This window comes from Notothenia coriiceps, unplaced genomic scaffold (genome assembly GCF_000735185.1).
Source record: "Notothenia coriiceps isolate Sejong01 unplaced genomic scaffold, NC01 NC01_scaffold00037879, whole genome shotgun sequence".
In the NCBI taxonomy this organism is placed as follows: domain Eukaryota; kingdom Metazoa; phylum Chordata; class Actinopteri; order Perciformes; family Nototheniidae; genus Notothenia; species Notothenia coriiceps.
Genome location: NW_011370580.1, coordinates 40,293 through 106,424, shown reverse-complemented (window position 1 = coordinate 106,424; position 66,132 = coordinate 40,293). Strand labels below are relative to the sequence as shown.

General features: G+C 39.9%; 4 protein-coding genes across 5 annotated transcripts; 3 read left to right on the top strand and 1 right to left on the bottom strand.

The window, feature by feature from the left end:
- The first annotated feature begins 10,449 nt into the window (after positions 1 to 10,449).
- Positions 10,450 to 20,790, top strand: smad3b (SMAD family member 3b). The gene is made up of 9 exons (XM_010797386.1): positions 10,450 to 10,954; positions 13,612 to 13,805; positions 13,913 to 14,047; positions 14,268 to 14,342; positions 14,440 to 14,490; positions 15,900 to 16,112; positions 16,229 to 16,366; positions 16,463 to 16,607; positions 19,024 to 20,790. The coding sequence occupies exons 1-9, from the start codon at positions 10,752 to 10,754 to the stop codon at positions 19,145 to 19,147; spliced, it is 1,278 nt and encodes a 425-aa protein (XP_010795688.1). The 5' UTR covers positions 10,450 to 10,751; the 3' UTR covers positions 19,148 to 20,790.
- A 473-nt stretch (positions 20,791 to 21,263) lies between these two features.
- Positions 21,264 to 24,217, bottom strand: aagab (alpha and gamma adaptin binding protein). Of its 2 annotated transcripts, none has more exons than XM_010797384.1 (10): positions 24,051 to 24,217; positions 23,567 to 23,757; positions 23,383 to 23,479; positions 23,181 to 23,270; positions 22,982 to 23,065; positions 22,815 to 22,894; positions 22,544 to 22,643; positions 22,286 to 22,390; positions 22,103 to 22,152; positions 21,264 to 21,823 (listed from the first exon to the last, which is right to left on the bottom strand). In XM_010797384.1, exons 1-10 carry the CDS (start codon positions 24,142 to 24,144, stop codon positions 21,731 to 21,733), a joined length of 984 nt encoding a protein of 327 aa, XP_010795686.1. In that variant the 5' UTR covers positions 24,145 to 24,217; the 3' UTR covers positions 21,264 to 21,730. The 2 variants fall into 2 exon arrangements, with proteins under 2 accessions (XP_010795686.1, XP_010795687.1); XM_010797385.1 differs by having other exon boundaries at positions 22,544 to 22,640.
- A 788-nt stretch (positions 24,218 to 25,005) lies between these two features.
- Positions 25,006 to 46,345, top strand: iqch (IQ motif containing H). The gene is made up of 21 exons (XM_010797383.1): positions 25,006 to 25,172; positions 25,443 to 25,565; positions 25,672 to 25,766; positions 26,189 to 26,264; positions 26,533 to 26,652; positions 28,367 to 28,469; positions 28,823 to 28,903; positions 29,194 to 29,372; positions 29,490 to 30,029; positions 31,425 to 31,491; positions 32,483 to 32,566; positions 32,651 to 32,835; positions 33,719 to 33,991; positions 34,331 to 34,519; positions 38,922 to 39,042; positions 39,260 to 39,546; positions 42,492 to 42,653; positions 43,936 to 44,058; positions 44,644 to 44,705; positions 45,176 to 45,284; positions 45,408 to 46,345. The coding sequence occupies exons 1-21, from the start codon at positions 25,122 to 25,124 to the stop codon at positions 45,462 to 45,464; spliced, it is 3,087 nt and encodes a 1,028-aa protein (XP_010795685.1). The 5' UTR covers positions 25,006 to 25,121; the 3' UTR covers positions 45,465 to 46,345.
- A 14-nt stretch (positions 46,346 to 46,359) lies between these two features.
- cunh15orf61 (chromosome unknown C15orf61 homolog) lies at positions 46,360 to 47,522 on the top strand. Its single transcript, XM_010797382.1, has 2 exons — positions 46,360 to 47,290; positions 47,394 to 47,522. The coding sequence occupies exons 1-2, from the start codon at positions 46,948 to 46,950 to the stop codon at positions 47,519 to 47,521; spliced, it is 471 nt and encodes a 156-aa protein (XP_010795684.1). The 5' UTR covers positions 46,360 to 46,947; the 3' UTR covers position 47,522.
- The last annotated feature ends 18,610 nt before the right edge of the window (positions 47,523 to 66,132 follow it).

The following is a 66,132-nucleotide window of genomic DNA, read 5'->3' as shown; positions in this document are numbered from 1 at the left end:
CCCAGGATCGGATGTTCTCAGCCGTTATAAGCAAGCAAAGCTGGCGGCCGGCAGACCGTCTGGCTCCAGAGCGGCCCGGGCACACAGACAATGCCAGACCTTCTGTCATGAGGTTTGCTTTCACTGAGGTCAGCTAAACAAGCCTCCAGGCTCTAAACACAGCCATGTGCACACACACTCTTCCCTCCTCGTACACACATGCACATCTGAACACACTCAAGATACTTTATTTCCCACCTTATAACCGTGTCACTGTCTTGTTTGTGTTGTCTGCGTCTGTGTTTGCTGTGTCATCCTGCACTGCAGCCAATGACATTGCTCATCTTCTCTGACTCAGGCGAGGGGCCATCTGTCGTTTGACCGGCTCACTGTGCCAACATCGACACACTCTGCATGCCGTGGCTATATTTTAATTAGAGCTGTATAACACCAGCAACTGTCAGAGTGAGCTGCAGGAACTGATATTTGTGGCATATAGGCCTATCATATTGTTTGTGAATAAATGAAGCCAGCTGTGGAATAGCAATGATACAGTAGATGTCAATATTTGTGTCCACCTTATTAACAAATGTGTAGAAGCTCACTTTTTAAAGCGCATTACAATATTATGCAATCCGTTGGTTCAAATACATTTACTTTAGTACAGTAGACTGCTCGGTTTTGTGAGTCTTACTTACATTTTCTAGTACATTTAAAAAGGAAATTACCCCACTAATTTCTTCTGACAGCTACAGTATAACAAGTTACTTTGAAAATGATTTAGGGCGACCCTATTCTACTCATTTTCAGATTCATATTTGTATTTTTTTCTTCTACTGTGACATGTTTACACGTTTAATGTTCAAAAAAGTCTTTATTTGTTCTAATACTGCCTGTGCTGCAGCACCTCTTTTCACCCTCAGTCTGAAACCATAGCCCAGTCTGCTCTGATTGGTTAACTAGCCGGCTCTGTTGTGATTGGTCAACCGCTTAGAGATGTCCCTCCCCTTAGCCTGTACAATTTGTTGGAGCATTGGCCAATAGAAGCATGAGTGTTACATAATGATGTCATTATGTTACAGATGTAAACAAAGGAGTCCAATGGAGGCGTTGAGTGTGTTGGAGAGAAACTCCCTCTGGAGGGGACACAGGGGTTTTAGAAAGTAGGGCCCCTTTACATTTTTGAATATTTTTCAAAAATGTTTTTATATATACACTCATTGCATATCGGTATGATAATTTATTATATTATATATTATTTTTACATTTTCTGATGGTATCATAAATATCCAGTATCTTGTTCCAGCTCTTCTTTAACATCATGGTGTTTACGCTTAGTCAAATATTTAAACCTTAGACTCCATGTTTTTCATGGCTGCACTGCTACATCACATGGAGATATTATGGATGGTTTTGGCATTGATGTATACATATTTCCCCAACATCCTGCCCGACAAATTTGGAAACTTTATAAACTCTTGGATCTCAACTAAAATGAAAAATAATGTTGCATGGGTTCGAGACATATTTTGCTGAGTTTGTGATGACTGATCCCCCCCTGTCTGAGCGAGGAGGAGGGCTGTGAGATGGATCTGCTCTCCTGTTTGGGGATGCGCCAATCTGCCTGCACTCAGGAGAGCAGAGTAACTTTTGTGAGTGAGTTATTCCAGCTGAGGCTTCTTTGTAGCCTGATGCAGCTGCTTTTGATTTCACAGTCCATCCCCCTCCTCTCTCCCAGCCAGCATCTCAGAATGGACCCCCCTCGGCCCTCCCTCCCCCCATTACCACCCCTATACTACACACTGATACTCTCTCACATTTACTCTCATGTGTTAAAATAGCGACACGCACCACAACAGGTGTTTACACTCGACTGTCTGTCCACACAGGTTTCAGGGTGATTTATGAGCGACGGGAGGAAATTAAGCATGAAGGATTACATTGTGTTTAAGACACTGGCAAGACCTGCAGAGTGTGTGTGTGTGTGTGTGTGTGTGTGTGTGGTGTTTTTTCTGATAGACTGATTCGGCCTTTTACAATGACGGACACTGTACATAAACACTTGTATAAACACAGTGACATGCACACAAAACATTTGAAGCACACAAGTTTGCAATGCTAATATTGCATTCTGATAATGAAGATGTTTTATTTTATTCTAAGAGTAAATTAGATTTAGGGTTTTATAGGGAATGTATGGATTTGTAAGCTTTATTTTGTCTTGTTGTCATTAGTGCTGCCAATCTAAGTTTGTCTTTGTCTATCCCAGGTACTCAAACCAACAAAAACGCACACATAAGATAACTAATATTTTAAATATTTACATTATGACCACATTGTTTTGAGCAGAGGAACAAATAACCCTGCCATTTTAAATCGAGAGGTCTACAGTGCTGGCAAACATGCTCTAAAATGTTTCCTTTTATCCTGCCTCCCCTTTGGCCTGCTCCCACTCTCCTCTCTTGTCTCTTCTTCCCCCCTATATCTCTCTCTTCCCTCTCACCCACCTCTGTTTTGTATCACTCCCTCTCCCTCTGAATGAGCTGCCCTCAGATTACTGCGGCTTGTGGAGGTCTATCAGAAACATGTGTGGAGGGTTGGAGGCGGCTGATGGGAAGTCCTCCGTCAGGCGGCTCACCCTCATTTCTCCCGAAAAGCCAGAGGGGAAGAAAAACTCTCAGAGTTCAAAGACAGAAATGTATTGGCTTTTTACAGGATATTATTTTCCGTTGAATGCATAAACAGGAAAAAACTTCTCACCCTAAACCACTCATGGGAAAACTGGATCATTCACCCCTCTCTCAGCACCGCCTTCAATGAATAGCAGGTGACTCTCCTGCCCTCTGTCGCTGTATGTGTTTGAACCATACATGAGACAGAGTGCATATGTGTTTAAATACATATAATAGAGAACATGACACATTGGATTATATCATACTTGCTGAACACACTAAAACATCCTGGTAAATGTCAGAAAAAGGCTTTATTATCAGGGGATATGTTCTTAAATTGTGGTACTGCTGATTGAAATTTCTCATAAGGACAATGTCAACATTTGGTAATAGTAGAAGCAGTCACTGAGGGAAATTACACTTACTCATTACAAATTACACTTTTCTCACTTTTATAAAGAACACGTGTCACATTGCCACCTTGTGGACTCAAGGTGTATTGTCCTGATGGGCACACAATCTTACAATAAGATTTAATTTTGCATATTCAATTAACTATAAGCACTTTAAAGATACACTGAAGGCCATTTGTGTGAGTTTTCTTTATTCTTTGTGTCAGTGTTCAGCCTGAAATGTGGACTGATAGAACAAGGACTGGAGCACTTTTAATGAAGAAAATTAATGCCATGACAACCATTTCCAATATTGGAGTTAAAAGTATAATTTTTTCAGAATCCTTCTAGATGAACAGTAAAATGTACATAAAGTATCAAAGTTAAAGTATGTGTTTGTTGAGTATATCGTTATTATAATGCACCAATGTGTAAGCCATATTTTAGTATTGTAGCTTGTGAGTATTATCTACATAATATACAGTTTGGTAGTTTAGTCCAGTGGTCCCAACTAAGGCTCGGGCTCCCTTTATAAGGTCACATTTGGTAAAAGAAAAGAAAGAACAAACAACACGCTTCTGTTGCACAAATTTGCATTTCTTTTTGTGGATTTTTCTGTAATCTTTGATCCTTTGTAGATATTGGATTACTTCACCTCTTTTGATCTCAAACACAGTTCTGTTGTAGTACTAAATTGTTTTCATGTATCAGCATATCTGCATTTGTAATGAGGCATTCTCTGTGTGTGCAGACATTGAAGGTAATTTGTAACAAAAATCACAGTCTATGCCACCTGCCCTTAACCAAAGCTCTCCATCACTTCCAGTCTATGCGGTTTTAAATTCAACAGTTACTGTAAGTGCATTAAAAGCTTAAAAACCAAGTCTTTGTGCTTACTAAGAAGCAATCACAGCAGAGGAATGCTGCTGAAACAAGAACATGTCTTCCCGCTCCCTCTTTCAGCTACCGAGCAGAGTCTGTGAGAGGGAATGGAAAAATCCACGGCATTTAGATAAAGCCATGTCATAAAGGCAGCACTAATGAGCCGGAGGTTTTAAGAGAGGGAGAGGAGGAGGAGGAGGAGGGAGGAAATGGTTTACATATGGATTTGAAAGAGCACAGGCATCACAGCTATGTTGTGTATTTAATGAAGCAAAGTACATGCAGCACATGTCTCTCTGCAGCTGTGCCACTCCTCTTCCACTGCTGTTTTATATTCTGTGACACTTTTATACATATTTATTTGATCCCAAAAGTGTGTACACGCTGAAAATGATTGTATTAACACACTGTTATGCTACAGTTTTTACTACAGCCACATTAAATCCTCTCCCGAGCAACAATAAACTTCACTCCCCTTACGAAGATTGTAGTTTTAATTAGTGATTAAGGAAAACACAACACCCTTAAACATTTGTTGATGTTTCAGGCCCTTTCAGCTTCATCTACACTTAACAACTCAAGTCGTTTTGGTACTTTAGAATGGGGTATTAGTACTTTTCTCAAGGAAAGAATCTGAATACTTCTTCCACCACTGTTGGAACACAAACCTTTACTTTAGTGTAGGGAACCTTTTTAATTTAACTACCACCTATATCAATCTTTAAGAAAAGCAAATACACTACCTCTTTTACTAAAATGTAAAAAAAACAGGGAAAGGATGTGGTCATAAAAATATCTTCTCAGGCACTTGATCAGGATCAAGTTCCTTAACTGTTGTTTTTGTGTTATTACATTTTAATGGCAGCCCCTCGGTGTCACGGACATTCTTCACTTTGACCACTGAATTAAAAGAGGTGATTTGGTTGTGTGTGGGAAGCACTATTTTATGTGACACATAATTAAGGCAGTTTGGTCTTAATTGCTCTTCAGGCTTTTTCCCACACATCTGTGACTCCCAGTGTGCTGCCTTTAAAAAAAAAAAAAAGTACAGAAGAACAACAGCATTGCATCAGTTGCAGCTTCTTCTTTTTTTTTCTTTTGTTTAATTCGGACCTTGCTTCATCACACTAATTAAGGCCCAGTGGTGCGGCCTACAGGTACACTGCCATGTTTTCATTTAATTGGATTTGATTTTGGGTGGACAAAATGGGGATGTCTGCAGCAAAGGACACAAGATGATGCAAATAATGTTTACCTAAACACAACAGCTGAAAGACAGGACGGGACTCCCCTGTCAGCACAGTCAGAGGAATGTGTTTGTCTACTTCCCTGAAACACAGCCTCCTGTTGCTGCTGCAGGTCATTCAGCTCAGAAGTGACAGCCTGAAGGTTGGACACATGGGGGAGGTCACAAAGACAAGAATATGGGCTGGAAGTGTAAAACGCATCTATGCCAACACTGCTATTAATGCAAAAATATGAAAGTACATGTTGGTATGAACAGCAATTTGCTTATGAAACGTTAACACCAATATGTATGTCCCAATATTTCATTAGATTTCTTCGAAGATTAGAAAAACAATAAAAGACAACGCAATAAGTTTCACGCACTATTGGAAATCACAGAGGTTTCGTAAAACTAACGTGCCAAAAACAAGGATTAGCTCAATTGTTTTACACAGATTACAATTTTTAATACACTTTCACTAATGAAACCCCGTTTTTAGGATACAGTGAAAGAAAGTTTACAATTGCTTGCATGCTAATACTAATGAGAACACATTATTAGGAGACGCCAAAAATAGTGATGAGTCCAATAAGAGTTCTGCACTGCCTGCAGCTCTCTGAAATAAGCAAGTTTTAATGTTCAAGAGTAATGCTTAATTATCCATACATGGCCATTTACAAGCATATTGCCACAGGGCTCCGGCTTCACAACGTTCCCCAATCTAATAGAAAATAGCATTATTGCGTGCACTCAGAATTATTCACTGCATTACCCACGATTCATAGCATGTATTAACGCAAGCAATTTCATGCATATGGATACAGTGGGTCTTAGCAGGGGAGCTCCTGATTGCTCTGAAACTAATTTCACAATCATTAGTTTTGGTGGTGGCGTGAGTGACAGAGTGTACTTACCAGATCTCAGAAAATGACAATTTCAACAAGCTTTGTGGAAGAAGTTGTGAAGATTAAAGTCTAAATAAGCTCAGTGTTTAAACTGCACCGTGATTGCACTGTTGTCAGTTAAAGTAAAGCAGCTTAGACTTCTTTTCAACAAGCAAAACAGGACAAACAAAGAGTAAATTATCATAACTATCTAGTGTCTATCTCTTTTTACATCAATGTCGATAAAATGGAGTCACAGAGGGGGAGCTCCTTGGTAAATACAGGGCCAAGTGCTTGAGGTGCCGGCCGAACAGAAATGCATTTTAGCCTGGAGGTGAAGTTAATGAATCATAGCCAAGTGCTGCATTCCATCCATATGTAAGAGGAGGAGATATTCTGCAAAGCCTCTGAATCTACTTAATGCGGTTATGGGCCATTGTTCACAATAAACATGTAAATTGTGTTTATGGAATAGCATATAAATCAATGGAGTTGATTCACAAATAAATTATAATCATAGTGAGTGCTAGAGCTCACACATACACAAACACACATATCCACACACACATGCACATGTCCTTTTTCACATAAAACCAAACAAAAAACATATATTCTTACTATATAATAAGCCTTTTTACATAGGAGAAAGAGCAAAGGTGTTACTAATAACATGGTATTGTTCTATTTAAATATTCACTAATAATCCAGCGGTTGGAAGAAACTGAGTAGAGGGAGGCTCAGTGGACTAGTGCGCTGAACTTTGAATCAGGGGATAGCAAGTTCGAGTCCCACTGCAGTCAGCATGTCGTTGTGTCCCTGGGCAAAACACTTTACCCCAAATTGCTCCTGTGGGGATTGTCCACAGTACTGATATGTAAGTCGCTTTGGATAAAACCGTCTAAGAAGTCACATGTAATTTGCTTAAGCACTCGATTTGAGTAAACCTTTGAGACACTTATACTGAACTGGAGTATTTTTATGTTCTAGTATTTTATCTTTCTACTTTACCCCATTAAGAACTATTATGTTATGTCACTGGTTAGACTTACGTTTTAGATAAATAATACAACATATAAACAATAGATTGGGAGTATGTAATGTTATAAATTAGCGCAAAGTTGGTCAGTGGCAACAAAGTGACATACTGTACACTTGATGATGATCAAAAACGGGAATATAATATCATTATTGTGAAATACTTTTACTTCTGGTACATGTAACTGTTTATTTTGACACTAAAGTATGTGATTTTAAATTAATGTGCAATCAGGACTTCACACTGTGGTGTTGATTTTACCTAGGTAACAGATATGACTTCCACCTCTGCAGTAAACCATGACAGTTAGAAATTTGACAATCTGCACAATACCTGAAAAATAAAGCAGCTACATGGAATTTAGCTATCAATCGTTTTATGTACTGCCCTTCCAACTGTGAAATGTCAAAATGTATTTTGAAAAAAATGCCTAAAGAATAAAGATTTCCTTCAGATTATTAATCAGGTTGACAAGTAGTAGTCGCATAAACCATATCAAATGTTGTTACGAAAGTCCAACACAATCATCCCGATCATGTAAGTGTAAGACTGTATGAAGGTTTAGCATTAGGTGATGTAGTAACATATTTTCTCCACTAGGTGGTGATGTGTTATCTATCTTGTTGAAAGTTGTATTTCATCCAGGGTACCAATTTGTGAATGTCATGGGTTAATGTGATCATTCAAACATATGTCACAGATTTGCTTACAACTTTGAAAACTACATCTGGATAATATTCTAGATAATAATGCAGATTAAGTGAAGAACAAAAACCTTAGTATAGTTAACGAAATGCCCTGCACTAAGATATAAGGCACCCTTTATAAAAGGTTTAAATCACTATTTTTTATATAATTAACTGATGCTTTATAGATATAATCCAATAATTTAAAACCAATAATCTGGTTTCTACCTACAGCTGGAATGTTGGTACCCCTTAAATCTATTAAATAAGGCATGGGTTCTCCTCTTCTCATAAACTGTCATATTGTCAAGTGTAAATGTTCATTTTATGTTATAAATAAATAGCTTGTTACAGCTGCTCCGCTAACCTTTCCCAGAAGTGTTGCGGCATGACTGTTCATTGGAGGGATCACCCTAAGCCATCAGTTACAACTTTTAAAATCCGTTAATACACGACCTAATATCTGCAGGTGAAAAGAGTAAGGTATCATGTTAGACAAACGCAAAATAAATTAAATACACAGAATGTAGAGAATTCTAGTGAGGAGACAGAGGATTGCCCCTCCCTCAGGCCTGTGCTTTGGTTCAGGCCTGAGGGAGGGTGAAAGGAGGGAGGTCACTACGGCCCCAGATTTGTAGGTGCCACTGTCTGTGGAGAGATTGATGGCTGCAAGCAACAGATAACAGCTTTCAGTCTGAAGGGAGATTTAAAAAGGAGGCATAGATTGCATAGAGAACCGGACCCCACCCAATTTGGGCTGTGCTGAACTGTCTGATTCTAACACACTGCAATTAGCTACTGAGGCGATTACAGGTTTACAGAGGATAAATATGAGCTACTCTGATCTTTGCATATCATACAATATGCAAACTATCATTTATCCTATATCATTTGGGTTTATGGCAAACTTGTGATCATGGATGCTTTAAAATGTGCAGTCATTTCAAAACTTTATAAGAATTCAGTGGTCTTATAACAGTTCAAATGTCCCCTACAATTTGCCCATATGGACACACAAAAGGCAATTTACTCTAATTGCTACTCCATCCTTGTCTAAGTATTGTTGTGACAGCAGCCCAGCTGATCGGGCCCCTGCACACCCTTCCTGCTTGTTTCCCACGTAGCCCATGAGTGCTCCATCACAATGCCATTGTTATCCATCAGATTGTTTGCAGTCATTACTTATTCACACAGCCGTCGTGCCTTTTGTCCGAAATCATTCTTTCTCTGTTTCTAAGACCTTCTCCAGCCTGCTGCGGCCCATCTGCCCCGCTGTCTGACACGTTCTACAACAGCCCCCCATTTGTCCCTCACACACGCACACACAGACACACAAACATACACCGACGCAGAAACTCTTCACGCCAGCTGTCCAGCTCGGGTCCCCTGGCAGTATAAGGTGCCGGCCCTCGAGCAGATCATCAGAGCACAAGAAAGAAAGAAAGAAAGCTCTCCGGCCTGTTTCCTTAATTATATTTCAAACACTGAATAAGTTAAACAGACTTCTGACCCAACATGTATCCAACAACTTAGATCCTCCAATGTCAACACAACATTGGTATATTCTATATGTATCAATATTTGCTGGCACTATCCTATAAGCAATATTAATTTGAATTAATTTAGTTTAATTAAATGTTTTTATGTCAGACTGACAATTTTCCCTCCTGGCTTCTGGAAACTGTGAATGGTTTACTATTGTATACCATTGTGTAAACAAAATGATTAATCCAGAAAATAATCCACAGATTATTCGCTAATGAAAACAGTTGTTATTAGCAGCCTTTATTGTAAGCCCTCAGTGTATACTATTGGTATACTTTTAGATACACAACTGACTGTTTTACATAAAGCTATGAAGTATCCTCAAATAAATAATTTGCAGGTGGTACTGCCAAGATAGCTATAATATTTATATAAGGAGGAAGTAAGAAGCCATGCCAAATACTTTCTTAAAATAGACAGCAGTCATTGATGGAGGTTATAAATAAAGAGAAGGAAAAGGGGGATGCTCCTGGATATGGATATTTATAGCACAGGCACACTGTTTACTGGAGGCAGCAGCCATGCCCATGAGGTGCACTTATCAATAACACCATATAACCCCAAATACCACCAGTGAATGCAAAGTCACCTTCCTCTTCCATGTCTGGAAAGATGCATCCCTGGTGAAATAAAATCACTTTTATGAGGGGATGAAAGGGATTAGTTCTAAGGGACTTCTATTTATGGACACAGTAAATGTAAAACTTGGATCACTTTTCAGTCTTGTCACATCTCTGATTACAACATTTTTTCCATTTCTTACTTCTTGAGTTATGAGTTGGCTGTGTTGAATAGATGCAAAAACCAACAGGCTTTAAATAACTGGCAATGATAACCTGCATCAAAGATGCAAATGTAATTAAATTAATAAAAAAACATATTGTTTCTGAATAAAAGCAAATCATCACTACCCAGTTTTGTAACTATATAGTTGATCACAGATAACTGTGTTATCACTGCATGTAGCTTAGTTATTTTTACTGAATTTAGAAATCCTGACTTTATAAGTCGAAAAAGTGATGATGCATTTATATTGCTGCACATAATAAATATTGAATGAATGGATTGAAATGAATGTTCAATTTAGTTGTGGTGTAATGTGTTGAAAAATAGTCTTGCCACATTTGGTGGGTGCAGGTGGAGGACAGAGCAGCTGACGGAGGAGCAGGAGGAGGGGCAGAGAGACAGCCGGGCTCAGGAGCTGCTCCCCCCGACAGAAGGACCACTTAATCGGACTGAGCCAGCGACGCACGCCGCTGCCGCTGCTGCCGCTGCTGCTGCTGCTGATGCTGATGAGTCCCCGGCAGAGACGCGTCTGTCTGGGAGTTTAGCTAGCTAAGCTAACTAGCTATCTTAGTTGTTGTTATATAAACGGATAACTGTACTGTTAACAATTTTGGCAACTGAACCAGAGAACTGAAACTAATTGTGTAGGTTGCAATTTAAAATGTCTATATTGCCGTTCACACCTCCAATCGTGAAGAGGCTTCTTGGCTGGAAGAAGGGAGAGCAGAACGGGCAAGAGGAGAAATGGTGCGAAAAGGCTGTCAAAAGTCTTGTGAAGAAGTTAAAAAAGACAGGGCAATTAGACGAGTTGGAAAAAGCCATCACAACACAGAATGTCAACACGAAATGCATAACCATACCCAGGTAAGGACACAAACACAGCTAACTAGCTGCCTCACAGTTGGCTAAGCTAAGCAAGCTAATGCTGATGACAGCTAACGGTAGCTTAGTAGCTTGCTAGTTAGCTTAAGCTAATATTAGAAGCATTATACCGTTTTTTTGTGCAGCAGTATAATGTGTTACATTGTTAACGTTAAACTTGACAAATTAATCAACAACTTAGCTGATAAAGAGAACATATGTGATTATATTCAGTGGGGTTTGCGTGCATTGTTAGTTAGCTCAGGCTATAAACAATCATATATGTGAGCTAACATTAGCTGATACATGCAACCTGCTAGTTTTTCAGGTTGTTGTGTTAACAGGTAATTACCAATTGGAATTGTATTAGTCTGACATACCGATATATTATAACTGTGTTACGTCTATTGCAGTAGAGTTAGTTTTATAAAGTATCACTTAACGTTGCTAAGACTGATGCCCCTCTGCACGTATGTCGCACGTTGTGTCATATTATATCGTTTGTTTGCACAACTAGTATGACCAGTAGACCAGCTTTAACAAATCAAGCAACTGTAGGAATGTGATGAACATATGGGGTAAAAAAGTCTTAAGTTTCACCTGCTGATATGGTAGCTGTGGTAAATATAGTGCCACATAAACAAGTGTGTCCTCAAGTGTGATGATCAGGAGCAGAAGGGCTGGTTTGGCTGAACAGAGGTCATCTAAACATTTAAAAGGATGTTTAGACTGAGACAGTGTGTATTCTGGGAGAGTTGGAATAAGGGCTCAGTTTGGGATTCTCCATATGGGCCTTCTAAACTCAGAAATTCAGATATGAGCAATATGAGGTAGATGTTTTGGGAGTTGTGCAGGAAAGTGCATACAGGTTTTATTCTCAGTGGACTGAATTGGTTGACAGATGGCAATCAAATAGTTTGCAGTTTAGTTACACTGACTTAAATCTTCAGTTTAGTGTTAGCCTTAAATCTTCTAAATCAGTTGTCCTATCCAGATGTGAAAATGTAAAATAAAAATAAAATGTGTTACCAAACTCAATGATAACTTGGATAAGAGACATAACAACGTCGTAGAGTAGACTGTAAATACATAATCAATTCTTCATTGTGAACTATTGCTTGTGTTGAAACAATTTATATTTCTCAATAACTCTACAAAGCAATAGCGTGGGCCACTGTTTGGATTGTGGTTCAACCTCGACGGGTCCTGAGACTGTTCTGAGACGGGTCCAAACTGCCTTAATCTCCCTGGTACTGTTAGTACCTGTCCCATTTAGCTTGGGGAGCTTGTTGTATTCTTTTGTTAATCTCTTTTATGCCTTAACGTCTGTGATATCTATGGCTGAATGCATTATGTTTTTCGATCCCCTGGTGTCATCCTCGTGGATGTGATATCTCATGAACAGTAGACAACATCCATTTCTCCGTGCTTGAACATTTGAAAAGTTCTTTACCAATTTGCCTTGTAGATTAACAAAAAGGGAATTGTAATTTGTTATTGCAGGTGTCTCTTGTCATTGAGATGAGTCACGGCTGCTCATTGTAGTCTGTGCTCTTGATGGAATGCTTCTGTAAGTCAGTAATGTCCGCAATGTCACAAAACACGTCAATTCAAGTCGTAAATAAGCGATGCATAATTCTGAGGCCTATTTAGATCAGTACTAAATCACAGTTTTGACAGGGACATTAGCCATTCATTCTTCTTCTTCCTGCTTTTCATCATGCCAAATAAATCGCACCAACATTTTCAATTTAAATGTAATTGCCATGCATGTTATAAGAGACATAATAAGAGACATAATGATAACAAAGTAACGTTGATTTAAGTTTTTTTGATTATGATATTTGGATTTCCTACTGTAAGTTGCCTTGTTGGTCACCTTGAAACTAGCACAAAGCTAGCATTAAGCAGTTCATTTTGAACCCCAAGTCCTCTCTGACATACTTCACAGGAGGCCAAGCCATGGTAAAGAATGAAAATCAAATGTTTCTCCTCTGAAAGCTCAACAATGAGCTGAACTGTTGTTGAGTTCATCTGGAAGAAAGCCATCACCACACTGAGCTGTATGTGAGGGGAGAGGTCCGGGATCTGTTACACTCCTCCCTTTCCTTTTTTGGTCATTCGAGTTTCATGGCATATTAAGGGTCTCAGTGGCATATAGCTTTGTCAGCATTGTCAAACAGCTCTCTTTACAGGCACTACCATTTTTTAAATAAAGTTTGACAGTATCACATTATAATTAAAGATCCACTTTGACCATGTTTTATTTAAATGAAAAACATGTTCCATTTAATCAGTATTAAACTAATTCTGTCGATTTGTAATAGCCTTTTTGTACGTGTCAGAAATTGTTATTTGGAATATCGGGTTATTGTCGGATGGTTCGGACGGCAGATAGTTCCCTCCATGGTGCTGTTGTGTGGAAAAGGGCTGGTGGATTTGTTGGAATATCAGAAAAAAAATTAACTTGTGTGAGATAAGTCAAATGTTTTAATGTTCTGCCCTATGTTAATATATCTATTTACTAGTAAATCTGTAAAATCTTATAATTTAAAAAAGATATTGACAATAACTGAGCAGAGTCTAGAGCAATGCATCACATTGATTGATTCAATTCAATCAGCATGTCCCACTACAGTCTTTTTGGTGGTCTCTTTCAGGTCTTTGGATGGGCGTCTCCAGGTGTCCCACAGAAAGGGTCTTCCTCATGTGATCTACTGTCGCCTGTGGCGCTGGCCAGACCTGCAGTCCCACCATGAGCTGAGGGCTGTGGACCACTGTGAATATGCCTTCCACACCAAGAAGGATGAGGTCTGCGTCAACCCTTACCATTACCAGAGGGTGGAGACACCAAGTGAGTGCAGTTAATTGCTACACTTCACTAATTACTGTATTTAAAATAATGCTTTGGCTATGTTGATAGAGAACTTGTGCTTAAAGAAAGTGTCTGTGTGTCTCCAGTTTTGCCTCCTGTCTTAGTACCACGACACACAGATATCCCTGAAGAGTTCCTTTCGTTGGATGACTACAGCCCATCCATCCCGGAGAACACCAACTTTCCTGCTGGCATTGAGCCCCAGAGTAACTATATTCCTGGTGAGGAGGACAGCCTCATTATTTCAACACAGAACTTAAAAGTCTCTCAGGATTGATTTTTTTGATTTTTTACAAGATTGTGCCTGACATTTCTACACACTAACAATGCAGTAAAGGATGTATTACTTCACAAAAACTTGTTTTAGCATTTGAAAACGTGTCAAACATTTGAAATGCTCAGTTCTTCACATGTGTCTGTGTTTGCTTGTGTGTTTGCTAGAAACCCCCCCACCAGGGTATCTGAGTGAGGATGGTGAGACAAATGATCACCAGCTCAACCACAGCATGGACACAGGTGAGTCACATGAACATACACACAACACAAGCTTGTCCTGTTCTCATTATGCCTTATCAGGATCATGAACCAAACCTCTATTGCCACTCTATTTCAGGTTCACCCAGCCTGTCGCCCAATCCTGTGTCACCCACAACCACCAATCTTGGTAAGCAAAACCACGGGGGTCCGCTTGACTTAGAGAGCATATCATTCATTATCTGGTTAGTAGAACTGACATTATGCAAGGTATACTATTATGTATACCGTGGCCTTTTTCAACAAACTGGCATTTGTCAGTCATTACTATGTTACACATTTTGCTCTTGCTTTTGTTTGCTTATCACCATTTTTAGTATCAAACAGGTTTGAATTTCGATTTGTACAGTTGTCATTGGTTATGCATGAATAATTGTGTATTCGTTACACAAGGCTAAACCATTAGCTTAACCACTGAACTCTCAACTGTGACTGTCATTACCTTCAGTTAAACGCTGGTGCAACAACTTGAAATGTCAATAGAAACATCTGCGTAAGAGTTGCCTAGATAAACTGTTGTGCTACTGGAAAGATAGCAGGACATAAAGGGCTTCATGGAAGTAGGGCTGGCCATATGGACAAATATGTCATATCTCAAAATGACCAAATACCTCAATATTGATGTTGCAGCAATTTTGTAGGGTGGACTATCGGTTATTTTATATTTGCATATTGGGATTTTTGATAAATGATCATCAGTAATGTGGATATAATGACTTGAGGACACATAATACATTAGAAAATGACATTCTTTTTTTAATGTACTGTAATGCAGACTTTAATACCAGCATAAAATGTGTGCCATATTACAGTATTTAGATATTCAAAGCTGTATCCAGTACAGTATCACAAAATCAATATATGAGTGATATATTGCCCAGCCCTACTTGGAGGTTCATCTTTATTTGCACGCAAGCAGTATGTAGTTGTGACTGAAAGATCATATATATAAAACCCATACTTCAGACCTTTTGAATCTGAATCGTCCTACAACAATAGTCCTTCCTACCTAACTGGACACGATGACTACTATAGTAGTCCACAAAATATTTATAATATTCTTGTAGGGGTTAGCGTGTGTGAGGGAGACAGATGAGCAACGCACAGGAGCAGTGTACAGCGTCTGGGAGGCATGGCCTCAGGGCAGTAACAGAGTAATCGTGGTATGAATGCAGCTTTTGTCCATGGTCTGTCCTTGTCTGTGAAGAGGCCAGCAGCAGACAGCTCAAGGTAATGCAATAATAATATCCGGTTGCCAGGTTATTCTATCTATATGGAAAGCCACCAGAAGGTCATCGTTAAAAAATAAACATGTACGTCATGTCTTGGCCATTCCTGGCTGGGGCCATGAGGGTCGTGGGAAAGAGCTTTTGAAGATAAATCAAAGGGGAACGTTATCAGTTGTGTGCATCTTCATAATCAAATGGTTGTTTGACCACAAAGCAGTAACTGTTCTCATGAATTTCTAAATGTTTTCTCATAGACTGGAGCTTGTATCTCAGCTAATGTAATGTCTCCAATCTCGCTCTGTTCACACAGACTTACAACCTGTGACGTACTGCGAGTCTGCCTTCTGGTGCTCTATCTCCTACTATGAGCTGAACCAACGTGTAGGAGAGACCTTCCACGCGTCCCAGCCCTCCCTCACAGTGGACGGCTTCACAGACCCGTCCAACTCTGAACGCTTCTGCCTGGGTCTGCTGTCCAACGTCAACCGCAACTCAGCCGTAGAGCTCACACGCAGACACATAGGTACTCTTCTTATTTCAAAGCAACCACATGAGCTCCGATCTAATTTTCTTTCTATATTTGCACTTGACGTGAGGTAGGTGTGCGCTGAGCCAATATCTTCTCTCTTCCTCTTCCAGGACGGGGCGTGCGGTTGTACTACATTGGTGGAGAGGTGTTTGCAGAGTGTCTCAGTGACAGCTCCATCTTTGTCCAGAGTCCCAACTGCAACCAGCGCTATGGCTGGCATCCTGCCACCGTCTGCAAAATACCCCCAGGTTAGCATGAGAGGGTAATCACAAACTCCATAGGCAATGACCAAAGCAAAGCAACAAGTTCTATCAAAGCCTTAAAATAAATGGTTTTCTTTGCAGGCTGCAACCTGAAGATCTTCAACAACCAGGAGTTTGCTGCTCTGCTCGCTCAGTCAGTTAACCAGGGCTTCGAGGCCGTCTACCAACTCACCAGGATGTGCACCATCCGCATGAGTTTTGTAAAGGGTTGGGGAGCTGAGTACAGGTAAATAAATACATTTCAAACAAATTAAGAGAATTATATAACAATTACAATAATATGAATACATTACAGTTGTTTCTTAAATATACATGTTATTGACCAATATGTGTTTTTAATGCAACTATATAAGGCTTAGAAAATAGAGCAGAAGGCGTTGGAGAAGTCAACCAGTTCAAATGTAGTGCGAGTAAGTTGCTAAGACAAATATATAATGTGCTGCTTGCCATATTAGAATGATTCAAATGTTTATAAAAGTAATTTCAGTATAAGAAAAGGGCAGCAACTTTTGTCAATTCAGAATTTCTTTTTTTTTTGTAATATAGTGCGCTAGACTTAAAGCAGTGGGCAAAAGTACAATTTAACTGACCCAACAACTGACTCTAACCTTCCACATCAACATAGCTTTTTTCCTTTCCTCTCTCTTTGTGAACTTGGTACTTGGATAAACCCAAAGTAATGAGTAATCCCGAGGGAGTGGGGGGAGACAGGGAATTTAAGGGGGTCTTAAGCGGGCCCTCTGCGAACCTGCCCTCCTCTTCAGGGTTCGAACATGTCAGACACAACTGCACATAAAGCAGTTAACAGCCAAGAATAGACACGCTATGTCCCTTTCTCTTCTCGCCTCTACACTTAACCTTCTATTTTGTTTTTGTTAGTAGTGTAAAAACCCTATCCCTAGTTAAGTGTTTCATTAGCGGTTCCTATTTCAGCTTTAAAGGGTGGAATAAAGCTCCTGCCTCAACACACAGTCCACATGTTGTCTTTGTCCCAGCCTGTTATAAGTTATCAGTAAACATTTGGTTTATGTGTTCTTCTTGCTTTCATGAGTGTGTTGCACAACCTACGTATACGACATAAAAGTGTCATTAAGCTGTGTGCCCCGAGTTTCAGAATAAAAGGGGACCTGGGTTGCGGTTCAATAGTCCAAAAATCAGCTCCTAACGTCTAACCCTATTGTCTATCCCTTGACCTCTGTGTGAAACGTCACGGGGTTAAGGGATAGTGGATAGGAGATTTCAAAAGGACTTAGAAGAGTACTTTAGAGAATCCGAATGCACTTTCACTATCCAACGTGTTTATGATGCGCCAGCGGACGTCATAAATGTGCGTCTGCTGCTGTGGGGAAACTATGGAAACTACAGTTTTCTATAGAGCGGACTACAACATGGATGTATAATAAGAACGAGAGACTCTGCACCGTGCTCTGATGCTGTTGCTTTATGCTTTATGAACGTGGACAACAGAGAAACATATTCTTCATGACCAAAGTTGGAATTGAAGTACAAAGGAAAGTGAAACTTATGCTCGTCACCCTCTCCCTCCGGTCCACATTAATACAAATGATCCCAATACGTATGATTGTATGAAAATATCTTAAAATCAATACAAATATATTTATTATAAACGTTAGTCCTTAACACCTATCACTGTGTATATCACCATTCAAACATCTTTTAAAAGTTGAACACACTCCACACAGCTCAGTAAAGACTGTGAAATGTTGACTTTGTTTGATCATTTCAGTAAAAACTAACGTTCATATTTCTCTTTTTGATTATAATACTGATGAACGTTCAAAACAAAGCACTTTGGCAAGTTACCACATACGTTTTAAAATGCTTAATAAGCACCGTAACTTTCATGATATTATTCTCGGTCATAATCGGTTGTTTCCGTGAACCGCCGACTGTTGTGTGACGGCAAATGCTGCAGCCGCCCGCAAGGCATTGTGGGGCAGCATTTTCTCCTCTCCCTTCGTAAAGGGAGGTCCAGTGGTTCCTAAGCTAAAGGAGGTTATAAAGGAAGTTTGAAACCTCCTTTCCTATCATCTAGAGAATTTGAACGGCACTTATCATGGCTGCCACTGACGTACTTCCGGGTCATTTCACTCGGTTAGGAAGGTTCCTAAGCTAAATGGACTATTGGAACGCAACCAGGGCCTTTACGTTTAGGGTCAGGACAATTTACATCAGTTTTGGGGGTTTAGAAAAAAATCAAGGGGTGTTGTGCAGGGAAGGTAGCAGACTTGAAAAGGAAGAGGAGGGAGATGGGGGAGGGGCTGCTGTGAGTCGGCAAGAGAGGGTTGAGTAACGAAGCAAGAATGCGGCAGGCATGCATTGGTGAGGGGGACATGGAGTGGGAGCTGAACACATTTCAGACACCCATTGCAAGGGGGATTCCCACTGAAGCATGAGTGCTGCATGTTATATATATATTTCTGGCAACACCTTGGAGGAAAGCATCTCTGATAGAAACTTCAATGACTTCAGAAATAGCCTGTAGAGTTGGCTTGAGTGTCAGAGCCATCCAAGGCAAGACATATTGAGTGTTGTATCTATGCATTGGCTATAAGGGAGTTTCATTAATAATGTCAAGCTCTTAGTACCAACACACTGTGCTGCCCTCTCCTTCCCTACAGGCGTCAGACAGTGACCAGCACCCCCTGCTGGATAGAGCTGCATCTCAACGGCCCGCTGCAGTGGCTGGACAAGGTCCTCACACAGATGGGATCTCCCAGCATCCACTGCTCCAGTGTGTCCTAGGAGCAGCCCATGCTTCCCAGAAACCCTCCTTCCCAATACCACACTTAATCACAAACCACATAGGGAAACCCCAGCGTCTCTCCGAGATAATATGGAAAGAGACACCATTCATCACTCTCCTCCATCGCTGTCTCTAACATTTCACCTCGCATCGATAGCACTTTCCTCCGTACCGTGTAGTGTCTCCATTTGATGGTTATTTTAGGACTTGTGCACTGTCTTGTTTTCATGTGTTCAACCACAGGGTATTTGCAATAGGTTTCAAAAGACTTAATCATTATTCATTCAGACATCACGTCTATGCTGTGCTCTAATTTTTATTATAAAGGAGATTGAAATGTTTGATCCAAAGTTATGGTACAGTTTGGTCACCTTTTTAACATGTTTCAAAACATTTGATTCTATGAATTAGCTAAATTATGCTATCCTCACTGGTGTTTCAGTGTCCCAGTACCACTCTTTGTAATCACTGAATTAGGAGGCTTATTTATCATCGAACCATAAATTAACATGGAAAATGTCATTCTGAGTAGTGATTATATTTAATTAATATCTTAAGTACAAGGTACTTTGCCCATATTGATTTATCTGTAGGTAATGAAGTGACAATTATTTGATTGCTCATGTAATTGGAATTTTCTCTATTTTAAACAAAATATAGACATTAGCACGATTGTTTCTTGAAAAGAACCCTTGTATGAAAACTATTTTGCTCAATGAAAGAGACATTTTATAAGTTATTTTTGCATACTGTCCTGCATGGAAATATATATTTTGTATTGCCTCGATATAATTGTACATAAATATTTATAGCTTGTGATTTCTTGTAGTTGTGCAGTGCTTGAAACAGTGGACCTGATTGACCTCTGGCATGAGTAGATTCACATAAACACTTTGCTTTAATGACCCAAACCCTGGCCTGCTTGAATGCAGGCTTTTTCAAACCTGGGTCAACTGGATCTTAACTGTGACACGTAGGATTACTTTACCAGCTATTACTGATATTCATATTGTGGACATAGACTATGACTTACAGTTTGAGTGATCATAGTGAACTGGTTGAATGTAGATTGTGTGACCTCAGTGTGAGGGGTGCTCACCAGCAGCAACATGGCTGTGGTTTATCCATAGATGGCATGTAGAGTAAAAACATTATTGCAGATTTCTTCACATATTACCAACTGTTAGCCAGTAGTACACGATGCTCATTGTTGGTAAATAATGCACTTCCAATTGACTGTGTTGATCAGTGTACAGCTTAAGTTCTCGTGGTAATTTGCTTGTCCAGTGAATACTCATATTACATGTACATTGCTACAATATTAGGCATGTGTAATATGCTCGATTTCCTTGGTCATTGTCTCTGAAGCCACCATGTTTACCCTGCACTTACTTACGGTACACAAGACTGAGTCACCATGTCATCTATTATAGATTGTTACACGGTGGTAAACGCAAATACTGTAAACTACAGTGCATTGGGTAGTTGGTAGATCTGTATCAGTACTTTTGTTCCTTGATATTCTTAGTTGGTGGTTTTTGTTCCAAGTCTTATGTACATGTTTTTTCATGTATGCTATTTGTTCTCAAATGACCATTGTTTTGTTAACTGTGAAAATAATTTAATAAATTGCAATTGAGTAAAAAGATGTCAAGTCAATGCTCAACACTCTTACTTACTATCTACAATGTCCAATACAGCACAGTGATTGATTATTGTCCAGTTTCGGTGCTGAAAGAGGTTTTTTTCTGATCTGTGAATGAGTCTAAGGATGAGGTGAGCTGTGTGTACTAGGGCTGCTCAATTAATCGTATTTTAATCGCGATTAGGATTATGGCTTGCAACGATTACGAAAACAACGTAATCGAAATAAAACGATTATTTTTTTATAATTATTTTGGTTTTTCAGTTAAATTATACTTAAAGTTTAGGGTAATCAACTGTTAAAAACATACTCTTCACTTTTTTTTTTTTTTATCGCATTTAATAATTGCAATTACAATTATTGACTCAAATAATCGAGATTATGATTTTTGCCATAATCGAGCAGCCCTAGTGTGTACCCAAGTGAAACAGTCTTCTGCTTACAATAAATGTGCCACAGCCACAAAGGAGAACAAAATTAAAATCAAATGTTTATGTTGATTCAACAGAATGTGCATTAAATGTCTTACAACTCTAGGGATAAGGCACATTATGTCACTTGCAAATATATGTGACAACAGTACCCAAGGAACATACACATCAAATCAAAGACCACATCATTATTTTTTAAATAATTTTCCCACTGACACCAACATGTGCTGATGCCCATTCTGACCTTATAGCATAGTATAGCGATGGACCCAGGGCTTGGATAACTTCTTTCCCTTATCAAAATATTCAACTGCTTTTCATTACACACCAGTATTGCAATCATTTCTTTTTAAGAATCACACGTTTCTAAACATGACAATGCCTTCTGTATAGTCTGTAAGCATATCCACCTTCCTGGTACAAGAAGCAAGTCAAAGGGTGCCGGATCTTGTTGGAGCCCCATGAAAGGAGGGGGACCAGGAGAAAAGAGACACAGGATGCTGCTTTTAGCTTTCCTCTCCCGATGATAACCCGTCTATGTCATCATCATCATCATCATCATCATCACCACCGATGGCCGTCCAAAACGCTTTTGCTACCTGGAAACAAGATTTAGTGTAAATAGTAATAAAGTTTACATAAACATGTTGAGTTCCACAATTTATTAAGTCAAACAAGAGATCTAACTAAAACATAGCTACTGAAACGTTTCATATTTCATCTAATCTGACAAGGATGGGAAGTTGTGAAGACACTATTTGTTTGTGATTCACAATATCACGGGAGATGATAAATACTTTATACATCCAGGATACACAGATTAAGAACATGAACAGGTGCTAGTCTTTGTGTCTTGTTATATTAATACAGTGACTTACCTTCTCTGCATGCACCTTCCTCTGCTCATGGGGTAATGAGGAAGCTTTGTCTGCAAGTTCGAAATGAGAGAAAACAAAAACAGCATGAACGGCGTCAGCTGTAGACATAGAAGCAGGGTACAAACATCCTGCAGGTTTTTTGGCTGAGAAAAGTTGTACATGCCCTTTTCGTTCCCCAATTACCTTTCATCTCTTTTAATTTGGAAAAGAGACGTTCAAAGTTATCCATATCTACATCTCCAGCTGTTAGATTGGCAAGTTCCTGGATGTCCAAATCAGTCATTGAATCTGAGAGGATCACCAAAAGAGAATATTAACTTAACATTTAATACAACTTTTAATCAGTCAGATCCTGATGTTTTGGGTGAACATAGCAGAGAAACATGTGCCAGCAGGAGTTTAAATGTATGGGAAAAAAGATTGTATGAAGAGTTAACTTACCAACTACTGTTTCCACCTGCGTTTCTGTGTTGGAAGTACTTTCTGTCTGGTTGGGTTCTTCACTAACAACTGAGCCCTCTACTGGCAAGCTGGAAGACTGCTATAGAAAACGAGCTAGGGTTAGCATGCCTTATCAAACACGGCGTAAACATTACATTTAAGTGAAAATGGATTGATGAAACACAACAATTAGTAAGAATACATTGAAAGATAATAACAAATATAGGTGAAATTAAGATCAATTGAATTGAATAGTGAAACAACAACTGACCTGTGGTTCTTGACAGCTGCGTGGGTTGTTGTGTCTGGCAGCCACCAAACTACTCATCAGACCAAAGCCCTGGTTGTGCCCTATCCAATAGAGGTGACCCGATACCAGTTATATTAAATAGTCTGGGGAACATGGAATAGGATATTGTAATGTTGTTGTCATCTCACCATCCTTCATCTCCACACTGGACCACACATTGGCATTGAGAGCCTGAACAATTCTCTTTACTCCAGTGGATTCTGGAAAGTCATCTGATCAGACAGCAAAGACCATGTGTATGAGTACAATACAATTATTCAACATGTGAAGAAAGGTTATACAAGTGTATGCAATTTCATTGGAATTCCTGCTTTCTTTAAAACTCACCGTCCTCATCTGGCAACTCCTGAGGATTGAGCTCCACCAGCTCAAAGGCATGAGCCAAACACCACTGCTGCGCTTCATGTCTGGTGACCCCTTGAATATAAATGACATTTCAAAAGCATGTAGTGGACTGCTAAATTGTATTCGATTGCTTTCTGCAGGCTAAAGACATCATAAAATGGTCGTAAAAAGTTGGAGTACTAACCTGTTTCACAGACTCTGTCACACACCAGGATGAGCACCTCTGGAGTAAGATCTTCCACCACTGATATCCAAGTATGTAGTTTTTCTAGACCATCCTTCTATAAACACCATGCACACATAATAATCATTACACATGTATCACAGGATATACTGTTGAGATGATGATTAAAGTATTACTCACGTACCACTGTACTGTCGAAATAAGCGATGAAAGCCTGCATGGACTGTGCAATCTCCGATGACATTTGAAAGGGGCTTGGCACAACACATAGCCTGACATCCGCTGTATAATATTTGTTGTTGATGATCCATGGATACCAGGCTACTGATTCTTCTTGCTTGATCGGCTCTGGCAAAGTATCCGGAGTAATGATCTCTGAGGATGTAATAAATGAGACACAAATAGAGACATTAGATTAGATCAACCTGGTTTCATTTGGTCTAGACGCTAAGAAAGATGAATGCAACCTCCTTCAGCTCCTATTTATGTATCACCACAACAACAAATAAATCCCTAACTAGCTTGACAACCTCAGACATGTGGTTATTAACCTGCATTAGCAACATACTGACTGTTCCGAATGTCATGTATTATGCTAAGAGTATGTTAGCTTTGTTTAACGTTAGCCAGTTTGCTAAATCCTGCACATTGAGATGAGCTAAACTTACGTTTTATCAGCTCCACTTCTTTAAAGCTGCTGTCACAGCTTGTGATGAGCACACATGGAATAGTAATCTCCGTTTCTTCTTCTGAATCTGACATTTTTGCACTATTTAGGACAAGCTTCTTCAGCTGCTAGCTTTGCCTGACGTTGGTAACCTTTCAACTCTTACTGAGCCGCAGTAACGGTCACTTCCGGCGCAAAGAAAAAACAAGTTATCTTTTTCTTTTTTACCACAGCTTTTGATACAATTAAATGTTTTTCCATTAGGTAATTTTAAGTCCTGATGAGGATACTAAATATTGATTTTGTGTTAAGAGCAACATTGGGACTTCTTGTACTGGCCGCGTTCACATCGCAGTACTTTTGACACTTTTGACACTCTTATTCAACTCATTTTATTTTCGGGAAAATGTCACATTCAAGGAGAAATGGACTGACTATGAACCAAATGTTGCACATCTTACATTTTCTACTTAAAATTACAACAATATTGCACCACTATTAAACATATTAAAAATAAGAAGGCAAACAAAACCAAAAATATGTTTTAGACTGTATATCTACCTATGTACCCCTGAAGTCAATGTTTTGTGTGTATATAATGTTTGATATAAGATTTTAATAATGTACATATAATATATGTACAATATTAATATATAAAATAATTAATATTTTGAATAAAGAAGAAAATAATGTGCTGAATGACACAGCTTTTAACGCCCTGAATTTGCCTCTCAGGCAAAGCACCTTCCCAGCCCCACCAATAAATTATGAATATAGGTTAAATTATACTAAAGAACGGCCATAATGACATTGCTTATCTTCATGTTTAAGACGGAAGTTATTCCGTGTTTGGTCTGGCAGTTCGTACTCGGGGAAAATAACACACTACTAAAATGTGGCTTCTTGTTGTCATGGTAACGAGTACTGTTTGAAGACTTTTCATTGACGAGTAGCTATAGCTATCTGATTTGGTTACATTAGTTGATGTTTTGTTACAGGTCTTTATCATGATATCGTGACACTGACACGTGTTTGAGTCATATTATTGTTTTTATTAGCTCATTACAAGAACATGTCTGACACCCTAAATGACGAAGATAAATTGGGAGCAGTTTTGTTTCAGGTAATGTTGTCTAATTGCCTACTAGCTAACGTTAACACTAAGGTTACACTTCTGACTTAAGGTAGCTGTTAGCTAGTTATCGTTGGTTGCTCAAGATAAGAAGATTGCTTTTGAACACATGCCAGACAGTAGGCCTAACTAAATGTTTCATAAACGTTGACGTTGTTCTTTCTTTTTAAACCTCCTGACATTTAGCTAAACTAACAACATGCAAAAACAAGCTACAAGTCAAGTTAACAGTATTTGATCACTGAAATGTGTATGTTACAGGTTCAAGAGGATTTGAGAAAACTCAAATGTAGTCTTGAAAAAATCACTACCAATGAGAGGGGAAACACTCTGGACATTCAAGCCTTGGAGGCTGCCATTGGAAAAACAGAAAGTATAATCAGGGTAAGTATGCTAAATAAGTGCTGATTAAAATGATATTAAAACATACATCAGACAAAGGAAGCTTGGTTACAGGCAGACAGCTTCTGTGTTATTTTATTGTGAATAGAAGCATGCAGAGGATCATCTGAAAACAGTGACTAAGCAGGTGTTGGTTCTTCCAAGAATTGAAGACTTGGAAAAAAACAAGCAGATTCCAAAATGGTAGGTAAAGAGAAGCGTACATGTGTTGAGATTGTCTCGAGTGCACTTTCCTTTATCATGCCATTGTGGGTATTGATGGGTATTATAATTGTGAAATAATTGTGCACGTCTGTCCGTCCTGGGAGAGGGATCCCTCCTCTGTTGCTCTCCCTGAGGTTTCTCCCATTTTCCCCTTTAAACTGTGGGGTTTTCTCTGGAAGTTTTTCCTTGTACGATGTGAGGGTCTAAGGACAGAGGGTGTCATATTGTCATACTGATATTCTGTACACACTGTGAAGTCACACAGAGGATAGCTGATATTCTGTACACACTGTGAAGTCAACTGAGACAAATGTAACATTTGTGATATTGGGCTATATAAATAAACATTGATTGATTGATTGACTGATTGATTGATTGATTGATTGATTGAAATTGCACAGGATACCTGCTCTGGAGAGTGTCCCAGATGTGCGTCCACAAAGAGAAGATCTTCCGGGGCCTTCACCTGGGGAAAAGGTAGGTTATTATTATTGTTCATTCATATTTTTAGTTTTTAACTTAGTATAGTGTTGCAAGTTACAATATATACTGTAGGGTTGGTTAGTTAGACATTAAACAATATCCTTGTACTATACATTAAGACAGGTGAGACAAAGAGACATGGTGTGATAGAGCAGCACATGAACACATGAATACTTTATGTTTAGCAGAACTTTACATTCATTTCAATCTTTGATATTACTAACTAAAGTTTTAAAACCTTTCCTCTCTTTGTCTTATTCAGCACAAGTCAGCATTAACCATGCGTTTGCTGTGTAATCCTGCTCACCCCCACAACAGAGCCATTTTGCATCAGAAATTTGGGATATCACTACCTGATGTCAACAAGAGGAGTATAAATGCAGTAAGTAATCTTAGATCTAAGATAAATATATATTAATTTAACTTTGTGTTAGTATCATGTGATGTTATGTGTTATCCGACCAGGTTTAAAGTAAACACTGTAAAAATGCTACTTGACTCACCCTTGGGCCTTTCAGACTCTATGGAATCAAGGTGATAGTTGATTTGTGTTCTCCCATAATTATTTCCTGCAAGTTGTTGTAAGATGGAGAAGTATACATAACAATCATGGAGGGAGTGACAGTTAATTCAACTCTGGCTTTGTAAAACTGAACACCCAGGAGAACTTAAGGTTTTGTATTAGTCGCAGAAATGAGGCTACATCTGGAATCGTGGAGTATATTTTTACAAACAACATCAGAATAATAATTTGCCCCTCCATTTATTTGCTTTGTACAATGAGAAATGGATTCCTATGTCTTGAGTCTTTGTTGATATTAATTGTAACATACAGCACATGCCTCAGGAAAGATTTGATTAGGAAGCATTACAAGAGTTTCTGCTGCAACAAAGATTAATTGAGTATCATTGCTCCTTTCCCTGATGCTTACTCTCTTAAACCCCTGAAAAGACACTTTATGCTGGAGTGAAGAGTGATGGTACGTGTCTGTATTAATGGATGCTTCAAGTGCTCAGAGACACAGTGACACAAAGGTCACTTGGCTCAGTGATGACAGCCAGCTCTTGTCATGGCAAATCAATTTATCTTTTCAAAGGTCGACATTAGTTTTAGATATATTTTACACACATCTTTTCCAATATGTTTTTGGTAATCTACACATGACATGAGAAATAGCAGCCAAGACTGTCATTCTGATATAGGAGAGATGGAAGTGCTGGCTGCAGAGAGCGGAAGGCAGCAGATTGCAGCACATCAGCATTCTTCTAAAGAAGCAGGCGCCTGATTGCTGTGCTATGGGCTGCTGGTTTACAGCTGTCTCAGGACAGAAGTGGGTACCTGGTCCAGCATGCCAATAAGACAGCCGTAGCTTCCCCAACTGCTAACCACTGGCTCTCTGCCTGCTGCCTTCTCCTGCAACTCAGGCCAGCTCTTCCTCACCACGCTCTTGCCAGGAAATGAGCTTTTGCATTTTAGCAATTTTAGAAAAAGGTGCCACCCTTTCCCAAACCCATCTGAAACAGATGTGTGCCTGTGAGGGGAGATGCTCCCAGCACCTGGCTACTACCTGAGGTCTGTCAGAGAGCTCAGTGGTCTGAAAAGAACAAGAAGATGACATTCAGGGATAAGTCTGGAGGATCAGCAGCACAAACTTTGTGTTTTCTGAGTGTGTTTATATTAAACAAGGGCAATAGATTCACTTTTTGTATCAAAATATGTTAGAATATGTTGCAGGACAGTTTTGATCTTGGCATTGTCAGTGTTATGGCTCGCTCCAAATCTTAATGAATACAGGAAACATATTGTTTGTAAGATGCAAGCTATTATATCCCAGGCTTCTTAGCACTTGTTTGCTAGAAAACCAGTTCAATCTTACATCAACAAGCTGGGATTAGACTGATGGCTGAGGGGTTGGTTAGATCCGGTACTTACAACAATGTCACTTATAAGAAGGAACTCCAGCTGCTGAAGAAAGGTGTTTAATTCAAAAGGGGCCAAACAAAGAAATACTGGAGCAGGAGCTGGAATCATTGCCTCAATGTTATTTATTTATTTCACATGTACATCCTCTGATCCTATGTGAATGTTCTGTTAGGGAAAGCATCAGAGAGTCCCCACTCGCTCTGTGGTGACTCTTCCAGCCATTGAACCAAAGGGCCGTCGTAGCCTGGCAACACCTGAAGAAGACATGGGGACAGGTAAGCAGACATTTCAGCGCCTTATTACCAACACCTCACCTCTGTTTGAGTGTAAGAACTGACACTCACTTCATTGAGCGTGCCTGTGAGTTTGTGTATGGGGGCCATATGGAGCAGGCCACATATAGGCTCATATAGACACATATAGACATATAGTGCATATAGACTTTGACAGGCACACACTATATCCTGATATAATATGGCAAAATGCTCACCATTATTTATATTGTTACATCAAAAACAATTGCATGTTCTTATATTAACTTGTTTCCAGCATTATTGTGCTTTGGTTTTTTACTCTTACCTAAGTGCAATATTCTGAGGATTGTTTTTTTAATTCATTTTTTCATCAGATACAAGTTTTCTTCATGCGTCGATCCATCCCAAGGCTGCCTCTCTTCACCCCAGAGAGGATTCCTATCCCTCTAAGACAGGTCGGTTTTCCTCGGACATATTGACCCTAATAAAGTCCAGTCACTGGCAGTTCAATATTTAGTGAGGCCTTTTATGCAATTATGCCTTTTATCTTCTGTTTTGCTCTCCTGCTAGTTCTGTAATTGTTTTTGATAGTATTGTTCAGTTAAAACCATAGACTGTATATATAAAGGTTAAAACCCTTAATGGCACTGTTCTTGTAAAGGTTCTGATTGATTCAACATTGATAACATTTTGCCACTGATAGAGTAAAGTTGAACCTGTCGGTTTGTGACGTCATGTCTAATAGGCTCGAGGTCCAGGAGTAACAAGCAACTCAAATGGGAAAAAGACCCTCGATCCACCTGTAAAGGAAGTGAGTGCACACCCCTCTGTACCACCAAGACACCTCCTCCCTCCGCCTCCACAAGTGAGGACCACGAGGGTATAATGCAAGGCGCCAATGATCTTATCCCTAAAAGCCCTCAGGTAAAAATACTTTAGTTTTGAGTGGATTTTAAAATATAAAATGCAATCAAAGACAATAATTCAATTGATTTAAAGTGTGAGTTGGTGTCCTGTCCCGTGTTTCCCTGTGCTCTGTAGAATTCACCTGTGGACGTAAACATCATCAAATACCCCTTTACCATTATAAAGGGTCAGATCAACCCGTTGGCAGCAGATTTCTGTCACTTTAAGCAGAGCTTTAGCTTGTGTTGGAGCAGTGTGCTGGATGCTCTGGAGGCCCTGAAAAAGCTGCTCAGGGACTTTGCCGTGCCGCTAGCCAAAGTGAGCGGGGAGTGTCTGGTGGAGTTCAGCCACAGCTTGGGTACCGGTTGGAGAAAGGCTCCTCCAGTCAGCGGCCTCCTCTCTGTGCTTGGAAACTGGGAGGAGGTATCAGAACTGGTCTTACGCCCAGGTCAGCGCTACAAAGGAGAGGGGGGCATGGAGGCGGCTGCCATCCACATACAGTCCTGCTGGAGGCGCTACTTAGCCCGGACTGCCTACCTGAGCCACTGCAGGAACAAGTGGGCGGAGGGCATCATCGCTGTCTCATGGCTGATGTACTCTCAGAAGATCCGAGTCAGGAAGGCCCTGCAGGCTCGGCGTGTCAGACAACTGGAGAACTACCGCAGCAGAGCCCAGGTGATGGTGCTTATACACAACATGTTCATTCTATCTCTATCCTCCTCTGTCTTACTTCATATTGCTCACCTTTTCAAAGCTTGCCTTTTTTTTTCTTTTTATCCCATTATTTTTAAAAATCGTCAGACTTTTATTTATGACTATTAAAATAAAACACATCTAAATCCAAAATGTGGATATATGGTTCCACCTGATATACTATCAATTATTATTCAAATTAAATCATCTATATAATACATTATGCTTGTGTGTTTTAGAAATTAATTATAAAAGTTTGACAGGTTTATTGTTTTTTCTAAAAAAAACAAGAGCAAAAAAGGAACCTATTCATGTTTCATATTGAATTCTCTTTGCTTTTTAATGACTGTTTTGAAATGCCATTTTATAATGTGTTTCCGCTGCACTATTTCTTAATGCTCTTAACATCTTTCAAGCACTTTGAATGGCATTGTGTTGAAAGGTGCTATAGAGATAAACTTGCCCTGCCTTACCTACATTTCGAAGGTCAATTACATTACATGTGCAGTAGCTAAATCAATAATGACATGCTATAAGTATTAAAGATGTTTCAAATAGTTAAATGTTTTGTGTTTTTGATATAAGGTTTTAAAAATAAATCAGACTATAAAGGGAACATTTGGGTTTTGCTGCTTAAATGATTGTGATTGCAGTGGCATTAGGGAAAGCTATTAGTTGAGTTGGAGACATTTGGCTTTAATGTGGTATTTATAAACTGATTTAATATAATGCAATTACAAATGTAGAAACCCCTTTCTGGGGAGATATGCCTTGTTATGCTGAGATGAGGGATTTACCTCAATTTACAAATATTATTTCAGCCATAGCAGAACATTGCAAAGCTCAATAAATACAAATGTGCTTTTATTTATTCTTCTCCATGAGAGTGGTATGACGGAACCCTTTTCTTATATTTATAATGTTCTGATCATTTTTCCCATTCAGCCTAGAAGTCATGTCTGTGCTGTCATCTGGGTAGAACATCTTTAAGAGCGCTGACACAACATTAATTAGTGACTACAAGTTCATCTAGTTTTAACACGGCTGTGTGTGTATACATGCACTAAATGTATGTTCTCACTCTTTAAACATTCATACCCCGTTAATTAAGCCCGCTAATCTTCCCCTGGCAGTCGCATCATGTACCTTGATGATTGAATTAATTGCGAGAAGATGTTTCTAAAGTAAACGCTTAATTTAATTAAGGTGGTATTTTATGCTTGGTTTGCTTCTGTTAGCCCAGAGAGAGATTGGCTTGATGTCTTTCAGCTCTGCAGTGATGATTTGTGTGTGTGTGTGTGTGTGTGTGTGTGTGTGTGTGTGTGTGTGTGCATTCATGCAGTCCCCTCTCTGATCACTCCTTCTCTCCGTCCCCAGCATCTGGCAGCCGACTGGAAACATATCCAGTCCTCCAAGAGGACCATTATCCACATCCCTTCATTAGGTAGCTTTCTCTGCCTGCTGCACACACACACACACACACACACACACACACACACACACACACACACACACACACACACACACACACACACACACACACACACACACACACACACACACACACACACACACACACACACACACACACACACACCAACACACACATGTCATCTAGCAGCAGACACCCCATCTCACCAGTCTGCTGCCCCAGTCTGTGGCCTGGTGGAGGCACTCTGTCTCGTTCAAATGACTCTCTGCAGGAAGGCACTCACAGGATGATGACAGTCCCCGTGCCAGGGAACTGAACAATTTAGTTTCAATCGCCATTTAATTTGCAGATTAAGCAAATGAAAAGCCATTATGTTGAATATTTGCAAGAGGCACAAAGGTCTTGTTTTATTGCTCTGCAAAAAAACACACACCCAAAAGAGCAAGACGCTGCTGTGTTTTTCCACCAGACACAGAGTGCACGCTATGATCCGTTCTTGTTCTAATTTCACCATGGCACTCACATTTAGACTGTAATCAGGCATGTGCATTGTAAATCATTAAGCGATTGTCTAAAATTATTAAGCCTAATTACTAGCAGATGGAACGCTTTATTTGCACTTGGGGTGGCTACAGAGAGTGCTGTGTGAGCAAGGATAATTAGAAAGTTGAACCCCATTGTTGTTAATTAGCATGAATCCAATCATTTAATTACCTTGATTCAGTTGAGGATTCTCTCTCAGGCAGAAATCCAGACAGACAGATCCTGGAGGCACCACTGGATTTAGCTCAGGGGCTGGACATGCTGCAACAGGACGCCCAGCACATGCCCCACACTGCCCCTTCGAGTTATAGAGCTACATTAATTATCAAACTGCACCTAGACGTATCTATACCACCCCAAGTGTAGACTCACACACATGAGCTCCAGCTTTTTAATAAGGCCAGGTAGAGCTGATATGAATCCCTCTGAAAGTCTTACCTTTGTGACCTCGTGCTGACAGGATACCCTCAGCGCCAGCGAAGACATTTGAGGGGATTGGACATCCTGCAGAACGTCCAAATAGGCCGACTGTGTGATATTAGAGGTATGTGTTCACCTTCTCATCAACATATACACACATTAACATCTGTATGCTTTTAATGCCAACATCATTTTTTGATATTCCAAGATGAAAATGTGGAGGTGATCTACGTCTGTCCGAGACATTTGGGGGAGGATATTCTGGACTATTACGCCAGCCTCCTGAAATGTGATGAAGAAACAAACGAGGAAGATACCGGCAGCGCGCAGGCCTCATCCCTCTCCATCAGGCGCTTCATCATCCTCACACCTGAGGCTGTGGATTATTTCCCGGTAAGATCAATTAGATCCACATGTTGTCCACAAAGATAAACATAGAAAATAAAAAACCTCACAGCCTCGCATTTTGTTTTTCAGCAGGATCTCAAAATGTACTGTAGAACATGGATAATATTCTACTGTGGATGCTACAAGATTCTGTAGTTTGTGCATCCACCTCTAGAGGGTACTAGAGGAGATTGTTTGGCACTGTGTGTCTAATATTCTTTTTAAGTCCCGTTTACATATTTTAAAATTAAACATTTGTGTTATATTGAAGTAAACACACAAGGTTATACTTTATTCAAATGAATATAATGGTTTCCAGCTGGTTAATACTTAAATGTTATATTAACGGTTTATTCTGACTGCTTTAATCTTGAAAAATCTGAATTTGATTACCTCAATACAATAAAATGAAGGTGTTGTTATATTGTTTTTTTTACATGCAAGCACTCTATCCATCTTTTTATATCCTTTTGCACAGATTGAATGTGCGACACAACACGGCCCTCTTCATTCCTTTCTATTGATTTTCCTGCTGTTTTGTTGTTAGACTGTGCCAGACGTGTTGCTGAGATGAATCACTGCTACCCATGGCTGGCAGCGCATTCTGCCAGTGACAGAAGGGATAATTCCATGTGGATCAAATAAATACAGATGTGAAGTAATTAGTTATATTCCCAAGGAGCTCATTGCTCGCACACATTAAAGACGTGAAGGATAGGGGAGGCCCCCCACAGGCAGCTTTTATCAATTCAACCTGCTGGAATACAGGAGAGGTTAAAACCCTGCTGGCTATCACAATAATAGATCTGTTGTGTGTACACAGTGATAAATCAGGTCAAGAAACAACCCTTGAAAGACACTTCTTTTTTTTTACACTCTTCTCTCCTAGACCCGCAACATGTGCCTGTCCACGCTGCTAAAGTACAGTCCGCGCACTCTGAAGCGCATCAGGAACCTGATCCAGGGGAAGCAGGCCTACATTGTGGGTGGGGTGGCCCATGTTGATGACCTGGCCGTGGCTGATGAGCTAGGAGTCCCCATCCTGGCTCCAGAACCAGCTGTTTCAGAACTCTACAGCACCAAGTCTGGAGGGAGGAGGATCTTCGCTGGGGCAGAGGTTGATGTGCCCCCAGGTCAAGGGGACATCTACTCGCTAAACCAGGTCCGAGATGAAAAACACAAAGCATACAAAGACTCCACACAGCCTGAGTTTCTTTATTAGAGCCTGGTGACACCAAACACATTTGATTTGTATTAAATGTACACTAGAAAAACGTAAACATTGACTTTAGTTAAATATATTATGTCAACAGATTTCACATTTAGGTGAGTTGAAAGTAATAATCACAAGTTTAAAATAAATATATAAGGTTCAACTTAATATTATTGCTTTCAGTTAACCTAATACAGTTATGTGAAATGTGTTGACATAATACCCCCTAATTAAAGTCGAGGTTTCAGTATTTTCAGTGTACGTTTTATTTAATTTCTTTTGTTACAGCTTCATGAAACGCTGGCTCGGCTCATGACTGAAAACATTGACGTGCAGCGCTGGCTCTTCAAGATGGACTCTGAGCATGGCGGCCGTGGCACAGCTTCCTGTGACGTCTGCCATCTCAGCTGCTATAAGGGAGTCCTGCAGGAGAGCCATCGCTATGGTCCTGAGTCGGGGACAACAGAATGGATTCAGGTAAAGACTCTGAGGATTTAGTAATCGTCCCCCTTTCATAAACTATAGAACCATATCTCCGAGGACACTTTTACACACTTACTTTTATGCAGTGTTTTTATTATTTTGCTAAAAATGTTTTTCATGTTTTCATTTATTTCCCTTATTACTCCCTAAATTGAAGTTTTCTTTACTATTATGTCTTGTTTTAATAGCACACCCAAAAGCACTGGTTTTACAAAAAGTGCAATAAAAATAAAGTGTATTGCTCATACCAGAGAGGGATTGGCCATTTAGAGCTAACATGGTAACAACTAGACACTTAACAGATAACATTAGAGTAAAGTCAAATGGAGATTGTGCTCCTTATTGAGATGAGACAGCTAAAACAAAAGGGGTTGGTTTCATTTCTGGTTTTGAATGAACAAAAGCTGAGGTCACAGCGGGGTCACAGAGATGCCATCATTTAGGAGTCTTAACGTCACCGTCACAATGCTGGTCCCTGTAGTACAGTATTTTGAGCATCGTCCCCAGAGCCACAGAACATGAAATCAATAGATACAATATCTGTTTATACACACAGCTGTTATCCATTCTCTCATGTCGATGTGTGTTTGGGAGAACAGGAGCCTGTCCAATGGTAGTAAAGCCCTAACTCACCTGCCAGTGACAATATAATCACATACATTCTAGCCAACAGAGCATCTCTCTCTATGTACATGTGTTTATATTTATAAACTATTTTGTGGATTCATTTCACACAGATTCAGGCCGATTTGATTTCTGAGTATACTGTAAGTACAGTATATTGAAGTACAAATGGCACAAAACACTAAAATCCATATTTGCAGCTGATGTTTTTTTACCTACCGCTCTGCATCATTGAGATGTTTGTCTCTGACACTTATTGGATGAGTCGGATCCATTTGTAAGGACAACACTTGAGTACAAATACAATGTGCAGTGTTAAGTCAAGTAAGTACAATATTGTAATTATTTCATACAATATCAACATTAGCTTTTACCTTCGAAAAATCAATTCAGATTTAACACGTGAAAAATAAAAAACAATAATTGGTGAGCCATTCATTTAGTACAGATGCAATCTGTACACTGCCTCTGAGCCCCTGGCTCTTATTTCTCATATGCTTACAAAGTAGCCTTTGATTTTCTGTCATGTGTTAATTACCGTATTTTGCCATTTAACTGGGAGCTTTGTGTAAACTAATTACAGGCTAATGATTGTGGGCTTGAAGCACAACGATTTTACTTTTTATTCCATCCGAAAGAACAGCAGTCATCTCAAGCGTCTTATGGCTCACTCTGTTTTGTTCCTATTAGCTCCTTCTTTGATTCATAGTGCATGTGCGGAGCGGGGCTGTAATTGTTGTTGCATTGGTGCTGTTAATTATGGCAGAGAGTGGCTGAGCTACCGCCAAGGTCCATAATGGTGGCTGAGGCAGCTCAGGAAAGTAAATGGGGTTTGTTTCACCAGCTGGGGTCCCATGGAGAGGGAAGAGTGCCGAGGCCCCCAGTGTAGGCCCACTGCCTCGGGGCTTCTGGGCCATATGGACACAACACTTTAACTGGCCTTTATTTTACACCTTGCTCTTTTAATCAAAGCAAAGCCCACATCCTGTGCTCCTCATTGCATGATTTTTTTTCATGACATTGTTTTCCCCTTAAAATGTGTTTGCCCCTTAAATGTAGAACATCGTCCTTCTGCTGTTGTACGTGTGTTGAAGGAAGCAATTTGGCTCTATATACTGAAAGATTACAGATAGTGTTGTTGATTACATAGATACATATGAATATTTGATATCGTTATCGCTATCCTCTCCTCACAGCAGAAGCTGTAGATGGACATATATTTTGAGATATAACACTCATTAACGTAGCACTTTACAGAAAAGAAGTAGACCTAATTGCAACAGCAATGAAAGCTATTGAATAAGATAGATACTGAACATTTGCAAGCATTTAGGCAATAGATGTCTGAAGCTATGTTTATGTAATTGTGTACATTTAATGAATTATTTATCAACAGATATGGTCAAATTAAGCATTTTAAAAATTCATTCATAATTACCAAAACCATAAAATAATAAGTGATGCTCGGAGTGTATGTACTATTCAGTTTAATATCTAACACCCTTTATATTCACCATAAAATAGAGAGGAGATCCAAATGATACTTGGCCTTAGTCTACAAACACTGTGTGCATATTTTTGTAATTATTGCTTGTTCTGAAGGGCTCAGCAGGAAGAAGAATACCATGTGGTCCTTCAGAATAATACCAACAATCCCTTCTGGCGATGTAAAAGAAAGCCTTAAAGGCTACAACAGGAAGGAGGAGGGTTTGCATCCACACTGAGCTTCCACTGAGCTTTAGGAGATGTGTTTGTTCCTCTGAATGTTGTGAGGCCCACAGCCTGCAGCACAATGTTCCAGCCTGCAGAAAGCCCCCAGGCCTCGTTCAGCATTTACACAGAGAGAGGTTAAAGACATGTAGATCTGCACCCATGCAACGCCTGAAGGGGCCCACACACACACACTAAAGCGCTCACACAGCTTGCATAAGGATCATTAGGCACAAGAGGGTAAAAATTACACCTAATAGCGTCAACAGATGGAGTATTTCTTTTTGTCACGCTGTGTACAAACAGATCTTGAGCAACACCTTATTTAGGTTAAGTTTGTCAACGAAATGGGTCATTTGATAATCACTACCATCGTAGATGTACCGGGACATTTTGTACAGATGTTTACTGTCTAAATAGTGTTCAGTCTGCGGTTGCATGGAGGAGTTTAAATATATAATCATCTGCCTTAACATCATTAACCTGAATTAACCTTAATAAGTTGCTTAAACATTTCCTGTGGCTCATGTTTGCTTTGAATTTAGTTTCATGTCACTGGAGGTAATAAGTGCTTTTGGTGCAAGCAGAGGGAATGTAGCAAGATGTTAAACTCAACCAGGGATGAGGGGGAATGTGGTAACAATATGTCATTTACTATTGCACATCAAATGAGTCATAGCCTTTTATATTGAAGTCAAAGCTTTGGTGGGACAGTGCTACAGAAAATGAATATTCATAAAGAATGTATGACTTTTTATTCCAGAGACTTAGTGTTGCTTTTCGGTCGTTTCAACATGTAATAGAGAGAGAAAGAGGCAGCGCTACATCTATTTTATTTATGACCAGATTGCTTGTCTTTATGTGGACACCAAGCAAAGCCTGAATCCTATCACAGGGTACTGTACGCAGTTTAAGTCCAAATAATTTATTGCAAAATACCTCTCTGTCTTTTCCCTCTGTCCTGCTGTTTCTGTGAACTGCATAGGCAAAGTCCTGGGGTGAGCTTGCTCTTCCGTTGAAAATGACAACCGTTCCCTTACACTTTTTGCCGCACCATTGTGTGCTTTATGGTTTGTATAGGGGGAATCACTGTGTAGCATTTGACCTCGCCTCTTACAGTACTTGAATATGATGATGGCTGTTACATGACTGGAATATCAACAGCATAATCTCCAGCCCTGTCTCCAGTGAAGCCCGACAGCATACACTCAAAACAAAGTAACGCTCCAGATAGAACGATGAAAGAACAAAGACATTATATCCATTCAGACTTCAGTCATCTCTCAGACCGGCTTCACATATTTTATTGTGTATGACTAAATTAAGTACACAGACATTGTTACATACAGAAACCTGTATTTAAAATAACACTCTGGGCGCTTCATACACACCTTCATTGTAGATTTATAACACAATAAACTGATGATATAAAATGATAGCTTAAGGTTAAGTGGTGTCGTTGGTGTAACTTTAACTCTATTACAGCCGTGTCAGAGGTAACCGTGTACTTGAGTCGCCCAACTGTTTTAGAGGACATCCAAAACAAAAGTAAGAAATTATCAGCATAATTAAGTGGCGAAACCATTATGGCATTTCCTAGTTACAGAAACAAGAGTAATATCGATCCCAGTGAAGCCCTGATTGATCCCCAGATAGATGAGGTTAGCTTAGGCATTCATCAGCTGCCCAGTGGAGGGAGTTGTTATTGAGGGCAGGTGCTGTCTCTGTGGCTGTGAGTTAAAGCCATTAGACTCCCGAGGCCTTCTGATAATAGGCTGTCACTCACAGGTAGACCTTCCCGGGGTATCCATCAGACACTCGCACAGAAATTGAAGCAGCCACCAAAGGTCTCGGGGATAACAAGCAGTCACTGGAGTCATCCGGATAACACAAGGGCATTCCCAATAATGTGCTCGACACCTAGAGAGTTTGATAATGAGACACATAAAGTATCCAGGACTTGTTATTGTCTTGTGTTTTGAATAACAAACATACATAATGTCCTCTGATCTGTCCCCAAAGCATTTTCCCTAATGTATGCACCCTAACTTTCTTCCTGCAGGAGTCTGTGCTGCCTCGATATTTAGATGAAATCCCAGAGTGGCTGTCCCGTTACGCCCAGCCTGTTAAAACCTCCTGCTATTCCACCTGGGCCTGCTTCCTGGAGACCTTCCTCAGGCAAGGTCAGATACCTATTGTAAGGCACTGAATGCTTTTTACCTCCAAATACAACTATTTCGAATAGGTTAATAGTAATTTCCTATGTCCTTCCTAGTTCCCAGATGTTACCTATGTGACCTGACAAGCTTAATAATGTTCATGCTGCTGCTGTTGGTTGTTAAACAGCTGCTGCATGATTGGTAACGTTTTTATTTTTCTCTTCTGTCGCTGTGTGTCCAGGCGGTGTGGTGGAGGCCTACCCCCCCTCAGACTGTGTCACCTGTCTGACGGTAGATCTGCTGCTGAAGCCCGGGGGGGGGGTGACCATGCTGTCCTGCGGAGACCAGCTTCACGGCTCCTGTCAGCTGGAAGCTATAGGCTCCACTGTCCCTCAGACTTCTGTACAGCCACAGACCTTGCAATCCATCTGCATGCGTGTGGGCCAGGCCTGTCTGCAGCACCTCATCGTAGGGTATGTCTCCGTGGACCTGGCTGCCTTTCTGAACCCCAACACCATGGAGCAAAAGGTGAGACGCAGGCTCATGCTACCACGGTAAATATGGTCTGGGCTGTTGCAGCATATGGTGTCAAAGTTCTCCATTTCAACATATTGGTGAGACAGATCAATGTTTAGGCTGGATTGGGGATCCATTTGAGCAGAGTGTCTCCCCTACTGCTCCCCTGGGATTCTGAAAGCAGGAAAGGCAAACAGTGGGTGCAGGGACCAAATGTGTCACCAGGCCATCTAATAAACTGTCAGGTGTTATCGTGTCGATACACTGATTCTACCATTTAAGACTTGCCCTTTAACCTCACAGTGTGGAGAAATTCAGAGGCACCTATCTTTCAGACAATAGGTCATTCTAAAGTGATTTGGCAGCTTCACAGGGATGCCCTGTCAGTGTTTAACCCCTCGCTGCTTACCTGCCGCGCTCTGCTGAAATGTGTCTTGTTATTATAGCGAGGCACCAGCGAAGCCTCATCTCATTTGTCAGGATTAAGTTTTGTTGAAACCTACTTGATTTATGGTATTGGAAATGGGCTGGTTTATGATGGTTTAACCTCTGCTCCTAACATGTGGCTACATTGACTGCTTATTGATCCAGAGCTGTGAAATGAAATGCTTTGTTTATAATATGGTTTATAAAATACTAAACCAGAAAAATGGTGGAGAAGGCACTAGGGCTACTTAACAGTTTTTTCAAAAGGGTATAAAAATAGACACTGAATGTGTTTTGTATATATTTTTTCTTTGATACAAATACACTCCTCTTTGAAGGACATTTCAACAAATCTATTCATGTTTTTTTTCTTCACTGTTAGCATTCATAATGTCTTTCCATATATAAAAGATATATTTGAAGATGATGCTATTTAGGGCATGCTTGCCACTAGAGGGTAGTCTCTTATGGATCAGATGTTAAAACAAACAGTGTGGGCAAAAGCGTGTTCAGACAATGCTATTTTAATCTTAAAACTTTAAAATTATACATTTTATTGCATCAATATTATTTGTTCTTTACGTTTTTGGAACAGAAACATTTTTGTGTTTTTATGGATTGTGGATTTATCACACAGTAAGTATTTTAAGGTAAGAATAAACATATCTCACCCTATTATAGGGTGCGGGGGGGGGATTAATATATGCAACCATATTTTTCAAAAGGTCATTATGTCACTAAATTGCAATTTTTGGTTCACTCAAATAAGGAAATTATCGTGATAATGACAGCATTAAAATTCATTTTCAGTTTCAACGTTGACCCAAAATTGAATGGGATTCACTGACAGCATAATTAAGAACAGACTATAAACAGCATGTGCTTCAATAGAGCAGGAACATTGAAGACAGATTCTTAACCATCTCCCCACACACAGACAGAGCAGAGCCACATGGGCAAACCTGTCTGGATTTAAACATCAATTTAGATTCAAACCTGTTGCTAAAAGCTGCCTACTTTATTTGATGGGAAGAAGTGGGTCACATATGTTTGCCCTTGCAGTCTCTCCTCACATTGTGGAGCGGCGGGGCCCCAGCTGCAGCATCAGGGTTTTTAATGAAAATGCAAGGCAATAGAAAACAGGTACAATCCAGGCTTACATTTCCCACGGCTTTGTTAAGAGCGACAATGAGACATCGGAGTATGATTTTTAGTGAGTTGAGTGAATGGTGCGGTGGAGTGTGTCCGTCACTCAGGCCCAGGTATCAACCTGATGCTTAGAGACCAGCACTGTCCACTGCTGCTGACAGTAAAGAGGGCTGAGTGCAAAACATACAGCTTGCCTTTGCTAAACATGAATGTTCACAGTTTGCAGTCGTTTTATTGTGTGTTGTTTATAACACCTTCTGCATATACTGTATAATCTCTTCATCTGTTTTGCCTTGAATGCATTTTTAGAATAGTCAAAGGCTCAAATCACAACAAATCGGTGCCTTACAAATCATAAGCAATGGCTATGTAACTCAACAACATTATAGTTCACATTACATCAATTATTCTAACATAATAGAAAACACTTTTGTCATTAATATTTTATCACATCATTTGGGCTATACCTTAATATGATTTATTGGTATAAGTAGTACTTTTATGTATGACACACTTTTGAAAATGAACACATTTATTATAGCTTTGAAACTATTTATTTATTCTAAAGGACTCGTTTATTGATTGATCATTTCCTTATATTTCAAACAAAAATGCATGTTTTCTCACTTAATTGGATAAAAACGGTCCGATTATTAGATACAAAAATGTGTCAATTTCAGCCATATGCTATGACATTTGTTTCGCAATGTATTTGAATAGGAAAAAAAGATATTCGGCTTATAAGAGAATTACTGTATATGGTCTGATATCCATGTGTTAGTGGAGATATAGTGCTCAGGTTACAGAGACTGCGCGGTTCAGACAGGCAGCCATTTGCATTCAGTGGCAGGAGCGTTTACTTTGACAAATAGGAACAGCAAAAGGAGGCAGCCGACTGCCACTTAGTTATTAACAACTCCTTCACCAGTGATTTATTTGCCACTTTTGAAGAGAGGACATAGCTATTAGGTTATTATTGGGAAAATTAGCCCTGTTTAAGCGGAAGGCTACGACCATACCTGACCCCTTAATATACTTATAATGATGCCATTTACTATACATATCTGAACTTAGCTCATCAGACCTGTGCCAAACTAACTAGCCCAAGGCAAGCTGAACCCAACCGCAGCAAAGGATCTACTTTGTGCACGTGTCATTCCACAACTGAATTACCCAAATCTGTCGAGCACACACCATTAACCGTGTTTTCCTTTCCCCTGCCTCTCAACACGTAAGGATTAAAAGGTACTGACCCCTCTCTTTATAAGGATCTGTGGGTGAAATACTTTGACGTTCCATTTTTGTGATTAAATTGAAATGTACGTTTTATAGTGTGTGTTTTTCTCTGCTGTGACACATAGTTAACAATGTCTTGTGTGCAGGTGTGGGCTATTGATCTGGACCTCACATACAGTGACAATCTGGCCATGACCCAGATGCTTCTGATGATGACTGGAGGAACGCTGAATTTCCACACAGGCTGCTTAGAAGTGCCAATGAGAGAAAGAGAAGAGAAAGGCTGCGAACACCAGACTGCAGCCAAAGTACCATTTTATATTTGCTTACCGTACAGTTAATCATATTTGAAATGTTTCATTTTTTCTTAAACAAAAGGTGGATTTAAAATGCTATATTTGAAGTTGTATTTTCCTACAGTGGCTCATTTTGTTGTTAAATGTAGTCCTAGAAGAAACCAGCTCTAAGCAAGCAGAGACTTTTAGAGGATATTATTATACGATTACAGTAATCACAAAGATAGATCAATGTTTTGCTCCTCATTTTGTTAAATACAACTAAATACTGTAATTACGCACTGAGCTCAATTGGTGTTTAGGTGCTGAATTCATTATCATTTTGATAGATGAGCCTAAATAATCAACACATTAATAATTCATACCATTTTCATTATGCATGTGTATGCATGCTTGAACACCTCATCAACCTGGTGCCAGGCCTTAAACAATAGAGTTCTTTTATTAGCAGTATGCCTCAGTTTACGCTTGTTAATCTGCGACTTGTATTATTTTATCAAGCGTTCATTTAGTGGGTGGCCTGATGCTTCGGTGCAGCAGTTGAGCCACAGCAGTGGTTAATGGCTTCAGCAGTGGCCATCATTAGCGCCCTGCATATTACAAACACAATTAAATCCCTGTTGGGCACTTTTATTGTTTGTGTGAGGGTCCTATGTTTGACAACCGCTAACACACACCCAGCACGGCGAGTTATGGGCGATCTCCTCGGCTCACAGGGGCTTAGGCCTGCTCTTTTGTCTCCCAGAGGTGCCTGAGAACCAGGACCATTTTTATCCTCTTGAGCCCTGCCACTTTTAAGTAATCAACCTCTCTAGTGTTACTTATACTCGCATGCTCAGAACCGCTCTGTTATCGTGATATGTATCGTGTGCGGCGAGTCGTCCTTTTGTGCATTGGCCAGTGCTTTTGTCTCAAACAAAATGCCAACATTTGCACTCCTCAAACTGTGGTTTCTTTGATTGGCATCATACAATTAAGCTCATCTTGTACTTGGCATGTCTTCTAAACATTAATTGTTGCTCCCCGCAGTTAATTAAGAAAGGCCCAACAGTTTACCACATGTGCCCCACACTCATCATGTTTACTAATCACACACACTCCCCAAACTCAACAGTGACCCTAAGGACATGTGTATGGGGTTCAGCCATCGCTACTTCGCTTACACACACCACCTACTTTAAATCCAAATGTAATAGGACATAAAGGTATTGTCTCATTTTAGATTTATACAGAGCCGTATGCTAACCATTATATTCTATATCATTTCTTGTTTCTTATTTTTCTTTTGTTACAGCCTCCTGTGGTTCCTCGTTATGCAGTTATTGGGAGCCACTTGTTTCACTCAAACCTTTCCATGTTATACCATGATGTGTTCCTTATGGTGTGCAAGGCTCATGGTATAGGATTTAACATGAAGGTAAAATCCCCAAATGTATCTGCTTGCCTTTATTATTATCTTTATTTTTGTTTTCATTTTGCAGCTTAGCGTAAAATGGAATGTAAAGTGGAACTCTATAGACTTTATAAATCCAAGTTTGCTTACCAAAAAGATGTGAAAAGCCTTTTGTTGCTCCAGAGGGAGGTTCACAAAGTTTGATAAGTTGAAATGAGTGATGTGACTTGAGTCAGTGTTGGTTGGGTTTGAAAATAAAAAGAATACCTATGGGTGCGTGAAGCCAGACAGAAATGTAATTATGAAACCTCTTATCTCCACTTCTCATCTGCTCTAGAGGCTAGCAGGTTGAGGCTAAATAACACACCCCCATCTTTGATCAAACTGCAATCCAGTTGCATTGTGGGAAATGCACAGGCCAGGTTGTGGCAAGGAAGCAGAATGTATGAAATAAAAAAGATTGAATCAAATTGATTTTGATCTTTAACTGAACATCACAAGTCTGGCAGTTGAATAAGAGAGTGATGCTGGCTCAGAGTATTTTTTTTATTTACACTAGTGTTGATGGAGCTATCTTTTGGCTGTGTGTTTCTGGCTCTAACATTTCAGAGGAAGCAAGGCACCATTTTTGCTGTTTACGACGGCAGTGAGAGATGCAGGATGGGAATGATGTGAGTATTTGTTTTTGCATCAAATGTATAAACATTATTACAGTATTCATGACATTCAGGGTAAAAAAGCAGTAGGAAGAATCCTGAACACATTAGGGTTTGTTTGCACTCTCTGTTTAATAGACAAGCAAATAAACAGTAGAGGATTAGGTGGATAAAAGACCTCTACAGACTGAGACAAAAGACAATTCGTTTAGAGGATTAACATGCCACCTCTGGCTTTGTAAATGTTGTTACAAACTCTAGAAGTTGTTAGGCAGAGGGTTATTTAACATATTTATCACTCAAATCCTTTAGCCTGCACAGTGCTGTAACAGTTCAATCAAGCTGTGCTCATCCCCCAGAAGACTGAAGATGTTGTCTGCTGAAAGTTTCATTTAGCAGCACCATCACATGAGCAAGGTGATTGTTTCTTAGCTGGCAGCATGGGGGACATTAGTAAACTCGTTTGTTTGGGTCGTCGTTAACAGAGCCGTCTCAGAAGATCTCCAGGGAGCTCTGGTGACCTTTGCTCGGAATCTGTCAGTCATTCATCAGGAGATATCGCCCTCTAACATGCAAGGAGAAACCAATTTTAAGGTACCGTGTTAATGACTTAACGATCCCTCCTCATATACATCATGAAACGTTCATCTTTGAGTCAAGCTCTCGTCAGCTGGATGGCAGTCATTTAACTTGTTTCATTTATTTTTTATTTGTTAGTATCTGATCAAGGAAGTAGAAGACGTACTGCAGATGACTGTTCAGAACAAGATGTGAGCAGTGGAGGATAAACCTGCTTCACCAATATACTAACATTGCTCATACCAAGTTAAGTCTTCTTGTCTTTGCCAGCTTTAATGTACTATTATACTTTGAATACATGATTCACCGAAGATGGAGATCATTGTTGATAGCTAAATAAGTCCCTGAAACATTGTCAGATTTTGCCATGAACCTTTATCATATTTTATTATTTAGTTTTATCATCTGTTTTAACTGCCTACATATAATTCACTATTGGAAAATGGCAGCTTTAAAGACATGCAGGAAACTGGGGTTTAAAGTATGGTTCATTCAAGAATTTGAGAACAAGCACACCATTTTCTGCACAGCTACTTAACTTATCTTCATGTTCTGTAGATTGGTTTCAAAGATTTAAACATCATCATCATCATCAAACCAATGTATATATTTTAATGAAAACATGTACAATATGTTGTATGCAAATTGGCTTGAACATGTGTGCTGTTTCTTCAATGTATTCATTAATTCTGGTTGATATGGAGAAATGTTGGTTTAGCTGTGGTTTGTGGAATAACATATGAATTACAGCAGACTGTTCAATGTTCTTTGAAATATTTCAGGAAATGCTTCAGTGTATTCGAGTGGATCTATTGTGTATGACAACATTCTTGATGATCAGGCACCAACAAATCGTGCATTGCTACTGGGATCAGTTATAAAAGTTGCAAAGGTTTATTTGAATCAATAGTAAGGATAGCAAGCAAATACTTATCTGCATAAATCTGTTAATATAAAAATAATACAGAAAGCTACTAACAATGTATACAAAAAGAATATTACTAGTTATTAGTCATAGTATGTCATTCATTAGGCTGACTTCACACACGTGTGTATCATGTCAGTTACAAATAAAACCTTGAAGCTAATTTGTTTTTTTCACGTTTGTTGTTGCATAGAGTGGTTTGAGTATAGTGCAAGCTGAACTGTCACATGACACAAGACTCATACCCGCTGAACAGGTGAGCGCATCAGTAAAATACAGGTTGTAGCAGCTAATGCTGTAGAAGAGGAACAGCTTAGCAGCACTGCGTTTCCAATCGGAGGACTTTAGCAGGAGCACCAGGTCAGAGCAAATACCACAGCACTGAGTGCACAGAGCTGCTCTGTACACACACACACACCTCTGCAGGTTAAGATAACGTTTAATATATGTTAAGCATGTGTATCGGGACGTGTGTGTAACGGAATATCTGCAGCAGAAACACGTGTTTAGCTAGCACCGTGTTGTTTTGCGTGCTGTCTTTAGCTCACGTTGGTTGTCCTGTGTGCACACTATGCAGCGTCCCACTCATGGTCCCACTGCTTTGAAGGACGTGTAGAAGTTGTGATGTGGTACATGAGCTTAGGTCTGTACATTTAATAGCTAGTCTGAGCTCTGTCTAGCTTGTTAGCATGCAGCCCAGTTAAAAACACGAACAGCAGAATAAGGTGAATCATTCTCCTCTCAGTTAAAGTCATGAGGGAGTTTTTGAGGAAGGTCCACGGTGTCTTTATAAAGCTCGCCCTGTTTCCGAGCACTTTGGGCAGGACAGGCCCGCGGCCCGCAGCCTCAGAGGTGCTGACCTGCCACCTGCTGCAGCGCAAACTCCCGCCCTGGACCTCATTCTGTGTCCGCTACAGCTCCGTGCACAATGACCAGTTCGGACTGTCCAACTTTAACTTTAGAGTCCAGGGATCCAACTACCAGATACTGAGGACAGGCTGCTTCCCCTTTATAAAGTATCACTGCTCCAAAGCACCTCATCAGAACCTGGACTATGAAGACAAGTTTTTTACCATTTTGAAAGTTCTTAACCTAGGTCAGTGAACATCTTTAATCCTCTACCTTATTCCCACAAAATACATATATTTCATTTTCAAACACTTCGGATATTAACTAATCAATGGGTTCATTATTTGCAGGCATCCCTTGTTTGGCCTATGGCATCGGCTGCTGGATGGTGGTGGGAGCTGCAGAAACAGTGCAAACAAGTGTTGGACCCGTCACAGTCTATTTCGCCTACAAAGAAGATGAAGGAGCACAGTTCTAAACAAAATACTTATTTAAGTGTTTTTTTCAGAGACTCTTGTCTGCCAAGCTGCTGTGTTTACTACATTTCCCCATGATGTTCTGCTGGACCTATGTAAACAAAAGTGCTGTATTGTGTGACTCATGCGACTGCACAGGTTCATTTGTGTTTAATTATTTAATATTTAAAAGTTGCATAGGAGGAGTCACTTAAGCATGTTATTACACGGACATACAATACTGACTAGCTTTCCATTAAAATTGAATGGTTTAGGATTTCTAGACTGCTTTTCCTGTATGTTTTCACAGGGATGTTGTGAACGCTGCGTGAAAGTGTATTTTTGCAAGAATTATTAAATTATACAACATTACTTTAAAGATATATGTTTTTTTTTTAGGCAACATTACCTTTACACATGCCTATAAGGGTCAGCCAGCTTCCCTAGATGAATCTTCTTCTTTTTTTATGGAGACACTATCTTCAAGATTAAAAGTATTAATAATTCATATAACCGATACCAGGTGGTGTTATTTATTTGACACTGTTGCTTCATTTTGCGTGACAAATTTAGGAATTTAAATAACCCTGGCTCATTTATTTAAAGGTAAATTAGTGGTCACTCTGCATGCAACAGATTGTCAATAGTGTTAGAGAAAAACTAGTGACAAGACAGGTGTGATAAAATAGGTTTTGATTACCAAAGTGTGGCCTTTGTACAGACACATCTACATCCCTTCCTCCGGGCCTTCCCTGGCCTTTGATTTCTGGTAATGTGCTTTGCTGACAGGGCACCCTCCCCTCTGCAGCAGAGCCCTGCTCCCTCTGAGAGGCAGGTTGACAAACTGCCATATTGATTTCTTCACTCCTCAGCATCTCCTACTAATAGCATTTATCAGCGACCTCAATTTTCTGGCCTTGGCCTCTTCATTTTTAGCAACAATGAAACCAAACGATTAATTTCTTGTTGTACATGTAAATCAATGCACCTTTTGACCTTCTTTTCACTTGAATGCCTACATGCTGTTTGTGATGTATCGCCGCTTCATGATGGTCCTGCTTGGTAAAACTTGCCCGTCCCATTTAATGATATCATTATTTTCTTTATTGTTCCTTCATTGTGGTCTTAAGATATAATCCTCATACTGTAACTAGCACTACTAACACATATTTTATACCAAAAGAAAAAGTTTATTTATTTTGCTGAAGCCTTCACACTAATTACTAAATTAGATATTAAAGAGATATGTAGGGTCCCTGAATGTATAGTAATTTGCATGTTTATTTTATTCTAAGCATCATAACCTCTGTTGTGTAAGAGATGTCTAAACCTCGTGCAGAATTCATGGGCCAAATCCTCTTTAAACAGCGTGATGACACCACACTATCTCTTAATCATACTAATTGCCTTGAACAACGAACATTTAGACACACTTATAGAAATCTGATCCGTAGTATCAGGCTGCACTTAAATCGCCCTCCTTTCATCTCGTACCTTTCATCAGGACTGAAAGTGTGCATGGGGAATGCTCAGGCAACCATGTCTTAATTACTCATTGACCCTTTGACCCAGGCGCTGCATTGATACCCCTGTGCAGGCAGACACAATTGCACACGGTTTGCATCCGACTGTAGCTTGTGTGTGGCTATTACAGGATTATGTGAGTTGCTGAAATGTAAACTGTGGAGCATGTGAGTACATTGTATTTGTTTTCAGGGCTTCACCTTTGAGTCACTCTAAACTGCAGGAGGGCAGCCCACAGGCTTAGCGTTTCACATCGAACCTCAGTCACCACAGAGCAGGTCTAAAGTATCTAGACTGCAAATGAGATGCTGTAAATGAACAAAATATATCAGCATTTGGTGGGAGATTGATGCCTTTTAATAGCCGAGGTAGTCTAGTCCTGTATTGAACATTCTAAATTAACCAACACATGTCTTTTGTGGTAATGAACTCAGAATGAATGCCTGTTTGGCAAGTTTAATTGCATACTGATGCTGGTAATAAGTTTTGTCAAGGTGAAATCTTTAAATACTTGTACTGTTTAGAATTTAGGTAAGTAAAGCAAAACAAGTGCCCAAATGGAGTGTAGTGTTGCTGTAAATTGTTAATGTTCAACAGTGAAATTGCTAATCAACTTGCAGACACTTGTAATTATCCTCTAATTAGCCAATAACTTCTCAGATTCTTTAGTGCAAAAATAAATAGCACAAACCATTTTCATCTGGAAATAGTTTATGCAGCCAATTCTTGAAATAAATTATTTAGTAGGGGAGTCACAGCAGTTTTCTCTCTGTCATATAGATCTATGGCTTGGCAGAAACAATTATTGTGTGAACAACCCCTGCAGCTAACAGTGGCAAGGTTATCATTACTACGCCTCTGGATCGGCCACCAGCACCGCCTCTCGCTTGCTCCACGAGCAGCAGGGTACCAGAGCCATCACTCAGATCACTTTGAGGATCACACTTGGAATTACATCTCAATACAGATGTGTCAGCCAACATTGTCACAATATTCACTGTGAAATGGCACTTTATAATTACAATATGACAAAGGAAACATAAACCTAATTTCAAATCTACTGGAAACATCTCCAGTTGTAGACATACGCAACGCTTTGAAATGGTAAAAGCGTGAGTGAGATTCGTACAATTTTGTTATTTGTAGAAACACTTTTTCAGTAGTTCATAATTGCTGACCTTTTGTCATTGACACTTGAACCACTGCCTCACCTTTTTGAGTAGGGATAGCGTACTGCAGCAGTTAAAAATCTATTATGGTGTATTTCTTTACCCAAGGGGCACCATAATTCTTTTTCTTTTCATCCCCTCGCTCTTTTTTATCTTTATGACATGTTGTATATGAGTGTGTGTGTTGGGGGAAGGGCTGAAACGCTGCTCCTGCTGTGCCAATCGGTGTTGCCCAGGCTGCTGTCAGTGGGTGGCTGAAATGTCTGTCACTCATCTATTCACCACCCCCAGCTGACATTAGGACTAAGTTGCAGTAAATAAAAAATCTGGACAATTTTACAAATGTTCCTAACATTCTTCTTCACATTTAAAGCATAATAAACATGGTAATTTGTTATTCTGGGAGTGGATCTACATTTTTATAGTTTAATATGTCATTGTCATTGCTTTTACTGTGTTTAGTTGATGCCCTTAAGCTCGTGCACTTAACTTTATGCCCAAATGTCGTTTATTTCTTCCAGTTCAAGTTGATTATTATTTTGTTTTTTCTTTCTTGTTGATGATGTGTCATCATGTTCACTTCATTCATACTCAATGCTTACTCTGTTGACATTAAGAGAATAATGGATTTTAATAGTTTTTCCACGACTTATCCGGAGAGTTAAATGAACTATTCATTTTTATTATATATTATGCAGTATTTAAAGTTTCAGCTCATTAAAAAACAGACGCCCTCCACATCCCCCAGGCTGTCTTTTACCCCCCACCAGCATGCAGTCAGGCTCCTCTAGCCACGGGCTCTGCATGATCTGTTTTTCCTAAGTCAAAATTGAAATATACAGAAATATTTATTTATTTGCTTGTGCCTTTTTATTTCACCAAAGAACAGCCTAATGTCTTTGTAGCTTAAACAAGCGGCAGCAGTGGATCAGAAAAAGGGCATGATGCATGCTTCTGTTTGATTGATATAATTTGTCACATTGCATATATGTTTGATCGTTTAGTTCAAGATAAAATATCTTATTTAAAAAATACTGCATGTACTTCAATTTTGCACCAGAACAGGCCCCTTGTGTTATTTGATGGTGCCGCTTCTTACTTGCACAATAAGCAGCTACCTCCACAGCAACTCAATGCCAGACTGGGGATTTATATTAAATACATCGATACTGATGCTGCATACAAACATAGAAAATGGAATAAATCAATTTTGCTCTCAGAAATGCTTCACATACTTTTTTGATGCAGCGTGATCTCCAATCTTTCTGCAAATGAGCTGCGGTCCCTTGTAATGGTTTCTGCTCCTCGTGGGAGGCCGGTGTCTCAGAAAAGCTGCTGATTGAGGGAGAAATGTAATACAGGTGTAAAGCAGACTTGATAGGGGTCTTACACCAGGGTTATGCATTTTAACAGTGATATACATACTGTTACATATTTATCAGGGAATATGGAATCTGCTGGGTCGACAGTTTCTGGCCCGCAGAGATTTGTACGTTTCTGCTAGAGTGTTGTTAATTCTGGCAGAGAGGGTGGCTATTATGTTGAACTAATAGGAATTAAGGGTTTAAATTGGTTAAGTAAGCACTTCATTAATCGTGAGTGGATTGCTGTGTGTGAGTGGTTTAGGTGGTGTGAGCCACGAGCGCTTACTTGGATGAAAGGGAGGGAGATCTGATTTAAAAAGCTGGTTGGGGCTTAGCAGATGAAGACAAGAACTCCCAAATAAACTGTTTAATGTTAACATGAAAGGATTAGTCGAATAACTGATTGTGCTCAATCATTTCTCAAGCAAATAAAAGTGAGACAATGCTTTACATTACGTTATTAGCTTCTGAAATGCAACATTTGCTGCTTGTCTTTGTTGAATATTTTAGAATGTCTGACTTTCGGTTGGACAAAACAAGATATCATCCAGGGCATTGGAAGTAGTGATTTGAAAATGTTCTCATCGTTTTCTGACATTGTACAGCGATTGATAATAGAAGAAATAACATAAATGACTGTTAGTGGCAGCCCTAATGCGATTTACTCTACATGCCATAGTTAGTGTACCTTGTATGTATCTATTTTCTAATGAAGCTTTTGTATTCATATTGTTTATTTAAGCGAATGCAGTAAAACTCTAGTAAGGCTTCTTGGAAAGTCCTTTGCTGACTGCATATCAGTGCAACATGCTGATGGTGCATTGTGTACCAAGGCTACATTTCTCTACCTGAGGGTCTTTGCCATACATATACCATTTTCCAACTTTAACTGCAAGACGCAGACTGAACATGTAGGGGTTTAATTGTGTAAAACATTAAAGCAATAAGATTCTTCTCAAATGTAATCGTTCGCCCTCAGTCTGGACACGTTGGAGAGGCTGTAAGTGAAGTTATGGCGTGGGTCAGCTGCAAGCGTCTGCCTCGCTTGATGTGGCTCCCCAGCTGATGTGGACTAATTGAGGTGTGTTTTTTATCTGGGCTTGCTAATGATGATGAGGGTGCTGGAGAAAGTAGACTGTCCCCTTAGGCTGAGGAATAGCATGACTTAGCCAACCTTCTGTACTTATTGTCCAACAAAGGGGGAATTCACTTAATGCAGTGCTTCAGAAAAGTGGATAATTGTGGTCACAATCAATAAAGTAACAGAGCGGAAAATGAACGGTGTGTGCAATGTTGTGGGTATTTGGCGGAAATCGAAAGGAAGGTTCTTATTTCTGTGTTTGTTTCAGCCAAGTCATCAAAGGAGAAGTCGATTCCAGGATATGCACACAGTAAGGAAGCAGGTTAGGCTGCACGTGTTTACTTTTGCGTAGCTGTGACAACAAGCGCGTGTGTGTTTGATAGAGGGGGTAGGTTTGGTTGGATGAGCCACATTGTTCCTGTGCGGCCTAGTGACATCGCTGGAGGGCAGAGAGGGATGCAACCTGAGAGGGGTGACAGTGATAAATAGCCCTTTTAATAACAGCTGCCCCACTTGGCCAGCTAGTCCCAGTCAGTGTCCTCTGTGTATTTATGCCTATGTTTATTTATGCATCCATAGCATGCAGGAAATCACCACCGCAGGGGTACAATCATTCTTTTTTTTGTGGAAGATGGGGGATTGCATTGGTTTAACTTTGGAAATGGGGGGTAAGCTTGCTCATCTTAAACGGAGCAAATATTCATTTACCCTGAGGTTGATCTGTTGGTATGTCTGTGCTGAAATATACATATATTCACATCTGAGGGGTCTCATTCTGAAGTACAAAGAAAGAACAGATTATACTTTAATGTCCCATTTTGGGATCACACGACAACGCTAGCACGGACATTGAATTCCATAGAGATACAGACTTTAGAAAGAAATTAGATTCATCTATTCTATGCAATAAAGAATCCTGCAAAAAAAAAAATCTCCAATATCAGAGGACGGATACAATAAAAAAGCATGTGTTTTTCCCATAATAATCTGGATATGCTGTTATTTGTAGTAAAATGGCTTGTTTGATGCTCTATGCTGCCTTCAATCTGCATGGCTTTTACATTTTTGGTTCATTTTCGCTGTGTGATGGAAGTAAAAAACCTTTTGTCTGCTGGAATATGACCTGAGGCCCAGGCCTGTGAATAGGGAGAGGGGAGGCTGTAGATCAGACGTGTCAAAGCCTCTTCCTGGAGGGCAAAGCCGGCGCTGTTCTCACTCAAACCAGTCCCCTCCCCTTAATTGGTTCAATTAGTTAAGTATCCATATACATTATCGTCCATGCATTTTTCATGACTCCTCTTAACGCTCTGTTTGAACAGAACAACTTCCGGCTATGATTTGCCATTTGGATGAATGTCAAGGAGACTAAATGATTGCACTAATTGAGTAATTAAAAGCAGATGTTGGAGCAAGAGCCAACAGCGTACACTTTAAACACTTTGCCCTCCAGAAAACCTACAGTGTTTTTGACACCCCTGTTATGTATGGTTATCCCAGAGGTGCCGCTGTAATAGTTACAGTTTCACCCTTGTGATTATTCAGTTGAAGTCTTTGCTATTGAACCAAAATTGTGTTTTTATGCTATTTTGACCATGGGAAATGGTCTGGAAAAGAAAAGCCCATCATGCAACCTAATGGCCAGACTCAGTGGTGCACAGATTCAACACAAGCTCCAGACCAGCAAAGCACGGTATCTCCACCCTCACGCTATCACTCTTCCCCCCCGCTGTCCTCTGGCGGGACACGAGTGGCCCGTACGAGACTCTTTTGAGGGAGATGATGTTATGTTGTAGGTAATTAACATTGGAAATGTGCCAGTAATGAGAGTCAGCGTGCCATCAAATCGCAAAGGAACGGGGTGTATTTCCAAGGTCTGACAGCTGTGGTGATTGGAGCATTGCTGGAAGGCTTTACAAAGTGCAGATCAATAAGTAACAATTTTCCTATTAAATACAAATTACCTGGACATTGCATAAGATAGCTTGTGGCTATTTCAATTCACATCAGCTAAGGAGGAACGGTCTCCTGTTGGAGGACGGTTTGTGTAATTTTGTCTTTAGTGAGGAGTATTTTGCTTTTCCTTCATTCTTGTAGTCGGCAATAACTTGATTGAAAAGATGGTGGTGGGATTTTTGGCCACCTCTGACTCTGTATGTCTCATTGTTGAACGAATGCTTTCACTGTTGCATGTTGTGTTTTAGATTTTTACCAAAACATTCTCTTCTGATTATAATCTAATCATTAAACTTGGGTCTTTTATATACCTTACCATCCCACTGATCATGTTTTTAGGTAGGTAGCTAACAATGATTATAAAGGTGTATCACAGCTCAAAGAACATTTTTTAAAAATTAAGCAATTTTCCCATTATCCAAGCCATTTTTGTATAATTGCTACCAACACACGTGTCCCTGCTTCTTAAATGCAAAAAATAGTGCCTGGGTTATATGTCATTTTAAATTTGATATGTAAAGGCTGATTTTTATAATTGTTCATCAAAATAGAACATTATTTAATGATTAATTCGTCCACACTACAACAGGAGAATAAATGTTAAATGGACTGTTCTTATATAGCGCTTTATCCAGTCTTTAAGACCCCTCAAAGCGCTTGTACATACTACATGTCATTCACCCATTCATACAGAGCAGTGTACCTTACTCTAGGACCTAACATTCACAACATCACACACGTTGACCATGCCATCGGGAGCAACTCAGGGTTAAGTATCTTGCCCAAGGATACATCGACATGTTGACTGCATGGGCTGGGATCGAACCCACAACCTTCTGGGTGAAAGACGACCGCACTCCCTCGCAGCCACAGTCGCCCTAATTATGACCTACACTAGGATACCATGTCGAGTTAAATTCAATCATTAGAAGATACATTTCCTGTGGATTACCTTCACAATTCAAAATAAGTTGCCATCAAAACAGATCTCAAAGTTTAAAGGGTAGTTTGTTTATTATGTTTATAATTATTTACTGACTAAATAATGACTAATAAACATTATTAATGATTGTAATATCATTTTCAGATATTTGAAAGAACCTATGACACTGGACACTGTATCAGAGCATTTTCAGTTTAACCTCTACCTCTTTGCTGTTGTTACAGTTTGACCTGTAAATGATATCATGTCAGGAGAAGGTAATCATTGCCTTATTAAATGCCAGTTGCAGTCAGGACATTAAAAAGCCTTGGAGAGAGTTGAGGACAAATCTTGTTTTAATAAATCTCTAGGCCACTAGCGTGGCTAATGAACTTAGTAATTACTCATCACTGGTTGGGAGAGTTTAGCCCGGGTGAGATGAAAGCAGTGGCTGCTGGGAGCCACAGGAACGGCACAACAGGCAACAATCAACACAGTGTCTGCACAACAATCAATCACAGCTGTCAGCCCTAAACAGTCACAGTAATGTGCTGATGTTTCTCAGAAATGAGTACACCTTGTAAAATGTAGCTAAGATCACATTCCCAAACACCTTCCAGCACAATAGATTTAAACCAGTGAGATTTGTGTTGCATGATTTATCACCGTGCTCTTTTTCAGTATTATATTTAGCTATATAACTTTTTTTTTAGCTCAAATTATTTATATTGAATTTCTTTACAGTTATGTGACTTAGTGTTATAGCTCAGCAGTTTGTGTTTTGTTTTGTTTTGCACTTTAATGTCTAGTCAGTCAACCATTTGAATATAAGACTAGATGCATTTTAGGAAAAGAAACAATGAAATATAAAACACACATGAAAAAATAAACGTTTTAGTTTTTCTTGCATTCACAACTGATATGAATCTGTCTCTATCTCTTTATGTGTCTTGAACACACACTCTTGAACATTTAAATATGAATGATCAAACATTTAAATATGATCTGCTGTGTTTTACTGAACATGTGTTGAACCACAGTGATATTTAAATACGAGTCAGAGCAGTAATACTGGACTATTCACAGATGCTCCTTCCTGTGGAGCTCTAAATCATGTTTCCTAATTCCCAGAGCCACATCTCAATCATACTCCTTGCTAATTTGAGAGTCACCCTCATTTCATTTTAAACGATTCATTTTTGGCAAATTTGTAAATGGCCCCGATGTGTTCTACAATTTAGTCAATTACTGTTTCAGCCAGCAGGACTCCGGGGACCAGGAACATACATCGCCTGGAGGTACCATCTCAATAATTGTTTCAGAAAAGTTGGGAATGGATTGCTAACGCTCTGTTCCACTTATTGAAATGTCAATTGGAGCCAAGACCCTTTTACTTCTTTTCTCACTCTTTCTCAGTATGACTGCCTCACCTTTCCTCCCCATGTCTGAGTCGTAACCAATAATAAAAGGATCAAACTGAGCTTGATATTACACAACATCTAATCCTAAACAGTATTTATTCTTGTGGAGAGTGTTCTCACAGACCTTATTCACCGAAAACTCAACTAACTTAACCTAATAATGGTTAGCTTCGTTTTTTGAGTTTATCCATGACTTGCAGTTTTCCTGTCATTTGTAAAATAACACTGTAGCTGTGTACTGAAATGGTAATTAATTATTAATTAGCTGGATAAAATTAAGAGATGATAATAAACCAAATGAGGTCTTAATGGGCTCTAATTAAGAGAATCCTTCTTTATGAAACCAAACGTTGTGACCCAGAGACCCCAATTAATGAAGTTATTATTATCCGCTTCCCTGTGTTTGGCTGATGTGTGTCTGGTTGAGTTGAAGTTAAAATATGTTACAAAACCCTTTGGAAATGTGCCTCTGTTTGTTTTGCCACAAGGTCCCTCACCCATCCTCTGAGCCAATTAACCTGTGACGAGCCTGTTGGTGCGACGCTGATTAATTAGAGCGGGGAAGGGGATCTGCACATGAGGCTGTGGGGAAGCCCTTAGGTGAGCACAACATAGTATTTAGCCGTTATCTGTTGCCTTTGTTCCCTCATGTGTGCACTGCAACACGAGGACCTACACGGTGACTTGTCATCCATGCAGTGTGATGCAGGTCATGATCCGAAACATCAGTCAGAAGGGCAGCTTTAAACATACTTTCCTTCACTGTGAATATTAAATTCATTGAGTTGTTGATAGATAGATAGATAGATGGATACTTTATTCATCCAAAGTTGGTCAATTGTTTTGTCACAGCAGCATTTTGACAGTCAATATACAATAATTACAAAATCTCTTAAAAATAGAATAAAATACCAATAAAATAAACATATTAACACCAAATATACATATTCGCAGTAGATAGATATTCAGAAGAGTATCTAGACAGTATAAAATCTATAGAATAGATTAGAATACTCTGTAATAGGCCAATCTACTTAAGGGACAGAAACATACAAGCATAGTGTAACCCTTTTGAAACAAAACCATTGTTGTTCATAAACCATAGTCGAAAGAAAACGCAAAGGTAAAGTGGTAAAAAGACGAAAAAATATTAAACACACCAGGAGCTGCTGCACTAAGCTGCCACCTAGCACGGCGCCATTTCTCAATACAATATAATATGAATAAAGGTGTGTGTGTGTGTGTGTGTATTGTGGGTCAGCGGCATGTGTCTGTTCTGATTACTGGATGGTTAATTCTGTACTTCTGTGCGTAACACCTTCAGCTCTATTCTATAATTAACTTTTGCCTGCGCCCATCAGGCTCCATTCCACACTTGATGTGTCCACAGTGACTGTTATATGCAAGCAGCTTGCCATTCAGTATGTATTAAGCTGTCAGAGTGGGCTGCTCTCCCAAGCCGCCTGTCTTCACTGAACAACCCAGCCTATTAACTCCTATTGACTGTGACACACATGTCCCTCCAAAATGAGCGGTTCCGTATTGATTTTTCCTGAGAGCTGCTCACTTTCCCCTTTCATGCCGCCAAGGGTGAGATCTTTATCCTGAATGATTGTATATGTTCATCGTATCAGAGGAGTGTTGCGCATTTTAGACCCATGAACCCTCTTGTGCTCTCCCCCTCCTCCTGTGTATCAGGGCTACTTGTACGCAGCCAAGTCTCAATGAGACAATTAAAAGGCCCGGAGTCCCCTGTGTCCCCTGAAACACTGCGGCCAAATGGAGCTGCAGACCTTCCTACAGTTCACGACATAAGACATGACAGCCAGCTCCTCTCCCCCCACTAACACACTGCCTCCCAATCAATAACTCTGAATAGAAGGGTGCCATATCCTCTCAGTGACGCCCGCTCTAACTGCTCCAGCCCAAATGAACTCTGACAGGTCGTATCGACGTCATATCAAGCCCCTCCATGGAAAGAAAAATGATTATCTGCTGGTGAAATCAGTTATTGACATGCTGTGGAATAGCTTCCCTTCCCCGAGGGAATTATTGATACAGTTTATGGTGTATAAATATTTATCTAATATGTGTCTGAAATAGATTTGTCTAGTTGAGGTGTACAGTGCGTGTGTCTGCTCTGGTCTATGTTGGCCCTCTGAGGGCCATCAATGCCTCGCTCTCTCTCCTCCGCCACTCAACCATGACTCTGCCTTTCCCTCTTGTTGGATTCTCTTTTTACAGGCAGCATGAAATTGCTTCGGCTGTTGCGACTCTGTCTTGAATTCAATAGTAAAACATGTTGTAATTACATTTTATTGCCTCTCACTCTAGAAAATCAAAATGGCTTTACTGCGGCCATCATATTGTAAATGCATGTAGACGCGCTACGTGTCTCACCATCAGTGGAGAAGGTACTCAAACCTTTTACATAAGTAAAACTAGATGCTCCTTGAGGAAATGTGAGAGTAAATACATGTAATGGTCCTGCATTGCATCCACTAAAATCTCCATGACGTGTTACCATACCTTACAAACCACAAACCACATACCTTACAAAAGGAATTTAAGATTTTTTTTGAAGGCAAAGCAGAACTTGAGCAAATGCACTTTGGTTACTATTGACAAGTTTCTTCCTTCAAATTGTTTTGTTGTTGTATAATATGTGCAAATGTAGGCATACAATTGTGGAAATGGCCATGTTTTATTGGCGATTGTATTATCTTCCTTCATAAGTGCAAAAGACAAAGTACACTCACACCTGCCATTGCTTTGGCAAAGGCCAAGAGAGTGATTACTATTTTTATTATAAAATAGTAATCACCGAGAGGTATTTCATCCCCAAGGACACTTTCTTTCACGATACTAGTCAAATAAATAATCTCCAAACTATTTTTTTGTCCGATAAGGCTAGTATAGGGGCTTTTGCTGGCAGTTTGTATCAAAATTAGACGCAAAATCTCTAACCAAACTCATTTGTCACAAGATTGTCCATCAGCTGCTTCTCTCTGGTGTCATGGTTTTATCGTACGGCAAATGTTATATTGACCTTCCTGCTCTCGCAGCAGCTGAACTTGAACCTGCTTTGCTGCTCGGATGTTTTGAGAGACATGTCCCTGTCATACAGCTTGACCTTTGCAAATTTCCTTTCCTTGTGTTTCATCTCATTTCTGTAAGAGTGGATTTAGAGAAGAAAGCTTGTAAGCTCAATACTTTACAAAGGAAAACTAAAAAGCAGATCATTCAGAGACGTACTTTCTGATGGTGAATGTTGCAGGAAACACATGACATGCAGTCTTATTGTATGATATTGATTTTTTCAGACAGGCACAGTGACTTTTTTTTTCTTCTCCTGTGTGATGCACGACTGCGGCCTCGTGAACATGACAGGCAGTCTCAGGTCAAACACCTCTGTCTCTCATCCTCCGCTGTGTCTCCATTACAGTCTGTTGGCTCTTTGGCTGACTTATTGACCAGCTCTCATGCTCGTTACTCAACAGAGGAGTAGTTTGCTGTGATTGATACCATGACTCTTCTAAGACCGCTTTTAGCCCCCCCCCTCCTCTCCTCTCCAAATCCTATCTGCTGTTTTAAAGCCATGAGTGGGTTTCATTAATGGTCTCTCCTGTTTATGACGCCATAATTAGAGTTGAGGAAAGGCACCTAACTACCACGGTTCCACCATACTGAGAAAGTCAATAATGCAAGCCCAACAACTCCTCACACAATTGAGCCCCATGGAAAATCTATATGCTCTGCTGCTCTATGTCTTTATGGTGCTGTTTTCGAAAGAAGCCCTGTGATTTGTTAGTGTTTTGACTTCCACTTTTAACTAATCCCACAGAATTGATTATTAACACCAGCAATATCATTTAGCTTCCTGCGGCCTCCACAGAGTTGTGTGGGATGTATCCGCGTGCAGCCGGTGTGCGACATTGTGTTCGGTACGGCCAAGCCTCGTGGCCATTTACCTGCTTTGTAATTTGTTTTGTGCTTCACCTCATGTACATGCAGCGACTCCTGTAAAAACCCAACCAGGCTGACCGCTACGCCTGGGTTATTTGTGTGGAGCAGGTCATGGGGGATATTACATTAGATTGCTTTCCCAGGAAAATAATTCTGCCAGGTGGTCTACTGGGCTTTTCTCCGTGTATCTGTCAGGCAGGATCGCATGCAGTTACACAGAGAAAGAGAACAGTTTGAAGACACACAAATACAGCCTGTTTTTTTTTACTCACCCATCTGTCTTTTTAATTAAAACAACAACAGAAAACAGCTAAGGGAGCACTTGTGCTGGCTAAAGAATATGTAGTGTTGCGTCTGCACCTTAGATGATGAAAGAAATATGTGGCTTTCTATTTTACAAGCCCGTTTCAGGAGAACATTTTATCAGTGTTAACGTAAATTCAATCATTCAGGTACCACACTGATACTTAAAAATAATTTCCCAGTCTGGCACTTGTGTCAAGCTCTTGATGTATGTTCTTTGTTTCCTCTATCACAGGTTAGAGGGAGACAGCTTTTAGGGAAGTGGAGTTGAACAGAATAGTGTGTGGTCTTTAAATGCTCAGCAGATGGTGTTCATTCCCACTAAAGGCAAGTCAGGGTTTATTTATTTATAGCCCAATATTGCGAAGCATTACTCCAAGGGCTGCACATAAAAACGAGGAAAATGGTGGCTGTGTAAAGAAAACTTTTCAATTAAAAAGTATGAAAAGGTCAATTAAATGAATATGTTGTTCTTGAGGCCATTAGACGTCAGTATTTGTAACATAGCTTCTTGTTTTCACCGGGGTCATGCCTGTCATCTGATGGCCTCTTTAGAAAGCAGCATGAATAGTTGATGTCAGAGCGCTCGCTGCAGCCCAGACTTCAATGTAAATAAGACGCAGGTGACTGGGACACCATTTCAAGGGTCAGGCTCACTACAGCTCCAGTTCACTTTGTCTTGCTATTTGCACAATTCCTGAGGAGCAAAACCGTAACCCTGCATGACAAAACTCAGATTAGCTACTGTGCAGTGTTTTGTTTTCTTCGTTTAAACATCCAGATCCGTAACTTAAACTGGACCTTTTGGATTTCATGTAATGTCTGAGAGGAAGGTCATTTGTTTTGAATGTATTTGGTCATAAGCTCAAAGTATTATAGAACACAGTTATACGTTGACCTAATAATGGGCTGGAGGGAAGATGCAGGATTATTAAACGAATAAGGATGCATCCTGTGGAGACTATAAATGTCTACACAAAATGTATTTCAACCCCATCCTGGGCAGGGCTTACAAGATCAAAAATAACTTCTCATTAAAAATGCTAATATAAAAAGTAACCACACAAGTTTTAGATTATAGGTAGCAGTCTTCACGTTTCAATATGAAAGCAGTGTTAATGAGGCCAGGAAAACATGTTGAGATGACAGCAGTCTAATGACTTCCATGACAGTATACAGGCACTGCTGTAATCACAACTAAATGTCAGACAACATAAGGCACGGTGCATAATGGCTCCAGATTGATAACTCCTTCTTGCTTTAATTAAGAAATGCAATTTTTGCTTAAATGGTAAGCCTATTGATCGTAGTTTAAAGGAAGCCATCAAACCAAAAGGTGAAGAGAGGGCCCTGCAGTCATAAAAGACTGAACAGTTGTCTGGGGGGGGGGGGTTGGCTCGGGGCAACAAAAGATAAATGGCTGTATCTTTCATAAAAAGAAGGGTTATTTAAGCATTGTAGGCGTACGGCTTGACTTAAATATAAATGATGATAGTTACCATTCAGGTTCAGACGCTGGCCATTAATCAAAGCACTCATTCAGGAAACTCTGAAGCATGTTTCAGAGTAACTGAAGCATTTTTCAGAGTAACTGAATCCCCCAGAGTGAGGTGCGTCACTCACAGGAGATGAGGCGGTGCAGGTAGCAGGACAGTGGATAGTTATATATCATGAATAAACTAGGCCTCTGAGAGCAGAGAGGCTCCGAGCCCGATGGGAGATTTGCCCCCGCAGACCCGGCACCCTCTGGCTGGCCTTCCAGGGAGATTAAATGTTATCTGCTTGAGGTCCAACATGTGCTTCTGTAAACATAAACCAAACTTAGCTCATATCAGTTCACCCTTGACTGGAAACCTAACCTCGGTGACTGAATGAACCAGTTTCATAATTAAATCATCAGTGCTTCGCTTTTAGTGTGCCTGCAACCCTAACCACAGCAGGGGGGGGTAAGAGGCGCGGGGCTCTGCCGGCCGGTGATGACAGTCCAACCAGGAGCCCAGAGCCTCTGTGAATGGCTCGGCATGGCATGAGCTGGTGGGGCAACATCCACCCACCTAACACCCGCTTAGACCTTATCTGGATATCTGTGCTATCGCTCTCTTAGTTACTCCTATAATACCCTTACTTACCGCGCTCCTTTGAAACATTCTTCATTACCTTTGAGAGGGAGGGCGCAAATCTAGTTATTAACCTGCAGCTTACGTTTACATTATTAAACCTATATTTATGTTGCCATCAGATAAATCCCCACCCTTCCAAACACACCACTGTTCCTACAGCCGTGTCTCCTCCATGCTGCTCTAATGCCCAGTGGCTTGTTGCACTGCATGTGTAATGACTGTGGAGCTATCAGAGCTTATCCTGTAGAACAGAGGATATTAAGAGGGTGTAGTCACAAAGGCCAGACTTTAATTTGACCTCTGCCTGCCCTCTCGTCGAGTGAGGTGGCTTGCAGGAGCGCGCCGGTGGTTTGGGCAGTTGGTGATGAATGACTGTATTTGGTGGGCAGATTGTTACAGTTCCACACTAATTGAGGGGTCAACACAAAGAGCAAATGGGGTAATTGAGTCGCTTGACTGTGGATATAGAGCTTACCACCGGTCTTTTGACCCTGTAGCCTTGCCTGGACTCGACAGCAGAGTACTCGCCTTCCTCCTGTGTTTATTATTGTGCTATCCAAAAGGTATAAATATCTCTTTTTATTAGATTTTCACAGGTCTTTGGCCTTAGATCTACAAGTGCTACACGATATGTCATGAGAATAACTCTTTAAAATCAGTCAGTTATCGTTGTCTTTGAACCGTTAACATAGGTCCTATTACCTAATATTGAATATAATGTATCCATTGGATAGTCTACTGCAAGTGGTCCAGTGTACTTGTGGAAATTATTCACACTTTCTGCAACATTTCTGGAAAGTTCTCTGTTTATACATCTTAACTTATTGATGTTCTCTTTGGCGCTGGGGACTAATCGCCCTGTTTAGTGTCTTGCTAAATAATGTATCAATCCAGTTTCCTTTCTCCTCTCTTACCTTATAGAAATATAGGTTGCACAGAGAAAATGAGCTGCAACTAACTATTCATGTTATAATGAATAAATCTGACATGAAAATGCTTGCCATGATTTCCCAAAAGCCAAAGTAACATTTTCCAATCAGGAGAGACCTCAGAGTTTTGGTCCAGCGTTTTCTGGATCACATGGATTTCAGGATTCAAACATTCTTGAAGGACTAACTTTTGGACGCCAGGTGCATCAGAGTAAAAAGTAATATAATTTCTTTATCGACAGTTGAAGTGTTTAATCTCTGCAATGCCACATTTTTGTTTAAACACAGAAGGGAGTTCGGCACAATTTCACTATCTTTCAAGGTTCATGGGAAAAGTCTGAAAAGGTTAAAACTCCAGAAACAGATAAAGATGACCTTGATTGAGGCTCACAATACATTTTGTAGTAGTTTTCGATAAAATGAAAGAAGTCTCTCCTTGGAATTCTCCTGACAACAGTTTATCTAATTGACTTCACGCTTTATGGATGTATTGCTGAGGACTGGAGGATGTGCAATGCCGACTGTGACATCTTGGCATCTGCAGAACTTATTTATAAGCAGTGTGTAATGTACAGATTGTGTAGTGTATTAAGAGCAGGTCGCTATTAACTGTTACACTGCCAAAATGCATGCTGGGTAATGGTCACTCTCCAGTGCTCTTTGCAACAGGGTTGGAAATGATCATTTGTCACCTGCCAATATTAAAATAACATTTGAGAAAATATTTGGTGATTCACTTTCTGCCAATCAAATGATATGTTTATTTCGTCTCCACAGTGAAAACAATATTCTGTTTTGTAAGTATACTACATTACTCAGTCTACACAATAAAGAACACCTTCTTCAGTCCAGATGCCTCTTCCTGTTTAGTAAAATAGTTCATGATAAAATAATAATAAAATAGTTCATTCAGAGGGTTACCAAACCATTTCCCTCAATCTGTTATCTGGTATTTTGGCGTAGCCTGATGCTCATGGTGTTATTCCTCCAAAGTGTTTTCCTTTGTGTTGAAGACAGTTCCTTGTGTTATTGGATGGAGTTTAATGGATCTGTTGGCCTTTGCATTTTCTTTGCTCTGGCAACATGTGCTCTGCAGAGACTTGGGCAGAACACCATCCATTTGCACCTAATGGCCATCGCCTTTGAATGTGGTGAGTTGTGAACAACAATGTATGTGTGAGTGCGCCGTGTGTGTGAAAAGCTACAAGGACAAATGCATTCTGCGTTTAATGAGTGTGGGCAAAAGGGAACCTGGGTATTTAAAACTGAGAGTTGGCGAGACTATTTTGTCTCTTGTTACCTGACTCTTGTGTTGCACCTTTAAACCACAACATGCCACTAAACTACTCTGATGGTCTCACAGGACAGATGTAGGGTCTGCAGCCCTGTGTGAATGGGATTGATGGAGCACATTAAACTCTGAGCTTCATCCTGCTTAAATGCTTTTACACTCTAAATCTTTTTCCGCTATATCACTGTGAGAAGACCACACACTGTAGAAGATTTATCCATGAGATTGTTGGATTGTCATTTGAACTGTATATCAGGTAGTGGATTAACACTCATCGCCAACGTGTGTCTATTTATTTTTGTATTGAATGCATGGGTGGAAACAAAGATGAGATTTCTTTGTTTACCTCGGCACATCATCCCTCAGGTCTCTGTGAACGTCCACCATTTCCCTCCAACACTCCTTACTCCTGACTAAGATCTAATTGTTTTAATGCACAAAAATGTGGATGTTGTAATTAACATTTGCGAAAAACAAGACAGCCGCTTCATTGATATGCTGCCGCTGATAAGGCAAGAGCTTGGCAGCGAGACAATGGCTGAGGCCACCAGGGGCTCGCCAGCAACCAGGGACACGGGACCGTCCTGCCTC

What these genes read in the sequence shown, in the direction of transcription:
- aagab (XM_010797384.1), bottom strand. Translation starts at nt 24,144, where the DNA reads ATGTCAGATTCAGAAGAAGAAACGGAGATTACTATTCCATGTGTGCTC. An exon ending in CTTATTTCGACAGTACAGTG is followed by an intron (nt 23,480 to 23,566) that starts GTACGTGAGTAA and finishes TGGTGTTTATAG; the next exon opens with AAGGATGGTCTAGAAAAACT. An exon ending in GCAGGTGGAAACAGTAGTTG is followed by an intron (nt 22,391 to 22,543) that starts GTAAGTTAACTC and finishes TGATCCTCTCAG; the next exon opens with ATTCAATGACTGATTTGGAC.
- cunh15orf61 (XM_010797382.1), top strand. Translation starts at nt 46,948, where the DNA reads ATGAGGGAGTTTTTGAGGAAGGTCCACGGTGTCTTTATAAAGCTCGCC. An exon ending in TTTGAAAGTTCTTAACCTAG is followed by an intron (nt 47,291 to 47,393) that starts GTCAGTGAACAT and finishes CATTATTTGCAG; the next exon opens with GCATCCCTTGTTTGGCCTAT.
- smad3b (XM_010797386.1), top strand. Translation starts at nt 10,752, where the DNA reads ATGTCTATATTGCCGTTCACACCTCCAATCGTGAAGAGGCTTCTTGGC. An exon ending in CCAGAGTAACTATATTCCTG is followed by an intron (nt 14,048 to 14,267) that starts GTGAGGAGGACA and finishes TGTGTTTGCTAG; the next exon opens with AAACCCCCCCACCAGGGTAT. An exon ending in ACCCACAACCACCAATCTTG is followed by an intron (nt 14,491 to 15,899) that starts GTAAGCAAAACC and finishes CTGTTCACACAG; the next exon opens with ACTTACAACCTGTGACGTAC.
- iqch (XM_010797383.1), top strand. Translation starts at nt 25,122, where the DNA reads ATGTCTGACACCCTAAATGACGAAGATAAATTGGGAGCAGTTTTGTTT. An exon ending in AGATGCAGGATGGGAATGAT is followed by an intron (nt 44,706 to 45,175) that starts GTGAGTATTTGT and finishes CGTCGTTAACAG; the next exon opens with AGCCGTCTCAGAAGATCTCC. An exon ending in AAGGAGAAACCAATTTTAAG is followed by an intron (nt 45,285 to 45,407) that starts GTACCGTGTTAA and finishes TTTATTTGTTAG; the next exon opens with TATCTGATCAAGGAAGTAGA.